Here is a 71,747-nt window from a genome sequence, read left to right on the forward strand (position 1 = left end):
ACTGAGACTGCTCTGAGTTACAAATGACCTGCTGTTATCATCTGATCGTGGTTGTATCTCTATTAGTGGTACTGGATCTTAGCGTTACGTTCAACGCTATTGTTCACAACATTCTTTTGAATAGACTAGAAAACTTTGACATTATTGGAAGTGCATTAGCATGGTTCAAATCGTACTTATCTGACCGCCATAAATTCGTAGCAGTGAATGAAGAGGTATATCGATCACAAGTGCAGCATGGAGTACCTCAAAGCTCAGTACTAGGGCCGTTACTTTCACGATTTACATGTACAATATCATCAGGAAACACGAAGTTAGAGGTGTTAAAAATAGGTGTTAATTTAGGACCTAAAACCCCCAAAAGTAATAACCTAGAACATCGTCTAACACTTGATGGCTGCTCTGCTCCACATCCATTACGTTCTCAAAACTCTGGCCATTTGATAATACCTAGAATATCAAAATCAACTGAGGGAGGTAGATCCTTTTTCTATTTAGCGCCCAAACTCTGGAACAATGTACCGAACACTGTTCGGGAGGCAGACACACTGTCAGTTTAAATTTGGATTAAAGACCCATCTCTTTATCATGGCGTACACACACACTTCTAATATTCAAATCCGTTAAAGGATTGTTAGGCTGCATTAATTAGGTCCAGGAACACTCCCCATAACACAATGTACTCGTTACATCGTAAGAAGATTGACATCTACACTAATATTAGTCTGTTTTTCTCTTATTCAGAGGTCACCTTAGCCGCCCAATCCAGTCCGTATCCAGCCCAGATGGTCACTGCAGGCACCAGATCCAGTTCATATCCAGATCAGATGGTGGATTAGCACCCAGAGATGACCTCTACAGCCCTGAACATCAGTGGAGACCAGGGTCGCGTTTCATAAAACAAGTTTACCAAATAAGTCAGGTTTATTTCAGTTAGTCTGACTTATTTAGAACCAAATCAACTGACAATAAATCAAACCAACTAAAATAAACCTGACCTATTTGGTAAACTTGTTTTATGTAACAGGCCCCTGGACACCTAGATGAGCCCCAGAGAGGACCCCGCCACTTAGACAGCATCGGGAAGAGACCACTGGAACCCTTACAATCTGACTGTGCTGCAGTTGAACTGCTGGTTCGTTTGGCCAGAGGAGAACTTGCCCCCCGACAGAGCCTGGTTTCTCTCCATTCTGGCACCGATGGAATTTTGGTTCCTTGCTGATGTCGACCTGATTGCAAAAGACACCATTTAAACTGAACACTGAATAATGAAATTCCTTTAACTGAAAGGAGCTTAATCTTGTCATTTTACGTTGACAACATTTTCCTATTTTGATAGTGCAGTTTTGCTTTGACAATTTGCATTGTTAAAAGCTCTACATAAATAAAGGTGACTTGGATGTGATGAATGCATGTTGGGCTAAATGTCCAGTTAACAAAAAGTTAGTGATTAACCCTTAATTTGGTACCCTATGCGGTGGCCCAGGTTATCAAGTCGAGGCATGACTGTACAAAAGGTCGTGGAACCTTGGTTTAAAAGTGTGGGGGAGAAAAAAAAAAACCCCCACAAACTCGGAAGAGGCAAGTAATATCAGATTCGGCAAAGTGAAAAGTACCATTAGACAAAAAGATCTTTTTATTAAAATCACTAGATTTACAGGACCAGAGTAACTTCTCCACTAGAAACCACTGTCTGCTCACTCGAGCTGGCCTTGATAGCAGTGTCTCTTCCTGAAAGAGAAGATTTTAGGGGCGTGAACGCTCTTATAAATTTTCAGTTCTGCTGGTCAAGTTAAAGCAAGCACTCACGTTTCCTGGTGCAGCTTTGCTCACAAGAGCCAGAAGATGGATGGCACACCTCTGTGCTGCAGTGGATGAAGATCTGACAGGGAAGAGAGGAGCAAGTCATAGAATCCACTAGTAAAAACAAAACCGTTCAAGTAATGGGGGCATACAGTTTCCTGCAGAGGAGCCAGTGAGGCTGGAGCTACAAATGTGAACATCTTCACAACAAAGCGCTTGTAGTGGGTTGGGAACTGAAGACCAGACGATCCAGTCACTGGAACCAGTGTGGTCAGATAACGGTCGTCCTGGTAAGGGCATCTGAAGAGGAGAGGGAGAAGGTTAGAAAGTGCCTCCCAGTAGACAAACTGGATAAAAGATCGGCTGTACACTCACCCATCAACCAGAAGGTCCCACTGGGGGAGACTGAGTGGACTGGGGGTTGAAGTCGCCCAACAACGTCCCAGCATCAGGACAATGTTGGGGTCAGTCCTCTCCATAATGCGCACCTCAACATACACAGGCTCCCGCAGGACTTTTGTGACGGGATAATCAGCGTCACTGTAGTAAGACATGTAGGCCTCATCCCCTGAGGATGAACACTGGGGTTTAACCAGACTCAAGTCTGAAAGGCTTTAGGGAGACAGGATAAGGCCTTACCTTCTGCACACCCTTTGGTGACACATTGGCCATTGGCCAGCCTGAGCTCCACCCTGAGAGGTCCAGGAGCAGCTACTGGTGGAGGTGGAGGAACAGAGTTCACCTCCACAACCAGTGCTTCAACAGAAGTTCCAGAGTACCTACACTGAAAGAGAAGCCTGGACAACAGACGGTGAGCTTGTAGCATTTATCAAAGGTTAAAATTCACACCAAGTCATAGATCACTTACTCAAAATGACTGTCCCTTGTGATGGAACCAAACGGTCCAATGCCAACTTCATATGAGGAGGTCATTCTGTTCTCATACACCACATATCCACGGTCCTCCTGTGAATAGCAACACTGTTGGCATCCAGTCCATAAGCAAAGCAGAATTACACCAGAAGCAGCTGCTCACCATCATGCTCGTGCCACATGCGGTCACAGGGAACTGGTATATAGCAAAATAAGGCGTGGACTCCACAGGACCGCAAGGTGGGTCATTTCCACCCAGTAGACTAACCGAATCCAGACTCAGTCTAGGCAGAGTAACGTCTCTAGACACCACTACCACAAACTGACCATCTCTAATACACTGGACAGTCACTGGAACAACAGGTACAAGAACAGGTTAGTACTGAGAATCTGTTTAAAATGAACAGAATAAGATTGAGAAAGCTTACCTGCCCTCCCATAGTAACACTGCTGTCCGTTAAAGCAGCAGTTGATAGCGTCACACTCAGCACCACTGATCCCAGGTTGTCCACATTGGATCTGCTCGTAATCTGCTACAGCACATTTATCAAGGGGCTCTGCCTGGGCCACTGGCTTCTGAAACTGCTGAGGAAACCTTTGGTCAGTTTGCTGTTGAGCTGGCTTCTGAAACCTCTGGTCAGTTTGCTGTTGAGCTGGCTTCTGAAACCTCTGGTCAGTTTGCTGTTGAGCTGGCTTCTGAAACCGCTGGTCAGTTTGCTGTTGAGCTGGCTTCTGAAACCGCTGGTCAGTTTGCTGTTGAGCTGGCTTCTGAAAACGCTGGTCAGTTTGCTGTGGAGCTGGCTTCTGAAACCGCTGGTCAGTTTGCTGTGGAGCTGGCTTCTGAAACCGCTGGTCAGTTTGCTGTGGAGCTGGCTTCTGAAACCTCTGGTCAGTTTGCTGTTGAGCTGGCTTCTGAAACCGCTGGTCAGTTTGCTGTTGAGCTGGCTTCTGAAACCGCTGGTCAGTTTGCTGTTGAGCTGGCTTCTGAAACCGCTGGTCAGTTTGCTGTTGAGCTGGCTTCTGAAACCGCTGGTCAGTTTGCTGGAACATCAGAGCTTGAGGGTTCTGAGGCAAATTACTCCACTGTGGGACAGCATGACAGAAAACACAAACTGCCAAAATCTGAAACAAACACCAACTTCCAGCCATTGTTCAATAGCTAGTCACAAAGTAGAAGTGCAGCCTTTTGGTCTTTTTGTACTCTACAGATTTCAGCTAATTAATGATAACTCCTCCCTCTTCATTAATCCTCACGATTCTCCAGACTTGCATGAGTTGGAGCTTATGCAACTGTGTGAAACTTGAGCATAATTAAAAATAGCATACTTGTATTAATTTCTGCCATTTTGAATTCGGCCTTGGTTTTATCCTGCATTAGCTGAATCCAGTTGTTGACGTTTTGACAATTCTGGATTGTTTTATTTTTAAGGCAGGCTCACACTACGGGACTTTTTGGCTGGATTTTGTTGTCGTAGATAGATTTCCATAGTCTGCGACAAAACCCCCGGATCGTGACCAAATCGGTGCTCGTTGTGGTCGCTGAAGCTCGTTTATTATGAGCAGGTCAGCAAAGTTATCCAAACCCGTCTTGAACTATCACAGACGCTACGACATTTTCAAACCTGGGGCACGTTCAGGCTCACACCGTTTTATTAATATTTCCTTTATTTTACCAGGATAGTCCCATTGAGATATAAAATCTCTTCTTCCAGGGAGTCCTGGCCAAAATGGCATCGCAAAAAAGTTTCACACAAAACAGTATACATATACATTAAAACTCATACACACACAAAAAAACCTTAATACTTAATTAAAACATTTACACGTTTCCTTACAGTTAGACCATAAAACATTTTTAAAGGTATTTAGCGAAGGAAGTTTTTCCAACATTAAAATACTCTCTCATTCCATAAGAAAGGTGCATAAAAAGAGAAAGCAGTTTTGCCAAACTCTGTGTAAACTCTAGGAACATGTAAAAGCAATCTATCAGTCGATCTTGTACTATAATGACAAGTATAATAAGATAGTAGACTACATATATAAGAGGGTAATTAACCTAACAAGGCCTTAGCTGTAAACAACAACATATGTATTGTGACGAGTCGGCTGCCTCCCCCCTTATTGTCATCACCACCCCGTCCCGTATTCGCCGCCCTTCACCAGGCTCCCGACAGGAGTGGGTGTGTGAGAGAGGAGGGGCGCTGAAACAGCCAGGGCTGGCGGCGTGTGATGAGGCGCACCTGATGTGAATAGAGCCTCATCACCGCCGCCGTTTAAATGCCGAGCGCGCCTCTCCTCGGGAGACCGGTCTCTTCCCCGTGCATGCACGCTGGTGTCCTCGTGGGTCCAGGAAGGGTGCGTCGAGGAGGAGGATTGCCGCACCCGTGAGACGGCTGACGGGCCAGGATGCCAGGCCGTCGAATCCCCCAGAAGCGCCGGGAACCCAGGAGTTGGAAGAAGCCGCGCAAGAGACGCCGCCACTCGCTCCTGGCCCCGAGAGGGGAGCGCGTGCGGCCACCGGACTCCGCCCCTTCCCTTCTTAACACTACCCTCCTGCACAAGCCCCGCAGCACAACGAGGACACCAGATTCCCCGTTTATTTGGACACATTTTTCCCCCTTTGGACACTTTATTTTACCTTTTATTGTTTAATAAAAACCTCTCCGAGGCTTGACACCACACCCACTGTGTCTGTCGTTTGCTCCTCCCGCCACAGTATTTTTCTCCTCTGAAACAAAGAGGACCAACCCACTAATTCATACAAGCTACAATGATGAGTGTGAGAAGAAGCACAAGTCACAAATCGTAATGCAGCATGGTATACATAATCCGACTTTTTTAAAATAGAAGAACTTGCATGCATCTAAGTCACATCACCATAATCCAGCACCGAAGCAAAACAACCTTGTATAATTCTCTCCCTTGCTTCAAAGGGAAAACATTTCTTTAAACGATACAAAAAACAGATACTTTTTTAATAGATTTTCAATATGTACCTTAAAACTCAGCCTTTCATCCAGCCATATACCCAAATATTTGTAGCAACTAACTCTTTCTATACTCTCACTCTCTAAACTTAAAATAAAGTAATCCGATTTAATGCCATGTCTGGTAAAAAACATATATTTCGTTTTATTAGAATTTAATACCAATTTTAAATTTGACAATGAAAGTTGCAATGTCCTAAAAGATTCTTGCAAAAAAATACAGCTTGGTCCAAGGAACGTGCTACTGTATAAATAACAGTGTCATCAGCGTAGAAATGAATTTTAGCTGGGGTTATCCCACATCCCAAATCATTAATATATATTGAAAATAAAATGGGTGCTAAAATAGATCCCTGTGGGACACCTTTTATAATTTTTAACTCTGATGAACTATAATTTTCTGTCTAAAACCCACACACCTGAGTTTTTGCAACAAAACTGTATGATCTACAGAGTCAAATGCTTCGGTAAGGTCTACAAATAAAGCTGCACAATACTGTTCACTATCCAAGCAATTTATAACATAATTTATGACCGATATGGCTGCTGTTATAGTACTGTGACCGGATCTGAAGCCTGACTGAAATTTATTTAAAATTGCATTTTCAGTTAAAAATTGTTTTACTTGTTCATTTATAAAGGATTCAAATACTTTTGCCATCACCGGTAACTGTCACAAACTCGACCATCCACCTCACCAGCGTCAGCAGGTTTCTTCTTTGTCAAAAAGAAGGATGGAGGATTACAGTCAATGAGATCACAGTCAAGTTCCGCTACCCTCTGCCACTGGTTCCAGCCGCCCTAGAAATGCTCCATTCTGCAAAATACTTTACCAAGCTTGACCTTCGCAATGCATACAACCTTATCCGGATGAGAAGAAAATCAACTCAGTGTTAAACTGGCCCACACCCAAGACCACAACGGATCTGCAGCGTTTCCTGGGGTTTGCCAACTTCTACAGACGTTTCATACGCAACTTCAGCACCATAGCCGCTCCGTTAACGTCATTGCTTAAGGGAGGCAAGTGCTACCTCGCCTGGCCTACAGCAGCATCAGAGGCTTTTCAGCAACTCAAGGAACGTTTTAACTCCGCACCGATTCTTCATCACCCCGATCCAGAGCTCGAGTTCACGGTTGAGGTGGATGCCTCTCACACAGGCATTGGAGCCATCTTGTCTCAACGTCAAGGTAACCCCGCTAAGCTCTATCCATGTGCTTATTACTCCAGGAAACGCAACGCTGCTGAGAAGAACTATGATGTTGGGGATCGAGAACTACTAGCCAAAGTAGTTGGCTTTCGAGGAGTGGAGGCATTGGCTAGAGGGCGCCAAACGACCTTTCATTGTACTCACTGATCACAGAAATCTGGAATACATCAGGTCAGCCAAACGCCTTAACTCCCGTCAAGCAAGATGGTCACTGTTCTTTTCCCGATTTGACTTTCATGTTACTTACCGTCCTGGCTCAAGGAATGGTAAAGCTGATGCTCTCTCCAGACAATTTGAATTCAAACACCACCAACGAACCGGTCATTCCCACATCTCTCATTCTCGCTCCCGTACAATGGGACATTATGACAGAGATTACCGAGGCACAAGCCGATGATCCCACGCCACCTGAATGCCCACCTAACTTAACTTTTGTTCCAGTAGATCTTTGACAACGCATCCTACGGATGATTCACGAATCTCCCAGTTCCGGTCATCCCGGCATCACAGCTACTGTTCACCTTATTAACAACCGTTTCTGGTGGCCATCGGTACAGAAGGACGTTGCCATGTTCATCCAGCACTGTGCCACCTGCAACATTACCAAGTCATCTCATCAATGCCCAGCTGGCTTACTTCAACCTCTACCCATACCTCAACGACCCTGGTCCCATATCGCCATCGACTTTGTCACTGACCTTCCTCTTTCCAGAAATCACACCACCATACTTACAGTTATCGACCGCTTCTCCAAAGCATGCCGCCTCATTCCTCTCCCCAAGCTCCCCACAGCCTTCGAAACAGCAGAGGCTTTGCTGGAACATGCGTTTTCCGATTCTACGGACAGCCCGAGGACATTGTCTCTGACCGTGGACCACAATTCACCTCCAGAGTCTGGTCTGCCTTCTGTCAGCAGCTCAACATAAACATCAGTCTAACCTCTGGCTATCACCCCGAGTTCAATGGCCAAGTGGAACGGCTCAATCAAGAACTAATTTGGTTTCTAAGATCTTACTGCCACAACAATCAGAACGACTGGAGTCGATATCTGCTTTGGGCGGAATATGCTCAGAATTCACTACGCAAGCCTTCGACTGGTCTAACACCGTTCCAGTGTGTGCAGGGGTTTCAGCCTCCCCTATTTCCCTGGTCAGGGGAACCCTCTGATCTGCCCGCTGTCAATGACTGGCTACACCGCAGTGAGGAGACCTGGAATTCATCTGCAACGTGCTGTTGTTGTGACGTATTGTCAAGTATGGTGACCCATACTCGAAATTGGTGCTCTGCGTTTAACCCATCCAAGTGCACACACACAGCAGTGAGTAGTGAACAAATCCACACACACACACACACACACACACCGAACGGGGTTCGGTGCCTTGCTCAAGGGCACCTCAGTCGTGGTATTGAGGGTGGAGAGAGCGCTGGACACTCACTCCCCCCACCTACAATTCCTGCCGGCCGGGGGCTCGAACTCGCAACCTTTCGATTACTAGTCCGACTCTCTAACCATTAGGCCACGACTTCCCCCAGAGAACGCCGGGTCAGAGAACAGGCCAATCGTCGTCGGAGACCTGGTCCCCCCTATGCTCCGGGTCAGTGGGTGTGGTTATCCACCAAGGACCTTCGCCTTCGTCTCCCGTGCAAGAAGCTCAGTCCCAGATACGTGGGTCCTTTCAAAATAATTTGTCAAATTACACCAGTTTCATATCGTTTAGCACTTCCTGCCAGTTATCGTATCTCACCCACTTTTCATATGTCTTTGCTCAAGCCCGCCGGTGGTCCGAGAGGAGAGGGAACCAGGAGGAGGCCGCTGAGGAGCGCACCCCTCCTATCGTGGTAAACGGCGAGGAGGCGTATCGAGTCAGGGAGATCTTGGATTCCCGACGCCGAGGCAGGGTGTTACAATACCTCATCGACTGGGAGAGGTACGGTCCCGAGGAGAGGTCCTGGGTCAACGCCCAGGACATCCTGGACCCCACGCTCACGGATGATTTCCATCGTCTGCATCCCAACAGACCCGCTTCTCGCACCCGTGGAAGGCCCCGGCGGAGAACCGCCCCTCGCTTCAGGAGCCGCTCGCAGGAGGGGGGGCTCTGTCACAAACTCGCCCTCTGTGGCTCTCCCTGAACACCACCGGAGGGCACCATCACCGGAATATTAACCGAACTGCCCTGTACAATGCCCTGTACCTGAGACTGATTGCAGCACAGGTGTTTCCCATCACTGTTACCCCATATAAGCGGCAATCTCCAACATCTCACCGCGAAGTCTTGTATTGCCCCGGCTACACTACTGGGCGTTTAGTCCATGTTTATTGATCTCCCGTTTACGACCTTGGACTGTTTATCCGACTCTGTGATTCTCTGCTACCTGCCTTTGTGACCTGATCTCTGGACTGTTGTTTACTTCCCCTGTCTGCCGCCTGCCTCGACTCTAGCCTGGATATCGTTTATGGATTCTGATTTATCTCTGACACCCCTGTCGCTGTTGACTGATCTCTGCCTGTTTGACCCTGTCTTATCAATAAAGCTGAAAATGGATCCCTCTGCCTCAGACCCCTCATTACAGTAACTTTGAAATCGGGCGATAATTATCTAATTCAAATGGGTCGCCACCTTTTAACAAGGGGAGAACTATAGCTGATTTCCATGCACGAGGGATAGCATTTGAGGTTAAACTTAAATTAAAAATAAAAGAGATGGGCTCTGTTATCAGTGCTGCAGCAATTTTTTAAAAATAAGGTTCTATTTTATCAAACCCTGCTGATTTTTTACAATCCAAATTTAATAATGCTTTGTAAACTTGTATATCCGAAATTGGAGTAAAGGCAAAAGACTGAGTGGAACAAGATGATGTGGTTTCCATAGCATCTATGTTAGATGTTTTAATTTGTTCTTTAAGCAGAGATAAAATGACTATTAAAAGTATTCACAATATTTTCTTTTCCTCTAATTACGCACTTATTTAATTTCAAATAATCAGGCAGACTGGTAAAAGTTTTTGAACCAGAAACTAATTTGGTTAACTTCCAAAACTTTGTTGGATCATTCAAATTTTCATTTAACATGTTTAAATAATAATCACGTTTTGAGTTTTTTACCAATTTAGTACAATTATTTCTTGTTGTTCTGTAATTAACCCAGTCCAATTGATTATTTGTTTTCTTAGCTAAAGCCCACGCAACATCTCTTTTTTTGAAAAGTGAAGATATTGACTCATTAAACCATGGATTGTCTCTATTACTTATTCTAAATCTGTTATAAGGTGCATATTTATCACATAAAGCTAAAAAAGTTGATCTAAAATACTCCCATGCTAAGTCAACATCAGGTATTTGTAATACAAAGCGCAAATCACTATTATAAATATCTTGCAAAAAAGCTTGTTCATTAATATATTTAAATTGTCGTTTCAAAATAAAACGTGATTTACCCTTTGGAATCCTGCAATCTCTCAAACATATATTGCACAGTGATCACTGACACCATTACAAAATACTCCAACTGCGGTAAATCTATGAGGAGCATTTGTTAAAATTACATCAGGTAGAGTGGATTTAGCTGGATCTTTCTGATTTAACCGGGCAGGCAAATTTATAAGTTGCTCCAAACAAAGAGAGTCACAAATACCCCTGAATGGATCAGACATATGTGATGACCAGTCCCAATTCAAATCCCCAAGTAAAATCAATTCTGATGTTGTCCACTCGTTAAGAAAGTCAATTAATGAAGTGATAGCTTCACTTGATGCCGATGGTGGGAGAAATAACATCCCACAACGACGATATCAGGTCCATTTTGAAAAAGTAATCTAATTGCAAGACGTTCAAAGCATTTTGGTTTGCTGATGGAAATAATACAAGTGCAGTTTAGTTTAGACTTAACATAAACTGCAACTCCACTACCTTTTTTTGTACGGTCTTATCTAAAAAGTTGAAATCCCTCAATAAGTACCATGGAATTCGGCACTGATTTATTTAACCATGTCTCAGAGAGAACGATAATATCGGAATTTGTTGAATCGGCCCATATTCTTATCAAGTCCATTTTATTTACCAGACTGCGTACATTAAGATGAAAAAAACGTAATCCGTTGCTTGACTTGAATTCATCTGGAGTTTGAAGCTGCACCCTCTCTGGGCCTGGATTCGGATGAATATTGCCCGACAATAAGAGCAAAACAAGAACCCACCAGTTTTTCCTCGCTGAGCCGGCTGACGGGCCATCGCTACAGATGGACACTGCGTAGGGAGATAACTTTCCATTTCCCCAGGAACAAAGGCATCGCAGACCTCTTGGTTCATCTCTCAAATCGAAAGGCGTCCGAGAAACGAGGTACTTCTCAAACGCCCGAGTCATCAGGATACCACCTTCGCCATCTGGCTCCAGGATAGTCATAGCACTCGGGATAGTCCACCTGTGCCATAGCGCAGGCTTATCTCACCCCTCATCAGCATTAGCGTTAGAGAACATTCCGACAGTGGGGATCCACAACGCCAGGCAGCCAAGCAGGTAAACGAGTCCAGAGTGTATCCGCATTTTCGCAATACAATTTAATAAAATGCAAAAAATTATACAACGAACTCAGGAACAATCGTAAAACAATCTTTGATATCCTTATACATAAAAACTGAAAACAAAACACGCACACTACATACAAGCCGCCATTTTGGATTTGCTTCAAGCTGTATGCCAAAACCATTGCCTAACGGTTTGCTATGGTTTCCAGATTGAACGACATGTTTCCTGGAAACGGTGTGCAACGGGGTTTGAGATACGTTTTCTCATGTTTGGTGGGTGTGTCAAAAATGTCAGCCCAATCAGCAGCAACGTGTATATAAACCACGCGGTATTAAAGAGACAGCTCGCACTATGGGTCCAAATGAAGTCGTTTACAAATGTGTCCACTGCAGCTCAGTATACGCGACAATTGAAGATATTAAAACGTTTGTCATAAGAGTTTTATAGTAACATAGCTTATCAACATGATGATGGTGAATTTGTAAGTAAATGTAATTAACATCAAAATAAATTCACAAAAGCAAGTATATTGTTTGCACATGTTTATTTACATTAAAAGCAAAATAACTGAAATAATAAGAGCACAAGTATAAATCTGGAACTTCTTTGTCTGTCTAAATATCATGTAGTAATTGCAATGTCTTCTGTTCCGGTCCGTATGCTTTCCTTAGGAAGGTGTGCTAGACACTGATTAATGTAACATAAAAATACTATACATATTTATATATTTTGCTATTGTATTGGGGAGTGACACTTTCATAAACTTTTCTATGCTCCTCTGATTATATAATGGTAAATATTACAATATCATAGCACAAAAACAGTGATCAGCAATAATGATAAGCCTGATAATCACAATAAAAATAATAAGGTCATATAGATCTCGGAGGTAAACAGTGGATTATCCTTCACCTGAAATTTATTTTCATCCTGAAATGCGAGGCAAATGTTGGATCACAATAATTAGGAATAATCATAAATCCTTTCACTCGACTGGGATGTTCTCTTTTATTCTGGGCGGCAAGGGCAGTGACTGTAACATCATATTTATACCAATTTCACCAGGCTCCGAAAATTATTCAAAAAGAACACAGAGAGTGGCCTTCTCAGCTGCCATAGTTGCAATATTTGTGTCATCAGAACAAGGTGTTCAACGAACCACTGTTTCCGTTCAATAAACGCTTTGCACCATTTTATCGGGGCTGAATGTGGCCCTGGATTCAGCTAATGCAGGATAAAACCAAGGCCGAATTCAAAATGGCAGAAATTAATACAAGTATGCTATTTTTAATTATGCTCAAGTTTGTTTTTCATGCATGTAACAAGGATAATTGAATCAATGAGAATCACACAGTTGCATAAGCTCCAACTCATGCAAGTCTGGAGAATTGTGAGGTTTAATGAAGAGGGAGGAGCTATCATTAATTAGCTGAAATCTGTAGCGTACAAAAAGACCAAAAGGCTGCACTTCTACTTTGCGACTAGCTGTTGAACAATGGCTGGAAGTTGGTGTTTGTTTCAGATTTTGGCAGTTTGTACTTTCTGTCATGCTGTTCCACAGTGGAGTAATTTGCTTCAGAACCCTCAATCTCTGATGTTCCAGCAAACTGACCAGTGGTTTCAGCAGCCAGCTCAACGGCAAACTGACCAGCGGTTTCAGAAGCCAGCTCAACAGCAAACTGACCAGCGGTTTCAGAAGCCAGCTCAACAGCAAACTGACCAGCGCTTTCAGAAGCCAGCTCAACAGCAAACTGACCAGCGCTTTCAGAAGCCAGCTCAACAGCTAACTGACCAGCGGTTTCAGAAGCCAGCTCCGATACAAACTGACCAGCGGTTTCAGAAGCCAGCTCAACAAACTGCCCAGTGGTTTCCTCCGCAGTTTCAGAAGCCAGCTCAACAGCAAACTGACCAGCGCTTTCAGAAGCCAGCTCAACAGCAAATTGACCAGCGCTTTCAGAAGCCAGCCCAACAGCAAACTGACCAGCGCTTTCAGAAGCCAGCCCAACAGCAAACTGACCAGCGGTTTCAGAAGCCAGCCCAACAGCAAACTGACCAGCGCTTTCAGAAGCCAGCTCCGATACAAACTGACCAGCGGTTTCAGAAGCCAGCTCAACAAACTGCCCAGCGGTTTCCTCAGCAGTTTCAGAAGCCAGTGGCCCAGGCAGAGTACCTTGATAAATGTGCTGTAGCTGATTATGAGCAGATCCAATGTGGACAACCTGGGATCAGTGGTACTGAGTGTGAAGCTATCAACTGCTGCTTTAACGGACAGCAGTGTTACTATGGGAGGGCAGGTAAGCTTTCTCAATCTTACTGTTCATGTTAAACAGATTCTCAGCACTAATCTGTTCTTGTACCTTTTGTTCCAGTGACTGTCCAGTGTATTAGAGATGGTCAGTTTGTGGTAGTGGTGTCTAGAGACGTTACTCTGCCTAGACTGAGTCTGGATTCGGTTAGTCTACTGGGTGGAAATGACCCACCTTGCGGTCCTGTGGAGTCCACGCCTTATTTTGCTATATACCAGTTCCCTGTGACCGCATGTGGCACGAGCATGATGGTGAGCAGCTGCTTCTGGTGTAATTCTGCTTTGCTTATGGACTGGATGCCAACAGTGTTGCTATTCACAGGAGGACCGCGGATATGTGGTGTATGAGAACAGAATGACCTCCTCGTATGAAGTTGGCATTGGACCGTTTGGTTCCATCACAAGGGACAGTCATTTTGAGTAAGTGATCTATGACTTGGTGTGAATTTTAACCTTTGATAAATGCTACAAGCTCACCGTCTGTTGTCCAGGCTTCTCTTTCAGTGTAGGTACTCTGGAACTTCTGTTGAAGCTCTGGTTGTGGAGGTCAACTCTGTTCCTCCACCTCCACCAGTAGCTGCTCCTGGACCTCTCAGGGTGGAGCTCAGGCTGGCCAATGGCCAATGTGTAACCAAAGGGTGCGCAGAAGGTGAGGTCTTATCCTGTGTCTCCCTAAAGCCTTTCAAACTTGAGTGTGGTTAAACCCCAGTGTTCCTCAGGGGATGAGGCCTACACGTCCTACTACAGTGACGCTGATTATCCCGTCACAAAAGTCCTGCGGGAGCCTGTGTATGTTGAGGTGCGCATTATGGAGAGGACTGACCCCAACATTGTCCTGATGCTGGGACGTTGTTGGGCAACTTCAACCCCCAGTCCACTCAGTCTCCCCCAGTGGGACCTTCTGGTTGATGGGTGAGTGTACAGCCGATCTTATCCAGTTTGTCTACTGGGAGGCGCTTTCTAACCTTCTCTTTCTTCAGATGCCCTTACCAGGACGACCGTTATCTGACCACACTGGTTCCAGTGACTGGATCGTCTGGTCTTCAGTTCCCAACCCACTACAAGCGCTTTGTTGTGAAGATGTTCACATTTGTAGCTCCAGCCTCACTGGCTCCTCTGCAGGAAACCGTATGCCCCCCATTACTTGACCGGTTTTGTTTTTACTACTTGTGGATTCTATGACTTGCTCCTCTCTTCCCTGTCAGATCTTCATCCACTGCAGCACAGAGGTGTGCCATCCATCTTCTGGCTCTTGTGAGCAAAGCTGCACCAGGAAACGTGAGTTCTTGCTTTAACTTGACTAGCAGAACTGAGAATTTATAAGCGCGTTCACGCTCCTAAAATTTCTCTTTCAGGAAGAGACACCGCTATCAAGGCCAGGTCTAGTGAGCAGACAGTGGTTTCTAGTGGAGAAGTTACTCTGGTCCTGTAAATCTAGTGTTTTTAATAAACCTTGCAGAACACCAAGATGTTTTTGTCTATTGGTACTTTTTGACTTCGCCGAATCTGATATTACGTGCCTCTTCCGAGTGCCTTTTTCTCCCCCACACTTTTAAACCAAGGTTCCACGACCTTTTGTACAGTCATGCCTCGACTCAGAATGCTTCTGTACGAGGCATGACCCTTATCCAACCTCCAGTTGTTAACCTGGGCCACTGCATGGGGTACCAAATTAAGTGTTAATCATTAGCTTTTCATTAACAGGACGTTTGGCCCAACCAACATGCACTTATCCCATCAAAGTGTGCATACACTTTGCTGGGGAGCAACTGGGTTTTTGGGGTTGTTCAAGGGCACCTCAGCTGTGGGTATGGAAGGTAGTGTTATACACTCACTCCCTTGTATAATTCCTGCTGGTACTGATACTTGAATCCTTGACCTTTTGGGTTACTAGTCGGTCCCTCCAGGATGTTTGTAATTGCCACAGATCTTGGACTTGGACATGTCCTGTGACATCGCAACACGCATTCAAAGAAAGGTTGTATCAGTTTGAAAAATGGAATGAAGAGCCTTGTGTTCTCATACCGATTTACAAGAGCTACATTGGACAAACGAATCTGGCCGGAGCCGCAGGCTGCTCTCGATCACGTGACCCCATTATACTATACGGTCTAATTTGCTGCAGAATCAACATCGGTCAAAAAATTGTGAAGCATTCAAATTCGGCACAGAATTGATAGCTACGGATATCAAGGCAAGTTTATTTATATGGAACATGCACCGTGGTAATTCAAAGTGCTTTACATGAGTGAAGGTCATTAAAAATAATCACAGCAATAAAAACAAGGAATTTTAAAGTGATATACAAATTGATTTAAATGAATTTTAAAACCGTTAAGAGAAAATGATTATCCATAAAATGCAGTCCTATTGGACATAGCGCAGTGCTCATTCAACAAATGCACAGCTAAACATGAGTTTTGTGTCTGGATTTAATGGTGGCTAATTTTTTTTGCACAGCTGGGGCCTGTTCCATAAAACAAGTTTACCAAATAAGCCAGGCTTATTTCAGTAATTCTGACTTCTTTTCACTTGATTTGGTTTCTGAAAGCAAAATTACCATAGCTCAAGCTCAGTCACTGTGGCAACTTATGCTGGCAAACTAACCTGGTCCGGAGCAGGCTAACTGTCAGGCTAAGCTGAGCTCCTCTAACTCTGACCAATAGGAACGCATCGATATTACCACTGACACTCTCACATACAGTCAGTTTAATTTATTATCGGTCCAAAAATAAAAGTATACAGAAAATACACCTGTGTATTTGCCTACATTTTGTGCCCAAAATGTAGGCGAATGACATTTTAACACAGTTGCTACTTCAGTTGATCAGAAGTTTCTAGCCATGCAGCCTTTCTCTCTGAATTTATGACAGCTGTACCTTTTATGGTTATTAGAACATTAAAACATTACAATCTAAAATGGCTCTTTAAAGCATAAAAACACAATCAAATGTTAAAATCACTGAATTAAAAATGTAAATTTATAATAGAAATCAGAGTACATTTTAACTGATAAGAGGAACACACATTTAACTCATTTGAGCTAGTGATTAACAGTTGCGGCTATCATAAAAATACACATATGTAGGAAATTAAAATTCTATGTGTCACATTTAATGTCCAACAACATATTTTAGCAGAATGTATATTTTATTCAGAATTCTTGCGCTAGTATTCTATTCTGCTCTGTGTGTGTAGCGCAGCGCTCGTTCTCTCGCATAAGCCCCGCCCACTCCTGACAGCTAAATGGATATATTTGCATGGCTTTCTGACATTTACAGATGTAAAAAATATACCTGTGACGTATCAATTATGCACTGAGGAAAACACAATGTTTCAAATGCGTTAAACAGCACAAATATTCGCTGTTTGCTATGGTGGATCGATTTGATCCATGATCGACATTAAGGGCTGCTTCAGAATAAGCGTGTACATCACATTATCCTGACTCACTGAACCTGGATAGCATTAGTCAGATTGCGTGAACTTGAATTGTCGTTTATGGAACCGCTTTAGTCCCGATTTGTTAGGTTATTTCAAGTCAGGTTTTGGACTTTAATCCCCGCTTTTCTTAGCGTCTTTTATGGAACAGCCCCCCGATCTCTTCTGGAAGCTGGTTCCAATGGTGTGTGACATAATAGCTAAAAGCGGACTCCCCTTGTTTTGTGTGAACCCTTGGTATTTCTAACTGACTCTATCCTAATGGTCTGAGTGGTCCATTAGGTTACTATTCCGTGAGCATATCAGCAATGCATTTAGGTCCTAGGCCATCTCTACTATAGGAAAGGAAGAATTGTGTGAACTTGTTAAATCAGCTAAACCAACAACATGTTAGACCCTATTCCAGTTAAACTACTAAAAGAGGTGCTTCCAGAAGTCATAGATCCTCTTTTGGCTATTATTAATTTGTCATTAGGATATGTCCCCAAAACCTTTAAATTGGCTGTTATTAAGCCTCTCATTAAAAAAAAAACAACTTGACCCCCAAGATCTAGTTAATTACAGAGCGATCTCGTATCTCCCTTTTCTGTCAAAGATGCTAGAAAAGGTAGTATCCTCACAGTTATAGTCCTTCTTAGAGAAAAATTATATGTGTGGATTTCCAGTCAGTATTTAGACCTTCCCATAGTACTGAGACTGCTCTGAGTTACAAATGACCTGCTGTTATCATCTGATCGTGGTTGTATCTCTATTAGTGGTACTGGATCTTAGCGTTACGTTCAACGCTATCGTTCACAACATTCTTTTGAATAGACTAGAAAACTTTGACATTATTGGAAGTGCATTAGCATGGTTCAAATCGTACTTATCTGACCGCCATAAATTCGTAGCAGTGAATGAAGAGGTATATCGATCACAAGTGCAGCATGGAGTACCTCAAAGCTCAGTACTAGGGCCGTTACTTTCACGATTTACATGTACAATATCATCAGGAAACACGAAGTTAGAGGTGTTAAAAATAGGTGTTAATTTAGGACCTAAAACCCCCAAAAGTAATAACCTAGAACATCGTCTAACACTTGATGGCTGCTCTGCTCCACATCCATTACGTTCTCAAAACTCTGGCCATTTGATAATACCTAGAATATCAAAATCAACTGAGGGAGGTAGATCCTTTTTCTATTTAGCGCCCAAACTCTGGAACAATGTACCGAACACTGTTCGGGAGGCAGACACACTGTCAGTTTAAATTTGGATTAAAGACCCATCTCTTTATCATGGCGTACACACACACTTCTAATATTCAAATCCGTTGAAGGATTGTTAGGCTGCATTAATTAGGTCCAGGAACACTCCCCATAACACAATGTACTCGTTACATCGTAAGAAGATTGACATCTACACTAATATTAGTCTGTTTTTCTCTTATTCAGAGGTCACCTTAGCCGCCCAATCCAGTCCGTATCCAGCCCAGATGGTCACTGCAGGCACCAGATCCAGTTCATATCCAGATCAGATGGTGGATTAGCACCCAGAGATGACCTCTACAGCCCTGAACATCAGTGGAGACCAGGGTCGCGTTTCATAAAACAAGTTTACCAAATAAGTCAGGTTTATTTCAGTTAGTCTGACTTATTTAGAACCAAATCAACTGACAATAAATCAAACCAACTAAAATAAACCTGACCTATTTGGTAAACTTGTTTTATGTAACAGGCCCCTGGACACCTAGATGAGCCCCAGAGAGGACCCCGCCACTTAGACAGCATCGGGAAGAGACCACTGGAACCCTTACAATCTGACTGTGCTGCAGTTGAACTGCTGGTTTGTTTGGCCAGAGGAGAACTTGCCCCCCGACAGAGCCTGGTTTCTCTCCATTCTGGCACCGATGGAATTTTGGTTCCTTGCTGATGTCGACCTGATTGCAAAAGACACCATTTAAACTGAACACTGAATTCAATAATGAAATTCCTTTAACTGAAAGGAGCTTAATCTTGTCATTTTACGTTGACAACATTTTCCTATTTTGATAGTGCAGTTTTGCTTTGACAATTTGCATTGTTAAAAGCGCTACATAAATAAAGGTGACTTGGATGTGATGAATGCATGTTGGTTGGGCTAAATGTCCAGTTAACAAAAGGTTAGTGATTAACCCTTAATTTGGTACCCTATGCGGTGGCCCAGGTTATCAAGTCAAGGCATGACTGTACAAAAGGTCGTGGAACCTTGGTTTAAAAGTGTGGGGGAGAAAAAAAAACCCCACAAACTTGGAAGAGGCAAGTAATATCAGATTCGGCAAAGTGAAAAGTACCAATAGACAAAAAGATCTTTTTATTAAAACCACTAGATTTACAGGACCAGAGTAACTTCTCCACTAGAAACCACTGTCTGCTCACTCGAGCTGGCCTTGATAGCAGTGTCTCTTCCTGAAAGAGAAGATTTTAGGGGCGTGAACGCTCTTATAAATTTTCAGTTCTGCTGGTCAAGTTAAAGCAAGAACTCACGTTTCCTGGTGCAGCTTTGCTCACAAGAGCCAGAAGACGGATGGCACACCTCTGTGCTGCAGTGGATGAAGATCTGACAGGGAAGAGAGGAGCAAGTCATAGAATCCACTAGTAAAAACAAAACCGTTCAAGTAATGGGGGCATACAGTTTCCTGCAGAGGAGCCAGTGAGGCTGGAGCTACAAATGTGAACATCTTCACAACAAAGCGCTTGTAGTGGGTTGGGAACTGAAGACCAGACGATCCAGTCACTGGAACCAGTGTGGTCAGATAACGGTCGTCCTGGTAAGGGCATCTGAAGAGGAGAGGGAGAAGGTTAGAAAGTGCCTCCCAGTAGACAAACTGGATAAAAGATCGGCTGTACACTCACCCATCAACCAGAAGGTCCCACTGGGGGAGACTGAGTGGACTGGGGGTTGAAGTCGCCCAACAACGTCCCAGCATCAGGACAATGTTGGGGTCAGTCCTCTCCATAATGCGCACCTCAACATACACAGGCTCCCGCAGGACTTTTGTGACGGGATAATCAGCGTCACTGTAGTAAGACATGTAGGCCTCATCCCCTGAGGATGAACACTGGGGTTTAACCAGACTCAAGTCTGAAAGGCTTTAGGGAGACAGGATAAGGCCTTACCTTCTGCACACCCTTTGGTGACACATTGGCCATTGGCCAGCCTGAGCTCCACCCTGAGAGGTCCAGGAGCAGCTACTGGTGGAGGTGGAGGAACAGAGTTCACCTCCACAACCAGTGCTTCAACAGAAGTTCCAGAGTACCTACACTGAAAGAGAAGCCTGGACAACAGACGGTGAGCTTGTAGCATTTATCAAAGGTTAAAATTCACACCAAGTCATAGATCACTTACTCAAAATGACTGTCCCTTGTGATGGAACCAAACGGTCCAATGCCAACTTCATATGAGGAGGTCATTCTGTTCTCATACACCACATATCCACGGTCCTCCTGTGAATAGCAACACTGTTGGCATCCAGTCCATAAGCAAAGCAGAATTACACCAGAAGCAGCTGCTCACCATCATGCTCGTGCCACATGCGGTCACAGGGAACTGGTATATAGCAAAATAAGGCGTGGACTCCACAGGACCGCAAGGTGGGTCATTTCCACCCAGTAGACTAACCGAATCCAGACTCAGTCTAGGCAGAGTAACGTCTCTAGACACCACTACCACAAACTGACCATCTCTAATACACTGGACAGTCACTGGAACAACAGGTACAAGAACAGGTTAGTACTGAGAATCTGTTTAAGATGAACAGAATAAGATTGAGAAAGCTTACCTGCCCTCCCATAGTAACACTGCTGTCCGTTAAAGCAGCAGTTGATAGCGTCACACTCAGCACCACTGATCCCAGGTTGTCCACATTGGATCTGCTCGTAATCTGCTACAGCACATTTATCAAGGGGCTCTGCCTGGGCCACTGGCTTCTGAAACTGCTGAGGAAACCTTTGGTCAGTTTGCTGTTGAGCTGGCTTCTGAAACCTCTGGTCAGTTTGCTGTTGAGCTGGCTTCTGAAACCGCTGGTCAGTTTGCTGTTGAGCTGGCTTCTGAAACCGCTGGTCAGTTTGCTGTTGAGCTGGCTTCTGAAAACGCTGGTCAGTTTGCTGTGGAGCTGGCTTCTGAAACCGCTGGTCAGTTTGCTGTGGAGCTGGCTTCTGAAACCGCTGGTCAGTTTGCTGTGGAGCTGGCTTCTGAAACCTCTGGTCAGTTTGCTGTTGAGCTGGCTTCTGAAACCGCTGGTCAGTTTGCTGTTGAGCTGGCTTCTGAAACCGCTGGTCAGTTTGCTGTTGAGCTGGCTTCTGAAACCGCTGGTCAGTTTGCTGTTGAGCTGGCTTCTGAAACCGCTGGTCAGTTTGCTGGAACATCAGAGCTTGAGGGTTCTGAGGCAAATTACTCCACTGTGGGACAGCATGACAGAAAACACAAACTGCCAAAATCTGAAACAAACACCAACTTCCAGCCATTGTTCAATAGCTAGTCACAAAGTAGAAGTGCAGCCTTTTGGTCTTTTTGTACTCTACAGATTTCAGCTAATTAATGATAACTCCTCCCTCTTCATTAATCCTCACGATTCTCCAGACTTGCATGAGTTGGAGCTTATGCAACTGTGTGAAACTTGAGCATAATTAAAAATAGCATACTTGTATTAATTTCTGCCATTTTGAATTCGGCCTTGGTTTTATCCTGCATTAGCTGAATCCAGTTGTTGACGTTTTGACAATTCTGGATTGTTTTATTTTTAAGGCAGGCTCACACTACGGGACTTTTTGGCTGGATTTTGTTGTCGTAGATAGATTTCCATAGTCTGCGACAAAACCCCCGGATCGTGACCAAATCGGTGCTCGTTGTGGTCGCTGAAGCTCGTTTATTATGAGCAGGTCAGCAAAGTTATCCAAACCCGTCTTGAACTATCACAGACGCTACGACATTTTCAAACCTGGGGCACGTTCAGGCTCACACCGTTTTATTAATATTTCCTTTATTTTACCAGGATAGTCCCATTGAGATATAAAATCTCTTCTTCCAGGGAGTCCTGGCCAAAATGGCATCGCAAAAAAGTTTCACACAAAACAGTATACATATACATTAAAACTCATACACACACAAAAAAACCTTACTTCTTAATTAAAACATTTACACGTTTCCTTACAGTTAGACCATAAAACATTTTTAAAGGTATTTAGCGAAGGAAGTTTTTCCAACATTAAAATACTCTCTCATTCCATAAGAAAGGTGCATAAAAAGAGAAAGCAGTTTTGCCAAACTCTGTGTAAACTCTAGGAACATGTAAAAGCAATCTATCAGTCGATCTTGTACTATAATGACAAGTATAATAAGATAGTAGACTACATATATAAGAGGGTAATTAACCTAACAAGGCCTTAGCTGTAAACAACAACATATGTATTGTGACGAGTCGGCTGCCTCCCCCCTTATTGTCATCACCACCCCGTCCCGTATTCGCCGCCCTTCACCAGGCTCCCGACAGGAGTGGGTGTGTGAGAGAGGAGGGGCGCTGAAACAGCCAGGGCTGGCGGCGTGTGATGAGGCGCACCTGATGTGAATAGAGCCTCATCACCGCCGCCGTTTAAATGCCGAGCGCGCCTCTCCTCGGGAGACCGGTCTCTTCCCCGTGCATGCACGCTGGTGTCCTCGTGGGTCCAGGAAGGGTGCGTCGAGGAGGAGGATTGCCGCACCCGTGAGACGGCTGATGGGCCAGAATGCCAGGCCGTCGAATCCCCCAGAAGCGCCGGGAACCCAGGAGTTGGAAGAAGCCGCGCAAGAGACGCCGCCACTCGCTCCTGGCCCCGAGAGGGGAGCGCGTGCGGCCACCGGACTCCGCCCCTTCCCTTCTTAACACTACCCTCCTGCACAAGCCCCGCAGCACAACGAGGACACCAGATTCCCCGTTTATTTGGACACTTTTTTTCCCCCTTTGGACACTTTATTTTACCTTTTATTGTTTAATAAAAACCTCTCCGAGGCTTGACACCACACCCACTGTGTCTGTCGTTTGCTCCTCCCGCCACAGTATTTTTCTCCTCTGAAACAAAGAGGACCAACCCACTAATTCATACAAGCTACAATGATGAGTGTGAGAAGAAGCACAAGTCACAAATCGTAATGCAGCATGGTATACATAATCCGACTTTTTTAAAATAGAAGAACTTGCATGCATCTAAGTCACATCACCATAATCCAGCACCGAAGCAAAACAACCTTGTATAATTCTCTCCCTTGCTTCAAAGGGAAAACATTTCTTTAAACGATACAAAAAACAGATACTTTTTTAATAGATTTTCAATATGTACCTTAAAACTCAGCCTTTCATCCAGCCATATACCCAAATATTTGTAGCAACTAACTCTTTCTATACTCTCACTCTCTAAACTTAAAATAAAGTAATCCGATTTAATGCCATGTCTGGTAAAAAACATATATTTCGTTTTATTAGAATTTAATACCAATTTTAAATTTGACAATGAAAGTTGCAATGTCCTAAAAGATTCTTGCAAAAAAATACAGCTTGGTCCAAGGAACGTGCTACTGTATAAATAACAGTGTCATCAGCGTAGAAATGAATTTTAGCTGGGGTTATCCCACATCCCAAATCATTAATATATATTGAAAATAAAATGGGTGCTAAAATAGATCCCTGTGGGACACCTTTTATAATTTTTAACTCTGATGAACTATAATTTTCTGTCTAAAACCCACACACCTGAGTTTTTGCAACAAAACTGTATGATCTACAGAGTCAAATGCTTCGGTAAGGTCTACAAATAAAGCTGCACAATACTGTTCACTATCCAAGCAATTTATAACATAATTTATGACCGATATGGCTGCTGTTATAGTACTGTGACCGGATCTGAAGCCTGACTGAAATTTATTTAAAATTGCATTTTCAGTTAAAAATTGTTTTACTTGTTCATTTATAAAGGATTCAAATACTTTTGCCATCACCGGTAACTGTCACAAACTCGACCATCCACCTCACCAGCGTCAGCAGGTTTCTTCTTTGTCAAAAAGAAGGATGGAGGATTACAGTCAATGAGATCACAGTCAAGTTCCGCTACCCTCTGCCACTGGTTCCAGCCGCCCTAGAAATGCTCCATTCTGCAAAATACTTTACCAAGCTTGACCTTCGCAATGCATACAACCTTATCCGGATGAGAAGAAAATCAACTCAGTGTTAAACTGGCCCACACCCAAGACCACAACGGATCTGCAGCGTTTCCTGGGGTTTGCCAACTTCTACAGACGTTTCATACGCAACTTCAGCACCATAGCCGCTCCGTTAACGTCATTGCTTAAGGGAGGCAAGCGCTACCTCGCCTGGTCTACAGCAGCATCAGAGGCTTTTCAGCAACTCAAGGAACGTTTTAACTCCGCACCGATTCTTCATCACCCCGATCCAGAGCTCGAGTTCACGGTTGAGGTGGATGCCTCTCACACAGGCATTGGAGCCATCTTGTCTCAACGTCAAGGTAACCCCGCTAAGCTCTATCCATGTGCTTATTACTCCAGGAAACGCAACGCTGCTGAGAAGAACTATGATGTTGGGGATCGAGAACTACTAGTCAAAGTAGTTGGCTTTCGAGGAGTGGAGGCATTGGCTAGAGGGCGCCAAACGACCTTTCATTGTACTCACTGATCACAGAAATCTGGAATACATCAGGTCAGCCAAACGCCTTAACTCCCGTCAAGCAAGATGGTCACTGTTCTTTTCCCGATTTGACTTTCATGTTACTTACCGTCCTGGCTCAAGGAATGGTAAAGCTGATGCTCTCTCCAGACAATTTGAATTCAAACACCACCAACGAACCGGTCATTCCCACATCTCTCATTCTCGCTCCCGTACAATGGGACATTATGACAGAGATTACCGAGGCACAAGCCGATGATCCCACGCCACCTGAATGCCCACCTAACTTAACTTTTGTTCCAGTAGATCTTTGACAACGCATCCTACGGATGATTCACGAATCTCCCAGTTCCGGTCATCCCGGCATCACAGCTACTGTTCACCTTATTAACAACCGTTTCTGGTGGCCATCGGTACAGAAGGACGTTGCCATGTTCATCCAGCACTGTGCCACCTGCAACATTACCAAGTCATCTCATCAATGCCCAGCTGGCTTACTTCAACCTCTACCCATACCTCAACGACCCTGGTCCCATATCGCCATCGACTTTGTCACTGACCTTCCTCTTTCCAGAAATCACACCACCATACTTACAGTTATCGACCGCTTCTCCAAAGCATGCCGCCTCATTCCTCTCCCCAAGCTCCCCACAGCCTTCGAAACAGCAGAGGCTTTGCTGGAACATGCGTTTTCCGATTCTACGGACAGCCCGAGGACATTGTCTCTGACCGTGGACCACAATTCACCTCCAGAGTCTGGTCTGCCTTCTGTCAGCAGCTCAACATAAACATCAGTCTAACCTCTGGCTATCACCCCGAGTTCAATGGCCAAGTGGAACGGCTCAATCAAGAACTAATTTGGTTTCTAAGATCTTACTGCCACAACAATCAGAACGACTGGAGTCGATATCTGCTTTGGGCGGAATATGCTCAGAATTCACTACGCAAGCCTTCGACTGGTCTAACACCGTTCCAGTGTGTGCAGGGGTTTCAGCCTCCCCTATTTCCCTGGTCAGGGGAACCCTCTGATCTGCCCGCTGTCAATGACTGGCTACACCGCAGTGAGGAGACCTGGAATTCATCTGCAACGTGCTGTACGCCGGGTCAGAGAACAGGCCAATCGTCGTCGGAGACCTGGTCCCCCCTATGCTCCGGGTCAGTGGGTGTGGTTATCCACCAAGGACCTTCGCCTTCGTCTCCCGTGCAAGAAGCTCAGTCCCAGATACGTGGGTCCTTTCAAAATAATTTGTCAAATTACACCAGTTTCATATCGTTTAGCACTTCCTGCCAGTTATCGTATCTCACCCACTTTTCATATGTCTTTGCTCAAGCCCGCCGGTGGTCTGAGAGGAGAGGGAACCAGGAGGAGGCCGCTGAGTAGCGCACCCCTCCTATCGTGGTAAACGGCGAGGAGGCGTATCGAGTCAGGGAGATCTTGGATTCCCGACGCCGAGGCAGGGTGTTACAATACCTCATCGACTGGGAGAGGTACGGTCCCGAGGAGAGGTCCTGGGTCAACGCCCAGGACATCCTGGACCCCACGCTCACGGATGATTTCCATCGTCTGCATCCCAACAGACCCGCTTCTCGCACCAGTGGAAGGCCCCGGCGGAGAACCGCCCCTCACTTCAGGAGCCGCTCGCAGGAGGGGGGGCTCTGTCACAAACTCGCCCTCTGTGGCTCTCCCTGAACACCACCGGAGGGCACCATCACCGGAATATTAACCGAACTGCCCTGTACAATGCCCTGTACCTGAGACTGATTGCAGCACAGGTGTTTCCCATCACTGTTACCCCATATAAGCGGCAATCTCCAACAACTCACCGCGAAGTCTTGTATTGCCCCGGCTACACTACTGGGCGTTTAGTCCATGTTTATTGATCTCCCGTTTACGACCTTGGACTGTTTATCCGACTCTGTGATTCTCTGCTACCTGCCTTTGTGACCTGATCTCTGGACTGTTGTTTACTTCCCCTGTCTGCCGCCTGCCTCGACTCTAGCCTGGATATCGTTTATGGATTCTGATTTATCTCTGACACCCCTGTCGCTGTTGACTGATCTCTGCCTGTTTGACCCTGTCTTATCAATAAAGCTGAAAATGGATCCCTCTGCCTCAGACCCCTCATTACAGTAACTTTGAAATCGGGCGATAATTATCTAATTCAAATGGGTCGCCACCTTTTAACAAGGGGAGAACTATAGCTGATTTCCATGCACGAGGGATAGCATTTGAGGTTAAACTTAAATTAAAAATAAAAGAGATGGGCTCTGTTATCAGTGCTGCAGCAATTTTTTAAAAATAAGGTTCTATTTTATCAAACCCTGCTGATTTTTTACAATCCAAATTTAATAATGCTTTGTAAACTTGTATATCCGAAATTGGAGTAAAGGCAAAAGACTGAGTGGAACAAGATGATGTGGTTTCCATAGCATCTATGTTAGATGTTTTAATTTGTTCTTTAAGCAGAGATAAAATGACTATTAAAAGTATTCACAATATTTTCTTTTCCTCTAATTACGCACTTATTTAATTTCAAATAATCAGGCAGACTGGTAAAAGTTTTTGAACCAGAAACTAATTTGGTTAACTTCCAAAACTTTGTTGGATCATTCAAATTTTCATTTAACATGTTTAAATAATAATCACGTTTTGAGTTTTTTACCAATTTAGTACAATTATTTCTTGTTGTTCTGTAATTAACCCAGTCCAATTGATTATTTGTTTTCTTAGCTAAAGCCCACGCAACATCTCTTTTTTTGAAAAGTGAAGATATTGACTCATTAAACCATGGATTGTCTCTATTACTTATTCTAAATCTGTTATAAGGTGCATATTTATCACATAAAGCTAAAAAAGTTGATCTAAAATACTCCCATGCTAAGTCAACATCAGGTATTTGTAAAACAAAGCGCAAATCACTATTATAAATATCTTGCAAAAAAGCTTGTTCATTAATATATTTAAATTGTCGTTTCAAAATAAAACGTGATTTACCCTTTGGAATCCTGCAATCTCTCAAACATATATTGCACAGTGATCACTGACACCATTACAAAATACTCCAACTGCGGTAAATCTATGAGGAGCATTTGTTAAAATTACATCAGGTAGAGTGGATTTAGCTGGATCTTTCTGATTTAACCGGGCAGGCAAATTTATAAGTTGCTCCAAACAAAGAGAGTCACAAATACCCCTGAATGGATCAGACATATGTGATGACCAGTCCCAATTCAAATCCCCAAGTAAAATCAATTCTGATGTTGTCCACTCGTTAAGAAAGTCAATTAATGAAGTGATAGCTTCACTTGATGCCGATGGTGGGAGAAATAACATCCCACAACGACGATATCAGGTCCATTTTGAAAAAGTAATCTAATTGCAAGACGTTCAAAGCATTTTGGTTTGCTGATGGAAATAATACAAGTGCAGTTTAGTTTAGACTTAACATAAACTGCAACTCCACCACCTTTTTTTGTACGGTCTTATCTAAAAAGTTGAAATCCCTCAATAAGTACCATGGAATTCGGCACTGATTTATTTAACCATGTCTCAGAGAGAACGATAATATCGGAATTTGTTGAATCGGCCCATATTCTTATCAAGTCCATTTTATTTACCAGACTGCGTACATTAAGATGAAAAAAAACGTAATCCGTTGCTTGACTTGAATTCATCTGGAGTTTGAAGCTGCACCCTCTCTGGGCCTGGATTCGGATGAATATTGCCCGACAATAAGAGCAAAACAAGAACCCACCAGTTTTTCCTCGCTGAGCCGGCTGACGGGCCATCGCTACAGATGGACACTGCGTAACGAGATAACTTTCCATTTCCCCAGGAACAAAGGCATCGCAGACCTCTTGGTTCATCTCTCAAATCGAAAGGCATCCGAGAAACGAGGTACTTCTCAAACGCCCGAGTCATCAGGATACCACCTCCGCCATCTGGCTCCAGGATAGTCATAGCACTCGGGATAGTCCACCTGTGCCATAGCGCAGGCTTATCTCACCCCTCATCAGCATTAGCGTTAGAGAACATGCCGACAGTGGGGATCCACAACGCCAGGCAGCCAAGCAGGTAAACGAGTCCAGAGTGTATCCGCATTTTCGCAATACAATTTAATAAAATGCAAAAAATTATACAACGAACTCAGGAACAATCGTAAAACAATCTTTGATATCCTTATACATAAAAACTGAAAACAAAACACGCGCACTACATACAAGCCGCCATTTTGGATTTGCTTCAAGCTGTATGCCAAAACCGTTGCCTAATGGTTTGCTATGGTTTCCAGATTGAACGACATGTTTCCTGGAAACGGTGTGCAACGGGGTTTGAGATACGTTTTCTCATGTTTGGTGGGTGTGTCAAAAATGTCAGCCCAATCAGCAGCAACGTGTATATAAACCACGCGGTATTAAAGAGACAGCTCGCACTATGGGTCCAAGTGAAGTCGTTTACAAATGTGTCCACTGCAGCTCAGTATACGCGACAATTGAAGATATTAAAACGTTTGTCATAAGAGTTTTATAGTAACATAGCTTATCAACATGATGATGGTGAATTTGTAAGTAAATGTAATTAACATCAAAATAAATTCACAAGAGCAAGTATATTGTTTGCACATGTTTATTTACATTAAAAGCAAAATAACTGAAATAATAAGAGCACAAGTATAAATCTGGAACTTCTTTGTCTGTCTAAATATCATGTAGTAATTGCAATGTCTTCTGTTCCGGTCCGTATGCTTTCCTTAGGAAGGTGTGCTAGACACTGATTAATGTAACATAAAAATACTATACATATTTATATATTTTGCTATTGTATTGGGGAGTGACACTTTCATAAACTTTTCTATGCTCCTCTGATTATATAATGGTAAATATTACAAAATCATAGCACAAAAACAGTGATCAGCAATAATGATAAGCCTGATAATCACAATAAAAATAATAAGGTCATATAGATCTCGGAGGTAAACAGTGGATTATCCTTCACCTGAAATTTATTTTCATCCTGAAATGCGAGGCAAATGTTGGATCACAATAATTAGGAATAATCATAAATCCTTTCACTCGACTGGGATGTTCTCTTTTATTCTGGGCGGCAAGGGCAGTGACTGTAACATCAAACGTATTTTGCAGTATTAAACACGTATTTATACCAATTTCACCAGGCTCCGAAAATTATTCAAAAAGAACACAGAGAGTGGCCTTCTCAGCTGCCATAGTTGCAATATTTGTGTCATCAGAACAAGGTGTTCAACGAACCACCGTTTCCGTTCAATAAACGCTTTGCACCATTTTATTGGGGCTGAATGTGGCCCTGGATTCAGCTAATGCAGGATAAAACCAAGGCCGAATTCAAAATGGCAGAAATTAATACAAGTATGCTATTTTTAATTATGCTCAAGTTTGTTTTTCATGCATGTAACAAGGATAATTGAATCACACAGTTGCATAAGCTCCAACTCATGCAAGTCTGGAGAATCGTGAGGTTTAATGAAGAGGGAGGAGCTATCATTAATTAGCTGAAATCTGTAGCGTACAAAAAGACCAAAAGGCTGCACTTCTACTTTGCGACTAGCTGTTGAACAATGGCTGGAAGTTGGTGTTTGTTTCAGATTTTGGCAGTTTGTACTTTCTGTCATGCTGTTCCACAGTGGAGTAATTTGCTTCAGAACCCTCAATCTCTGATGTTCCAGCAAACTGACCAGTGGTTTCAGCAGCCAGCTCAACGGCAAACTGACCAGCGGTTTCAGAAGCCAGCTCAACAGCAAACTGACGAGCGGTTTCAGAAGCCAGCTCAACAGCAAACTGACGAGCGGTTTCAGAAGCCAGCTCAACAGCAAACTGACGAGCGGTTTCAGAAGCCAGCTCAACAGCGAACTGACGAGCGGTTTCAGAAGCCAGCTCAACAGCAAACTGACGAGCGGTTTCAGAAGCCAGCCCAACAGCAAACTGACCAGCGGTTTCAGAAGCCAGCTCAACAGCAAACTGACCAGCGGTTTCAGAAGCCAGTTCAACAGCTAATTGACCAGCGGTTTCAGAAGCCAGCTCCGATACAAACTGACCAGCGGTTTCAGAAGCCAGCGCAACAAACTGCCCAGTGGTTTCCTCTGCAGTTTCAGAAGCCAGCTCAACAGCAAACTGACCAGCGCTTTCAGAAGCCAGCTCAACAGCAAACTGACCAGCGCTTTCAGAAGCCAGCTCAACAGCAAACTGACCAGCGGTTTCAGAAGCCAGCTCAACAGCAAACTGACCAGCGGTTTCAGAAGCCAGCCCAACAGCAAACTGACCAGCGGTTTCAGAAGCCAGCTCCGATACAAACTGACCAGCGGTTTCAGAAGCCAGCTCAACAAACTGCCCAGTGGTTTCCTCCGCAGTTTCAGAAGCCAGTTCAACAGCAAACTGACCAGCGGTTTCAGAAGCCAGCTCAACAGCAAACTGACCAGCGGTTTCAGAAGCCAGCTCAACAGCAAACTGACGAGCGGTTTCAGAAGCCAGCTCAACCGCAAACTGACCAGCGGTTTCAGAAGCCAGCCCAACAGCAAACTGACCAGCGGTTTCAGAAGCCAGCTCAACAGCAAACTGACGAGCGGTTTCAGAAGCCAGCTCAACAGCAAACTGACCAGCGGTTTCCTCAGCAGTTTCAGAAGCCAGTGGCCCAGGCAGAGTACCTTGATAAATGTGCTGTAGCTGATTATGAGCAGATCCAATGTGGACAACCTGGGATCAGTGGTGCTGAGTGTGAAGCTATCAACTGCTGCTTTAACGGACAGCAGTGTTACTATGGGAGGGCAGGTAAGCTTTCTCAATCTTACTGTTCATGTTAAACAGATTCTCAGCACTAACCTGTTCTTGTACCTTTTGTTCCAGTGACTGTCCAGTGTATTAGAGATGGTCAGTTTGTGGTAGTGGTGTCTAGAGACGTTACTCTGCCTAGACTGAGTCTGGATTCGGTTAGTCTACTGGGTGGAAATGACCCACCTTGCGGTCCTGTGGAGTCCACGCCTTATTTTGCTATATACCAGTTCCCTGTGACCGCATGTGGCACGAGCATGATGGTGAGCAGCTGCTTCTGGTGTAATTCTGCTTTGCTTATGGACTGGATGCCAACAGTGTTGCTATTCACAGGAGGACCGCGGATATGTGGTGTATGAGAACAGAATGACCTCCTCGTATGAAGTTGGCATTGGACCGTTTGGTTCCATCACTAGGGACAGTCATTTTGAGTAAGTGATCTATGACTTGGTGTGAATTTTAACCTTTGATAAATGCTACAAGCTCACCGTCTGTTGTCCAGGCTTCTCTTTCAGTGTAGGTACTCTGGAACTTCTGTTGAAGCTCTGGTTGTGGAGGTCAACTCTGTTCCTCCACCTCCACCAGTAGCTGCTCCTGGACCTCTCAGGGTGGAGCTCAGGCTGGCCAATGGCCAATGTGTAACCAAAGGGTGCGCAGAAGGTGAGGTCTTATCCTGTGTCTCCCTAAAGCCTTTCAAACTTGAGTGTGGTTAAACCCCAGTGTTCCTCAGGGGATGAGGCCTACACGTCCTACTACAGTGACGCTGATTATCCCGTCACAAAAGTCCTGCGGGAGCCTGTGTATGTTGAGGTGCGCATTATGGAGAGGACTGACCCCAACATTGTCCTGATGCTGGGACGTTGTTGGGCAACTTCAACCCCCAGTCCACTCAGTCTCCCCCAGTGGGACCTTCTGGTTGATGGGTGAGTGTACAGCCGATCTTATCCAGTTTGTCTACTGGGAGGCGCTTTCTAACCTTCTCTCTCTTTCTTCAGATGCCCTTACCAGGACGACCGTTATCTGACCACACTGGTTCCAGTGACTGGATCGTCTGGTCTTCAGTTCCCAACCCACTACAAGCGCTTTGTTGTGAAGATGTTCACATTTGTAGCTCCAGCCTCACTGGCTCCTCTGCAGGAAACCGTATGCCCCCCATTACTTGACCGGTTTTGTTTTTACTACTTGTGGATTCTATGACTTGCTCCTCTCTTCCCTGTCAGATCTTCATCCACTGCAGCACAGAGGTGTGCCATCCATCTTCTGGCTCTTGTGAGCAAAGCTGCACCAGGAAACGTGAGTTCTTGCTTTAACTTGACTAGCAGAACTGAGAATTTATAAGCGCGTTCACGCTCCTAAAATTTCTCTTTCAGGAAGAGACACCGCTATCAAGGCCAGGTCTAGTGAGCAGACAGTGGTTTCTAGTGGAGAAGTTACTCTGGTCCTGTAAATCTAGTGTTTTTAATAAACCTTGCAGAACACCAAGATGTTTTTGTCTATTGGTACTTTTTGACTTCGCCGAATCTGATATTACGTGCCTCTTCCGAGTGCCTTTTTCTCCCCCACACTTTTAAACCAAGGTTCCACGACCTTTTGTACAGTCATGCCTCGACTCAGAATGCTTCTGTACGAGGCATGACCCTTATCCAACCTCCAGTTGTTAACCTGGGCCACTGCATGGGGTACCAAATTAAGTGTTAATCATTAGCTTTTCATTAACAGGACGTTTGGCCCAACCAACATGCACTTATCCCATCAAAGTGTGCATACACTTTGCTGGGGAGCAACTGGGTTTTTGGGGTTGTTCAAGGGCACCTCAGCTGTGGGTATGGAAGGTAGTGTTATACACTCACTCCCTTGTATAATTCCTGCTGGTACTGATACTTGAATCCTTGACCTTTTGGGTTACTAGTCGGTCCCTCCAGGATGTTTGTAATTGCCACAGATCTTGGACTTGGACATGTCCTGTGACATCGCAACACGCATTCAAAGAAAGGTTGTATCAGTTTGAAAAATGGAATGAAGAGCCTTGTGTTCTCATACCGATTTACAAGAGCTACATTGGACAAACGAATCTGGCCGGAGCCGCAGGCTGCTCTCGATCACGTGACCCCATTATACTATACGGTCTAATTTGCTGCAGAATCAACATCGGTCAAAAAATTGTGAAGCATTCAAATTCGGCACAGAATTGATAGCTACGGATATCAAGGCAAGTTTATTTATATGGAACATGCACCGTGGTAATTCAAAGTGCTTTACATGAGTGAAGGTCATTAAAAATAATCACAGCAATAAAAACAAGGAATTTTAAAGTGATATACAAATTGATTTAAATGAATTTTAAAACCGTTAAGAGAAAATGATTATCCATAAAATGCAGTCCTATTGGACATAGCGCAGTGCTCATTCAACAAATGCACAGCTAAACATGAGTTTTGTGTCTGGATTTAATGGTGGCTAATTTTTTTTGCACAGCTGGGGCCTGTTCCATAAAACAAGTTTACCAAATAAGCCAGGCTTATTTCAGTAATTCTGACTTATTTTCACTTGATTTGGTTTCTGAAAGCAAAATTACCATAGCTCAAGCTCAGTCACTGTGGCAACTTATGCTGGCAAACTAACCTGGTCCGGAGCAGGCTAACTGTCAGGCTAAGCTGAGCTCCTCTAACTCTGACCAATAGGAACGCATCGATATTACCACTGACACTCTCACATACAGTCAGTTTAATTTATTATCGGTCCAAAAATAAAAGTATACAGAAAATACACCTGTGTATTTGCCTACATTTTGTGCCCAAAATGTAGGCGAATGACATTTTAACACAGTTGCTACTTCAGTTGATCAGAAGTTTCTAGCCATGCAGCCTTTCTCTCTGAATTTATGACAGCTGTACCTTTTATGGTTATTAGAACATTAAAACATTACAATCTAAAATGGCTCTTTAAAGCATAAAAACACAATCAAATGTTAAAATCACTGAATTAAAAATGTAAATTTATAATAGAAATCAGAGTACATTTTAACTGATAAGAGGAACACACATTTAACTCATTTGAGCTAGTGATTAACAGTTGCGGCTATCATAAAAATACACATATGTAGGAAATTAAAATTCTATGTGTCACATTTAATGTCCAACAACATATTTTAGCAGAATGTATATTTTATTCAGAATTCTTGCGCTAGTATTCTATTCTGCTCTGTGTGTGTAGCGCAGCGCTCGTTCTCTCGCATAAGCCCCGCCCACTCCTGACAGCTAAATGGATATATTTGCATGGCTTTCTGACATTTACAGATGTAAAAAATATACCTGTGACGTATCAATTATGCACTGAGGAAAACACAATGTTTCAAATGCGTTAAACAGCACAAATATTCGCTGTTTGCTATGGTGGATCGATTTGATCCATGATCGACATTAAGGGCTGCTTCAGAATAAGCGTGTACATCACATTATCCTGACTCACTGAACCTGGATAGCATTAGTCAGATTGCGTGAACTTGAATTGTCGTTTATGGAACCGCTTTAGTCCCGATTTGTTAGGTTATTTCAAGTCAGGTTTTGGACTTTAATCCCCGCTTTTCTTAGCGTCTTTTATGGAACAGCCCCCCGATCTCTTCTGGAAGCTGGTTCCAATGGTGTGTGACATAATAGCTAAAAGCGGACTCCCCTTGTTTTGTGTGAACCCTTGGTATTTCTAACTGACTCTATCCTAATGGTCTGAGTGGTCCATTAGGTTACTATTCCGTGAGCATATCAGCAATGCATTTAGGTCCTAGGCCATCTCTACTATAGGAAAGGAAGAATTGTGTGAACTTGTTAAATCAGCTAAACCAACAACATGTTAGACCCTATTCCAGTTAAACTACTAAAAGAGGTGCTTCCAGAAGTCATAGATCCTCTTTTGGCTATTATTAATTTGTCATTAGGATATGTCCCCAAAACCTTTAAATTGGCTGTTATTAAGCCTCTCATTAAAAAAAAAACAACTTGACCCCCAAGATCTAGTTAATTACAGAGCGATCTCGTATCTCCCTTTTCTGTCAAAGATGCTAGAAAAGGTAGTATCCTCACAGTTATAGTCCTTCTTAGAGAAAAATTATATGTGTGGATTTCCAGTCAGTATTTAGACCTTCCCATAGTACTGAGACTGCTCTGAGTTACAAATGACCTGCTGTTATCATCTGATCGTGGTTGTATCTCTATTAGTGGTACTGGATCTTAGCGTTACGTTCAACGCTATCGTTCACAACATTCTTTTGAATAGACTAGAAAACTTTGACATTATTGGAAGTGCATTAGCATGGTTCAAATCGTACTTATCTGACCGCCATAAATTCGTAGCAGTGAATGAAGAGGTATATCGATCACAAGTGCAGCATGGAGTACCTCAAAGCTCAGTACTAGGGCCGTTACTTTCACGATTTACATGTACAATATCATCAGGAAACACGAAGTTAGAGGTGTTAAAAATAGGTGTTAATTTAGGACCTAAAACCCCCAAAAGTAATAACCTAGAACATCGTCTAACACTTGATGGCTGCTCTGCTCCACATCCATTACGTTCTCAAAACTCTGGCCATTTGATAATGAATGAATGATGCATTTATATAGCGCATTTATTGTGCATTGCTGTACACCCAAAGTGCTTTACAATCATGTGGGGGGGTCTCTCCTCAACCACCACCAGTATGCAGCATCCACTTGGTGAGTGATAGAGCCAATTAAGTGGATAGGGATTACTAGGAGGCCATGATTGATAAGGGCCAGTGGAGGGAATTTGGCCAGGACACCGGGGTTACACCCCTACTCTTTACGAGAAGTGTCGTGGGATTTTTAGTGACCACAGAGTGTCAGGACCTCGGTTTAACGTCTCATCTGAAAGACGGTGCTTTTTACAGTATAGTGTCCCCGTCACTATACTGGGGTGTTAGGACCCACACAGACCACAGGGTGAGCACCCCCTGCTGGCCTCACTAACACCTCTTCTAGATTCTACCTAGAATATCAAAATCAACTGAGGTTGATCCTTTTTCTATTTAGCGCCCAAACTCTGGAACAATGTACCGAACACTGTTCGGGAGGCAGACACACTGTCAGTTTAAATTTGGATTAAAAACCCATCTCTTTATCCTGGCGTACACACACACACCTAATATTCAAATCCGTTAAAGGATTGTTAGGCTGCATTAATTAGATCCAGGAAAACTCCCCATAACACAATGTACTCGTTACATCGTAAGAAGATTGACATCTACACTAATATTAGTCTGTTTTTCTCTTATTCAGAGGTCACATTAGCCGCCCAATCCAGTCCGTATCCAGCCCAGATGGTCACTGCAGTCACCAGATCCAGTTCATATCCAGATCAGATGGTGGATCAGCACCCAGAGATGACCTCTACAGCCCTGAACAGTGGAGACCAGGGTCGAGTTTCGTAAAACAAGTTTACCAAATAGGTCAGGTTTATTTTAGTTAGATTTGTCAGTTGATTTGGTTCTAAATCAAACTAAAATAAACCTGGCCTATTTGGTAAACTTGTTTTATGTAACAGGCCCCTGGACACCTAGATGAGCCCCAGAGAGGTCCCCGCCACTTAGACAGCATCGGGAAAAGACCACTGGAACCCTTACAATCTGACTGTGCTGCAGTTGAACTGCTGGTTCGTTTGGCCAGAGGAGAACTTGCCCCCCGACAGAGCCTGGTTTCTCCCAATTCTGGCACCGAGTTTTGGTTCCTTGCTGATGTCGACCTGATTGCAAAAGACACCATTGAAACTGAACTCAATAATGAAATTCCTTTAACTGAAAGGAGCTTAATCTTGTCATTTTACGTTGACAACATTTTCCTATTTTGATAGTGCAGTTTTGCTTTGACAATTTGCATTGCTAAAAGCGCTGCATAAATAAAGGTGACTTGGATGTGATGAATGCATGTTGGTTGGGCTAAACGTCCCGTTAACAAAGTTAGTGACTAACCCTTAATTTGGTACCCTATGCAGTGGCCCAGGTTATCAAGTCGAGGCACGACTGTACAAACGGTCGTGGAACCTTGGTTTAAAAGTGTGGGGGAGAAAAACCCACAAACTCGGAAGAGGAAAGTAATAGATTCGGCAAAGTCAAAAGTACCAATAGACAAAAAGATCTTTTTATTAAAATCACTAGATTTACAGGACCAGAGTAACTTCTCCACTAGAAACCACTGTCTGCTCACTCGAGCTGGCCTTGATAGCAGTGTCTCTTCCTGAAAGAGAAGATTTTAGGAGCGTGAACGCGCTTATAAATTTTCAGTTCTGCTGGTCAAGTTAGAGCAAAAACTCACGTTTCCTGGTGCAGCTTTGCTCACAAGAGCCAGAAGATGGATGGCACACCTCTGTGCTGCAGTGGAGGAAGATCTGACAGGGAAGAGAGCAGCAAGTCATAGAATCGATTAGTAAAGACAAAACCGGTCATGTAATGGGGCATACAGTTTCCTGCAGAGGAGCCAGTGAGGCTGGAGCTACAAATGTGAACATCTTCACAACAAAGCGCTTGTAGTGGGTTGGGAACTGAAGACCAGACGATCCAGTCACTGGAACCAGTGTGGTCAGATAACGGTCGTCCTGGTAAGGGCATCTGAAGAGGAGAGGGAGAAGGTTAGAAAGTGCCTCCCAGTAGACAAACTGAATAAGACCGGCTGTACACTCACCCATCAACCAGAAGGTCCCACTGGGGGAGACTGAGTGGACTGGGGGTTGAAGTAGCCCAACAACGTCCCAGCATCAGGACAATGTTGGGGTCAGTCCTCTCCATAATGCGCACCTCAACATACACAGGCTCCCGCAGGACTTTTGTGACGGGATAATCAACGTCACTGTAGTAGGACGTGTAGGCCTCATCCCCTGAGGATGAACACTGGGGTTTAACCACACTCAAGTTTGAAAGGCTTTAGGGAGACACAGGATAAGACCTTACCTTCTGCGCACCCTTTGGTGACACATTGGCCATTGGCCAGCATGAGCTCCACCCTGAGAGGTCCAGGAGCAGCTACTGGTGGAGGTGGAGGAACAGAGTTGACCTCCACAACCAGAGCTTCAACAGAAGTTCCAGAGTACCTACACTGAAAGAGAAGCCTGGACAACAGACGGTGAGCTTGTAGCATTTATCAAAGATTAAAATTCACACCAAGCCATAGATCACTTACTCAAAATGACTGTCCCTTGTGATGGAACCAAACGGTCCAATGCCAACTTCATATGAGGAGGTCATTCTGTTCTCATACACCACATATCCACGATCCTCCTGTGAATAGCAAAACTGTTGGCATCCAGTCCATAAGCAAAAGCATAATTACACCAGAAGCAGCTGCTCACCATCATGCTCGTGCCACATGCGGTCACAGGGAACTGGTATATAGCAAAATAAGGCGTGGACTCCACAGGACCGCAAGGTGTGTCATTTCCACCCAGTAGACTAACAGAATCCAGACTCAGTCTAGGCAGAGTAACGTCTCTAGACACCACTACCACAAACTGACCATCTCTAATACACTGGACAGTCACTGGAACAGGTACAAGAACAGGTTAGTGCTGAGAATCTGTTTAACATGAACAGAATAAGATTGAGAAAGCTTACCTGCCCTCCCATAGTAACACTGCTGTCCGTTAAAGCAGCAGTTGATAGCTTCACACTCAGCACCACTGATCCCAGGTTGTCCACATTGGATCTGCTCATAATCTGCTACAGCACATTTATCAAGGGGCTCTGCCTGGGCCACTGGCTTCTGAAACCGCTGGTCAGTTTGCTGTTGAGCCAGCTTCTGAAACCGCTGGTCAGTTTGCTGTTGAGCCGGCTTCTGAAACCGCCGGTCAGTTTGCTGTTGAGCCGGCTTCTGAAACCGCTGGTCAGTCTGCTGTTGAGCTGGCTTCTGAAACCGCCGGTCAGTTTGCTGTTGAGCTGGCTTCTGAAACCGCCGGTCAGTTTGCTGTTGAGCTGGCTTCTGAAACCGCCGGTCAGTTTGCTGTTGAGCTGGCTTCTGAAAGCGCCGGTCAGTTTGCTGTTGAGCTGGCTTCTGAAACCGCTGGTCAGTTTGCTGTTGAGCTGGCTTCTGAAACCGCTGGTCAGTTTGCTGTTGAAGTGGCTTCTGAAAGCGCTGGTCAGTTTGCTGTTGAGCTGGCTTCTGAAAGCGCTGGTCAGTTTGCTGTTGAAGTGGCTGCTGAAACCGCTGGTCAGTTTGCTGTTGAGCTGGCTTCTGAAACCGCTGGTCAGTTTGCTGGAACATCAGAGCTTGAGGGTTCTGAGGCAAATTACTCCACTGTGGGACAGCATGACAGAAAGCACAAATTGCCAAAATCTGAAATAAACACCAACTTCCAGCCATTGTTCAATAGCTAGCCACAAAGTAGAAGTGCAGCCTTTTGGTCTTTTTGTACTCTACAGATTTCAGCTAATTAATGATAGCTCCTCCCTCTTCATTAATCCTCACGATTCTCCAGACTTGCATGAGTTGGAGCTTATGCAACTGTGTGAAACTTGAGCATAATTAAAAATAGCATACTTGTATTAATTTCTGCCATTTTGAATTCGGCCTTGGTTTTATCCTGCATTAGCTGAATCCAGTTGTTGACGTTTTGACAATTCTGGATTGTTTTATTCTTAAGGCAGGCTCACACTACGGGGCTTTTGGCTGGATTTTGCTGTCGCAGACAGATTTCCACAGTATGCGACAAAACCCCCAGATCGTGACCAAATCATTGCTCGTTGTGGTAGCTGAAGCTCGTTAAGTATGAGCAGGTCAGCAACTTGATCCGAACCCGTCTTGAACTATCACAGACGCTACGACATTTTCAAACCTGGGGCACGTTCAGGCTCACACCGTTGCCTAACGTTTTGCTATGGTTTCCAGATTGAACGACATGTTTCCTGGAAACGGTGTGTAACGGGGTTTGAGATACGTTTTCTCATGTTTGGTGGGTGTTTCAAAAATGTCAGCCCATTCAGCAGAAACATGTATATAAACCACGCGGTATTAAAGAGACAGCTCGCACTATGGGTCCAAGTGAAGTCGTTTACAAACGTGTCCACTGCAGCTCAGTATACGCAACAATTGAAGATATTAAGACGTTTGTCATAAGAGTTTTATAGTAACATAGCTGATCAACATGATGATGGTGAATTTGTAAGTAAATGTAATTAACATCAAAATAAATTCACAAGAGCAAGTATATTGTTTGCACATGTTTATTTACATTAAAAGCAAAATAACTGAAATAATAAGAGCACAAGTATAAATCTGGAACATCTTTAGGTCTGTCTAAATATCATGTAGTAATTGCAATGTCTTCTGTTCCGGTCCGTATGCTTTCCTTTGGAAAGTGTGCTAGACACTGATTAATGTAACATAAAAATACTATACACATTTTTATATTTTGCTATTGTATTGTGGAGTGACACTTTCATAAAATGTTCTATGCTCCTCTGATTATATAATGGTAAATATTACAATATCATAGCACAACAACAGTGATCAGCAATAATGATAAGCCTCATAATCACAATAAAAATAATAAGGTCAAATAGATCATAACACAGTCTCGGAGGTAAGAAGTGGATTATCCTTCACCTGAAATGCGAGGCAAATGTTGGATCACAATAATTAGGAACCACAGTTTCCACAAATCCCTTCACTCAATTGGGATGTTGTCTTTTATTCTGGACGGCAAGGGCAATGACTGTAACATCGAGCATATTTTGCAGTATTAAACACGTATTTACACCGATTTCATCAGGCTCCAAAAATTCTTCAAAAACAACACAAAGAATGGCCTTCTCAGCTGCCATAGTTGCAACACTTCAGAACATCAGAACAGGGTGTTCAACGCACCACCGTTTCCGTTTAATAAACGTTTTGCACCATTTTTTCGGGGCTGAACGCAGCCTTGTTTGATATTATCACCATGTGATCTGGTAATGTGAGTGACACAATGACATGATGGAACTAATCCAGCCAATCACAGTGCAGATGGTATAATCGGTCTTATCATGGATCTTTATGAACAGAAACGAAAATTCACAAATTAATCAAATCAACTAACTAGAAGTAAATTTAACAAATGCATAGATTGTGCATATAATACCACCTTTCATTGTACTGTTTAATTAACTCCAACCCTTTCTGCGGTACTGACAGTTCTTGTTATCCAAGTCTTCCAAGCCATTGTTTCTGCCATATTCTCTTTTGTCGTGGTTTCTTCTTTCTTTCAGATAAAATAACTGCACAGACCAATTGAAGGGCCAGTTGATCATCCATGCTTGAAGATTGATTGATCCAAGATGATTTTACAATACATATGTGTGGGGGGTGGGGGTGTAGGACGATTCTAGGAGTACAGACAAGGACTTTTAAGGGGCTTAAGAGTTTCTTTAGAAAATGGAAACATGGAGAGAAGAAATGCATTGCACACAGTGAGTTAATAAGACGCTACACATTAGATCGTGCAGGGATCATGTTTGTGACCGATATTATTAGAGACACACTAACAACTCCGACACCACGCTGAAATGCCATAGCGCCAGAAATGGACGTAATCACTACATTAACATATCTGGCAACTGGAAAAATGCAACTATGCAGCAGTGATGATTTGGGTCTGTTACAGCACTTATTAGGCTATGTCTCTGTTCATGTCCTATAAAATACTGTATGTATGACAGCATGGTAAATAAAAAATAAAGAATATATATATATATATATAATGTGTGTGTGTGTGTGTGAGGAAGAGAGAGAGAGCGAGTACGGTAAAACAGGAAAAATTACGTCTGTAATTTCAAAGTGAAGGCTTATAATATACCCTACTCTTAAAAGCGCTCTTTTATTTCCTTCTTGAAAAACCAATCACAGTCTTCAAAAGACTGTGTCATTCCTAGCAACGGGGTCAGCTCCGCCTCCTCACTAAGATAAAAGTTTTTGTCTTTTCCTCGCTCAGAGTTGCTCTCAGATCGGTCCTGAATCACTTTTAAGCTAAGACTCCTAGTTAGACATTTTTAAGCTAAATTAGGAGCTCTCTAAGAGGATTCTTAGAATCTTTAGTAATACGGGCCCAGATGTACAAACCAGACCCTCCCACCTCTGTAATAAACACGGAGATGTTAGTCCCGTCCGAACTGGTACATGAAAAATCGCAGACGTCAGGTGATAAGAATCGAAACTCAAACTTAGTTTAGAAAACTAGTCCCGTCCGAACAGGGCTTTTGTTTCAAAATATCAGAACAAATGCCACTGATGTGGAAACCAGGAAAAACATTGTTCAGTAAACCCAAATCTCCACGCTTCACCATGGATTTAACATAACTACAGGAACAACTTGGTGAAATGAAGTCAACACTTCAAAGCTTTGAGTATTACTAAATTTGAAAATTATTTTTAGTGTGATTGACGTCATTTGTTCATCCTTCATAGGTTGCCTCCATTTATGAAACTAAAAGTTTCATAATGTAGGAAAGCAAACACTTATTTAAAAATAAAAAGGACATTAATTTACCACTATGTGGCTGCAGAGACTTATTGGCCATTTCCACTCCCTATATATACTGTATATATATATATATATATATATATTTTATCAAATTATATTGAGACATTATGAATGACAATAAAAGTACATTTTATCTGCATCTCAACTACCCTGACAGCACAAGTAAATCTTCAAGACGTCTGTTAAAGATCTGGGCCCGTATTCATAAAGATCCTAAGAATCCTCTCAGAAAACTCTTAATTTAGCTTAAAAACTTTTACGTAGGAGTCTTAGCTTAAGAGCGATTCGGGACCGATCTGAGAGCAACTCTGAGTAAGGAAAAGACAAAAACTTTCATCTTAGTGAGGAGGCGGGGTTGACCCCGTTGCTATGTATGACACAATCTTTTGAAGACTGTGATTGGTTGGTTGTCAAGAAGGAAATAAAAGAGTGCTTTTAAGAGTAGGGTATATTATAAGCCTTCACTTTGAAATTACTGGCGGAATTTTTCCTCTCGCTCTTTCTCTCTCACACACACACACACACACATTATATATGTATATATATATTCTTAATTTTTTATTTACCATGCTGTCATACTTACAGAGCCGGCGCCAGGGCACCTCCATCGGGGGACATTTAAATTTCTAGAGGGGCACAAATCACGTTGTGTGTGTGTCGGGGGGGTGGGGGGCTGCAATCTGTGATCTCGTGCAGTTGCTGACGCTCGCTAAAGCGTGCAATCGCATTATGTGCGCTGTTTTATCGGTACTTTCACTTTCAAAATCGATCGCGTTCAGCAAGGAGGGGAGAGGATGGAAAGTGGGGGGGCACAGTAACTCGTTTGGAGGGGGGGGGGGCACGGCCCGCGACGCCCCTTGGCTCCGGCCCTGCTTATTTACTATGTTTTATAGGAAATGAACAGAGACATATAAGCCTAATAAGTGCTGTAACAGACCCAAATCATCACTGCTGCATAGTTGCATTTTTCCAGTTGCCAAATATGTTAATGTAGTGATTTCTGGCGCTATGGCAATTCTGCGCAGTGTCTGAGATGTTAGCATGTCTTTAATAAGATCAGTCACACACATGATCCCTGCACGAACTAATGTGTAGTGTCTTATTAACTCACTGTCATGCATTGTGTGCAACACATTTCTTCTCCCTCTTCATTTTCGTCCATTTTCTCCGCTGTTAAAGAAACTCTTAAGCCCCTTAAAAGTCCTCGTCCGTACTCCTAACAAGTTTGACCTTAAGACCTCTTTTAAAAGTTAAGATGCGTTCTGAATTACTTTTTTCTTTACTAGGATTTTTTCTTTAATTTATGAGTAAACGCCCACATTTCTAAGAATTTTCTTAGAATTTTGTCACTAGGAGCTACTTTTTGCATTAACATTCTTCATGAATACGGGCCCAGGGAAACATCTGCCTTGTAATCTGATAAACGCCTCAGAAGCAGTTTTACATGCATTCTAATAAATGTTTATTTGACATCTGACAGGAAACGTCTTAGAGACGTATATTGCAGATGAGCAAACACCCTAAAAAATACGTGTTGCATATGTAAAGGCAGACATCAAACAGACATCTCCGTTATGTACATGTGCGATTAGGGTGAGTGCTTTACTGTCAGGTGCTGGTGTCACCTTCTGTAGAACTTAATGGCACTGGTGTCCTCAAATGTTAGTCTGGAGCCCTACAATGGTTCTCGAAGTCAGAAAAGTTATAACAATAGAAGAAGGTTGTCCATGGTATATTTTCACTGCAAAACAATAACAAATATCATGTGTCAGGAGGTAGCTGTTTGCATGGGGTTTCAGAGGGGGGTGGGGTGATTTGAGTTCAGGGCTCTCACAGCCTGGGGGAAAAGCTGTTGAGCAGTCTGGCAGAGCGGGCTCTGATGCTCCGGTACCGTCTTCCTGATGGTTGGAGCTGGAAGAGACTGTGGGAGGGATGGGTGCAGTCCTTCACGATGCTGTTGGTTTTGCTGGAGCATCGTGTAAGGAAAATGTCCAGGATGGAGGGGAGAGGGGCACCGATGATCTTTGCAGCTGTGAGCTGGAGTGTCTTGTCACTGTCCGCTGGAGTGTCTTGCGGTCAGCAGCACTGCAGTTCCCGTACCAGACAGTGATGCAGCTGGTCAGCACACTCTCAACGGTGCCTCTGTAGAATGTGGTGAGGATGGGTGGAGGGAGACTTGCTCTTTTCAGCCGGCGGAGAAAGTGTAGGCGCTGTTGTGCCTTTTTGGAGAGTGACATGGTGTTGGTGGTCTAGGTGAGATCCTCTGTGATGTGCACCCACAGGAATTTAGTGCTACTGACTCTCTCCACAGTCGAGCTGTCGATGGTCAGTGGGGGGTGGTCAACGGAGTTTCTCCTGAAGTCCATCACAACCTCCTTGGTCTTCTCCACATTGAGGGACAGATTGTTAGTGCCACACCATTCAGCCAGCTGTGCCACTTCCTCTCTGTAGTGCGTTTCATCGTTGTTGCTGATGAGACCTACCACTGTTGTGTCATCAGCAAACTTGATGATGTGGTTGGAGCTGAATTTGGCAGTGCAGTCGTGGGTCAGCAGTGTGAAGAGCAGCGGGCTGAGCACACAGCCTTGTGGGGCACCTGTGCTCAGTGAGGTAGTGCTCGAGGTGTTGTGGCCGACACGGACTGACTGAGGTCTTCCGGTTAGAAAGTCCAGGATCCAATTACAAAGGGAATTGTTAAGGCCCAGCAGGTTTAGTTTATTTATGAGCTGTTGTGGGATTATTGTGTTGAATGCCGAGCTGAAGTCAATGCACAGCATTCTAACATAGGAGTCTTTATTTTCTAGGTGAGTAAGAGCCAGGTGGAGGGTGGAGGAAATCCGTAGAGCGGTTTGGACGGTATGCAAACTGGAGCGGGTCGAGTGTGTTGGGGAGGCTGGTTTTGATGTGGTGCATGACTAGCCTCTCAAAGTACTTCATCATGATTGGAGTCAGTGCTATGGGATGGTAGTCATTTAGACAGGACACAGATTTCTTTGGTACCGGTATGATCGTTGTGGATTTGAGACATGTGGGGACGACTGCCTGGCTCAGCGAGGTGTTGAAGATATCTCTTAGGACATCTGTCAGCTGTGCAGCACAGCCTCTCAGAACATGGCCAGGTATGTTGTCAGGGCCCGCAGCCTTGCGTGGGTTAATCCTAGATAAGGTCTTCCTTACAGACAGAGCGCCCGGTCGTTGGGAGGTGTGGGCAGTTTTTGTGCAGGTGTGTCATTCTGCATTTCAAACCATGAATAAAAGTGGTTCAGTGCATCGGGGAGGGATGTGTCATCATCACAGGCCTATGGTGGGGGCTTGTAGTCAGTGATGGTCTGAATGGCTTGCCACAGGCACTGTGTGTCTCTGCTGTCTGTGAAGTGATTGTTGATATTTTTGAGCATATGACCGTTTTGCATTTTTGATGCCACAGGACAGATTGGCTCTTGCTGTTTTGAGGGCTGCTTTATCTCCTGATCTGAATGCTTCATCTCTGGTCTTTAGCAGCCCACGAACCTCTGCTGTCATCCATGGCTTCTGGTTTGCACGTGTGGTGATGGTCTTGGTGACTGTCACATCATCAGTGCACTTTTTGATGTAAGCAGTCACAGTTTCGGTGTACTCATGCAGGTCTGTGTGGTTGTTGTAGGTGGCTGCCTCTTTAAACATGTTCCAGTCTGTGCACTGAAAGCAGTCCTGTAGTGCTGAGGTGGCATTGTCTGGCCATACTGTGATCTGCTTTTGAACCGGTTTGATGAGTTTGAGAAGTGGTCTATATGCTGGGATTAGCATAACAGAGATGGGGTCTGAGTACCCGAGGTGGGGGCGGGGTACAGACTTGTAAGCGTTCTTTACTGTTGTGTAAACAAAGTCCAGTGTGTTGTTTCCCCTTGTTGCAAAGTCACATGTTGGTAGAACTTTGGCAAAACTGTCTTTAAGTTTGTGTGGTTGAAGTCACCGGCTATGATGAAAAAGCCGCTGGGGTTATTTGTTTGTTGTTCACTGATGGCGCTATACAGTTCACGAAGCGCGTCTTTAGCGTTTGCACACGGGGGGGATGTAAACCGCGACAATAACAATGGCCGTGAACTCCCGCGGTAGGTAGAACGGTCGACACTTCACAAACATAAACTCCACCAGCGATGAACAGTGTTTTGATAATACCGTAGCATTGTTACACCAGTCTTTGTTGATATACACACACAAGACACCGGGTCTTGCCAGATAGTGATGAATCTCTATCCGCTCGGTAGCTGGTTAGCCCGTGCTGCTGAATGGCGGATTCCGGGATGTTGTCGTTTAGCCATGTTTCAGTGAAAACATACACACAACAATCCCTTGCCTCATGCTGTGTAGACCGACTGAGTTGAATTAAGTCCAGTTTGTTTTCCAGAGAGCGAACATTTGTGAGCATGACTGTTGGAAGAGCCGGTCTTGTGGGGTTAGCTCTTAGCCTAGCTCGTATACCTCTGCGCTTACCGCGCTTCCGTCCTCTCTCACGCAGCTTGCGACGCTGCCTTGTGCGGGGTAGCGTCATTAGGCGAGGCCGTGGTCTCGAGGTCCAGCTCCAGTAGTAAACAAAGGCCTCGTAGCTTCTCAGTAGCCGCCGGCGAGAGTTGGTGTTTGTGCGCGTTGCCGATATCCAAAAGGCTTTGGCGATCATATATGTGTTTGGGAGTGATTTCCTTGTGAGTTAGCGGTAATTTTACACTATTTGGAGACGAACAGATGACATTAAAAGACATAAAAAGCACCGTCTTTGGGACCCGGAGCAGACACTGCGTCTGACCGCGCCGCCATCTTGGATCAATCAATCTTCAAGCATGGATGATCAACTGGCCCTTCAATTGGTCTGTGCAGTTATTTTATCTGAAAGAAAGAAGAAACCACGACAAAAGGGAATATGGCAGAAACAATGACTTGGAAGACGTGGATAACAAGAACTGTCAGTACTGCAGAAAGAGTTGGAGTTAATTAAACAGTACAATGAAACTTGATTTGATTAATTTGTGGATTTTCGTTTCTCTTCATAAAGATCCATGATAAGACCGATTATACCATCTGCACTGTGATTGGCTGGATTAGTTCCATCATGTCATTGTGTCACTCACATTACCAGATCACATGGCGATAATATCAAACAAGGCTGAGTTCAGCCCTGAAAAAACGGTGCAAAACGTTTATCAAACGTAAACGGTGGTGCGTTGAACAGAGTATGATGAAATCGGTGTAAATACGTGTTTAATACTGCAAAATACGCTCGATGTTACAGTCATTGCTCTTGCCGTCCAGAATAAAAGACAACATCCCAATTGAGTGAAGGGATTTGTGGAAACTGTGGTTCCTAATTATTGTGATCCAACATTTGCCTCGCATTTCAGGTGAAGGATAATCCACTTCTTACCTCCGAGACTGTGTTATGATCTATATGACCTTAATATTTTTATTGTAGCACCGATTTGGTCACGATCCCGGGGTTTTGTCGCAGACTATGGAAATCTGTCCGCGACAGCAAAATCCAGCCAAAAGTCCCGTAGTGTGAGCCTGCCTTAAGAATAAAACAATCCAGAAATGTCAAAACGTCAACAACTGGATTCAGCTAATGCAGGATAAAACCAAGACCGAATTCAAAATGGCAGAAATTAATACAAGTATGCTATTTTTAATTATGCTCAAGTTTGTTTTTCATGCATGTAACAAGGATAATTGAATCAATGAGAATCACACAGTTGCATAAGCTCCAACTCATGCAAGTCTGGAGAATCGTGAGGATTAATGAAGAGGGAGGAGCTATCATTAATTAGCTGAAATCTGTAGAGTACAAAAAGACCAAAAGGCTGAACTTCTAAATTGTGACTAGCTGTTGAACAATGGCTGGAATTTGGTGGTTGTTTCAGATTTTGGCAGTTTGTGCTTTCTGTCATGCTGTTCCACAGTGGAGTAATTTGCCTCAGAATCCTCAAGCTCTGATGTTCCAGCAAACTGACCAGCGGTTTCAGAAGCCAGTTCAACAGCAAACTGACCAGCGGTTTCAGAAGCCAGCTCAACAGCAAACTGACCAGAGGTTTCAGAAGCCAGCTCAACAAACTGCCCAGTGGTTTCCTCCGCAGTTTCAGAAGCCAGCCCAACAGCAAACTGACCAGCGGTTTCAGAAGCCAGCTCAACAGCAAACTGACCAGCGGTTTCAGAAGCCAGCTCAACAGCAAACTGACCAGCGGTTTCAGAAGCCAGGTCAACAAACTGCCCAGTGGTTTCCTCCGCAGTTTCAGAAGCCAGTTCAACAGCAAACTGACCAGCGGTTTCAGAAGCCAGTTCAACAGCAAACTGACCAGCGGTTTCAGAAGCCAGCTCAACAGCTAACTGACCAGCGCTTTCAGAAGCCAGCTCCGATACAAACTGACCAGCGGTTTCAGAAGCCAGCTCAACAAACTGCCCAGCGGTTTCCTCAGCAGTTTCAGAAGCCAGTGGCCCAGGCAGAGTACCTTGATAAATGTGCTGTAGCTGATTATGAGCAGATCCAATGTGGACAACCTGGGATCAGTGGTGCTGAGTGTGAAGCTATCAACTGCTGCTTTAACGGACAGCAGTGTTACTATGGGAGGGCAGGTAAGCTTTCTCAATCTTACTGTTCATGTTAAACAGATTCTCAGCACTAACCTGTTCTTGTACCTGTTGTTCCAGTGACTGTCCAGTGTATTAGAGATGGTCAGTTTGTGGTAGTGGTGTCTAGAGACGTTACTCTGCCTAGACTGAGTCTGGATTCGGTTAGTCTACTGGGTGGAAATGACCCACCTTGCGGTCCTGTGGAGTCCACGCCTTATTTTGCTATATACCAGTTCCCTGTGACCGCATGTGGCACGAGCATGATGGTGAGCAGCTGCTTCTGGTGTAATTCTGCTTTGCTTATGGACTGGATGCCAACAGTGTTGCTATTCACAGGAGGACCGCGGATATGTGGTGTATGAGAACAGAATGACCTCCTCGTATGAAGTTGGCATTGGACCGTTTGGTTCCATCACTAGGGACAGTCATTTTGAGTAAGTGATCTATGACTTGGTGTGAATTTTAACCTTTGATAAATGCTACAAGCTCACCGTCTGTTGTCCAGGCTTCTCTTTCAGTGTAGGTACTCTGGAACTTCTGTTGAAGCTCTGGTTGTGGAGGTCAACTCTGTTCCTCCACCTCCACCAGTAGCTGCTCCTGGACCTCTCAGGGTGGAGCTCAGGCTGGCCAATGGCCAATGTGTAACCAAAGGGTGCGCAGAAGGTGAGGTCTTATCCTGTGTCTCCCTAAAGCCTTTCAAACTTGAGTGTGGTTAAACCCCAGTGTTCCTCAGGGGATGAGGCCTACACGTCCTACTACAGTGACGCTGATTATCCCGTCACAAAAGTCCTGCGGGAGCCTGTGTATGTTGAGGTGCGCATTATGGAGAGGACTGACCCCAACATTGTCCTGATGCTGGGACGTTGTTGGGCAACTTCAACCCCCAGTCCACTCAGTCTCCCCCAGTGGGACCTTCTGGTTGATGGGTGAGTGTACAGCCGATCTTATCCAGTTTGTCTACTGGGAGGCGCTTTCTAACCTTCTCTTTCTTCAGATGCCCTTACCAGGACGACCGTTATCTGACCACACTGGTTCCAGTGACTGGATCGTCTGGTCTTCAGTTCCCAACCCACTACAAGCGCTTTGTTGTGAAGATGTTCACATTTGTAGCTCCAGCCTCACTGGCTCCTCTGCAGGAAACCGTATGCCCCCCATTACTTGACCGGTTTTGTTTTTACTACTTGTGGATTCTATGACTTGCTCCTCTCTTCCCTGTCAGATCTTCATCCACTGCAGCACAGAGGTGTGCCATCCATCTTCTGGCTCTTGTGAGCAAAGCTGCACCAGGAAACGTGAGTTCTTGCTTTAACTTGACTAGCAGAACTGAGAATTTATAAGCGCGTTCACGCTCCTAAAATTTCTCTTTCAGGAAGAGACACCGCTATCAAGGCCAGGTCTAGTGAGCAGACAGTGGTTTCTAGTGGAGAAGTTACTCTGGTCCTGTAAATCTAGTGTTTTTAATAAACCTTGCAGAACACCAAGATGTTTTTGTCTATTGGTACTTTTTGACTTCGCCGAATCTGATATTACGTGCCTCTTCCGAGTGCCTTTTTCTCCCCCACACTTTTAAACCAAGGTTCCACGACCTTTTGTACAGTCATGCCTCGACTCAGAATGCTTCTGTACGAGGCATGACCCTTATCCAACCTCCAGTTGTTAACCTGGGCCACTGCATGGGGTACCAAATTAAGTGTTAATCATTAGCTTTTCATTAACAGGACGTTTGGCCCAACCAACATGCACTTATCCCATCAAAGTGTGCATACACTTTGCTGGGGAGCAACTGGGTTTTTGGGGTTGTTCAAGGGCACCTCAGCTGTGGGTATGGAAGGTAGTGTTATACACTCACTCCCTTGTATAATTCCTGCTGGTACTGATACTTGAATCCTTGACCTTTTGGGTTACTAGTCGGTCCCTCCAGGATGTTTGTAATTGCCACAGATCTTGGACTTGGACATGTCCTGTGACATCGCAACACGCATTCAAAGAAAGGTTGTATCAGTTTGAAAAATGGAATGAAGAGCCTTGTGTTCTCATACCGATTTACAAGAGCTACATTGGACAAACGAATCTGGCCGGAGCCGCAGGCTGCTCTCGATCACGTGACCCCATTATACTATACGGTCTAATTTGCTGCAGAATCAACATCGGTCAAAAAATTGTGAAGCATTCAAATTCGGCACAGAATTGATAGCTACGGATATCAAGGCAAGTTTATTTATATGGAACATGCACCGTGGTAATTCAAAGTGCTTTACATGAGTGAAGGTCATTAAAAATAATCACAGCAATAAAAACAAGGAATTTTAAAGTGATATACAAATTGATTTAAATGAATTTTAAAACCGTTAAGAGAAAATGATTATCCATAAAATGCAGTCCTATTGGACATAGCGCAGTGCTCATTCAACAAATGCACAGCTAAACATGAGTTTTGTGTCTGGATTTAATGGTGGCTAATTTTTTTTGCACAGCTGGGGCCTGTTCCATAAAACAAGTTTACCAAATAAGCCAGGCTTATTTCAGTAATTCTGACTTATTTTCACTTGATTTGGTTTCTGAAAGCAAAATTACCATAGCTCAAGCTCAGTCACTGTGGCAACTTATGCTGGCAAACTAACCTGGTCCGGAGCAGGCTAACTGTCAGGCTAAGCTGAGCTCCTCTAACTCTGACCAATAGGAACGCATCGATATTACCACTGACACTCTCACATACAGTCAGTTTAATTTATTATCGGTCCAAAAATAAAAGTATACAGAAAATACACCTGTGTATTTGCCTACATTTTGTGCCCAAAATGTAGGCGAATGACATTTTAACACAGTTGCTACTTCAGTTGATCAGAAGTTTCTAGCCATGCAGCCTTTCTCTCTGAATTTATGACAGCTGTACCTTTTATGGTTATTAGAACATTAAAACATTACAATCTAAAATGGCTCTTTAAAGCATAAAAACACAATCAAATGTTAAAATCACTGAATTAAAAATGTAAATTTATAATAGAAATCAGAGTACATTTTAACTGATAAGAGGAACACACATTTAACTCATTTGAGCTAGTGATTAACAGTTGCGGCTATCATAAAAATACACATATGTAGGAAATTAAAATTCTATGTGTCACATTTAATGTCCAACAACATATTTTAGCAGAATGTATATTTTATTCAGAATTCTTGCGCTAGTATTCTATTCTGCTCTGTGTGTGTAGCGCAGCGCTCGTTCTCTCGCATAAGCCCCGCCCACTCCTGACAGCTAAATGGATATATTTGCATGGCTTTCTGACATTTACAGATGTAAAAAATATACCTGTGACGTATCAATTATGCACTGAGGAAAACACAATGTTTCAAATGCGTTAAACAGCACAAATATTCGCTGTTTGCTATGGTGGATCGATTTGATCCATGATCGACATTAAGGGCTGCTTCAGAATAAGCGTGTACATCACATTATCCTGACTCACTGAACCTGGATAGCATTAGTCAGATTGCGTGAACTTGAATTGTCGTTTATGGAACCGCTTTAGTCCCGATTTGTTAGGTTATTTCAAGTCAGGTTTTGGACTTTAATCCCCGCTTTTCTTAGCGTCTTTTATGGAACAGCCCCCCGATCTCTTCTGGAAGCTGGTTCCAATGGTGTGTGACATAATAGCTAAAAGCGGACTCCCCTTGTTTTGTGTGAACCCTTGGTATTTCTAACTGACTCTATCCTAATGGTCTGAGTGGTCCATTAGGTTACTATTCCGTGAGCATATCAGCAATGCATTTAGGTCCTAGGCCATCTCTACTATAGGAAAGGAAGAATTGTGTGAACTTGTTAAATCAGCTAAACCAACAACATGTTAGACCCTATTCCAGTTAAACTACTAAAAGAGGTGCTTCCAGAAGTCATAGATCCTCTTTTGGCTATTATTAATTTGTCATTAGGATATGTCCCCAAAACCTTTAAATTGGCTGTTATTAAGCCTCTCATTAAAAAAAAAACAACTTGACCCCCAAGATCTAGTTAATTACAGAGCGATCTCGTATCTCCCTTTTCTGTCAAAGATGCTAGAAAAGGTAGTATCCTCACAGTTATAGTCCTTCTTAGAGAAAAATTATATGTGTGGATTTCCAGTCAGTATTTAGACCTTCCCATAGTACTGAGACTGCTCTGAGTTACAAATGACCTGCTGTTATCATCTGATCGTGGTTGTATCTCTATTAGTGGTACTGGATCTTAGCGTTACGTTCAACGCTATCGTTCACAACATTCTTTTGAATAGACTAGAAAACTTTGACATTATTGGAAGTGCATTAGCATGGTTCAAATCGTACTTATCTGACCGCCATAAATTCGTAGCAGTGAATGAAGAGGTATATCGATCACAAGTGCAGCATGGAGTACCTCAAAGCTCAGTACTAGGGCCGTTACTTTCACGATTTACATGTACAATATCATCAGGAAACACGAAGTTAGAGGTGTTAAAAATAGGTGTTAATTTAGGACCTAAAACCCCCAAAAGTAATAACCTAGAACATCGTCTAACACTTGATGGCTGCTCTGCTCCACATCCATTACGTTCTCAAAACTCTGGCCATTTGATAATACCTAGAATATCAAAATCAACTGAGGGAGGTAGATCCTTTTTCTATTTAGCGCCCAAACTCTGGAACAATGTACCGAACACTGTTCGGGAGGCAGACACACTGTCAGTTTAAATTTGGATTAAAGACCCATCTCTTTATCATGGCGTACACACACACTTCTAATATTCAAATCCGTTGAAGGATTGTTAGGCTGCATTAATTAGGTCCAGGAACACTCCCCATAACACAATGTACTCGTTACATCGTAAGAAGATTGACATCTACACTAATATTAGTCTGTTTTTCTCTTATTCAGAGGTCACCTTAGCCGCCCAATCCAGTCCGTATCCAGCCCAGATGGTCACTGCAGGCACCAGATCCAGTTCATATCCAGATCAGATGGTGGATTAGCACCCAGAGATGACCTCTACAGCCCTGAACATCAGTGGAGACCAGGGTCGCGTTTCATAAAACAAGTTTACCAAATAAGTCAGGTTTATTTCAGTTAGTCTGACTTATTTAGAACCAAATCAACTGACAATAAATCAAACCAACTAAAATAAACCTGACCTATTTGGTAAACTTGTTTTATGTAACAGGCCCCTGGACACCTAGATGAGCCCCAGAGAGGACCCCGCCACTTAGACAGCATCGGGAAGAGACCACTGGAACCCTTACAATCTGACTGTGCTGCAGTTGAACTGCTGGTTCGTTTGGCCAGAGGAGAACTTGCCCCCCGACAGAGCCTGGTTTCTCTCCATTCTGGCACCGATGGAATTTTGGTTCCTTGCTGATGTCGACCTGCTTGCAAAAGACACCATTTAAACTGAACTCAATGAAATTCCTTTAACTGAAAGGAGCTTAATCTTGTCATTTTACGTTGACAACATTTTCCTATTTTGATAGTGCAGTTTTGCTTTGACAATTTGCATTGTTAAAAGCGCTACATAAATAAAGGTGACTTGGATGTGATGAATGCATGTTGGTTGGGCTAAATGTCCAGTTAACAAAAAGTTAGTGATTAACCCTTAATTTGGTACCCTATGCGGTGGCCCAGGTTATCAAGTCGAGGCATGACTGTACAAAAGGTCGTGGAACCTTGGTTTAAAAGTATGGGGGAGAAAAAAAAACCCCACAAACTCGGAAGAGGCAAGTAATATCAGATTCGGCAAAGTGAAAAGTACCAATAGACAAAAAGATCTTTTTATTAAAATCACTAGATTTACAGGACCAGAGTAACTTCTCCACTAGAAACCACTGTCTGCTCACTCGAGCTGGCCTTGATAGCAGTGTCTCTTCCTGAAAGAGAAGATTTTAGGAGCGTGAACGCGCTTATAAATTTTCAGTTCTGCTGGTCAAGTTAAAGCAAGAACTCACGTTTCCTGGTGCAGCTTTGCTCACAAGAGCCAGAAGATGGATGGCACACCTCTGTGCTGCAGTGGATGAAGATCTGACAGGGAAGAGAGGAGCAAGTCATAGAATCCACAAGTAGTAAAAACAAAACCGTTCAAGTAATGGGGGCATACAGTTTCCTGCAGCGGAGCCAGTGAGGCTGGAGCTACAAATGTGAACATCTTCACAACAAAGCGCTTGTAGTGGGTTGGGAACTGAAGACCAGACGATCCAGTCACTGGAACCAGTGTGGTCAGATAACGGTCGTCCTGGTAAGGGCATCTGAAGAGGAGAGGGAGAAGGTTAGAACGTGCCTCCCAGTAGACAAACTGGATAAGATCGGCTGTACACTCACCCATCAACCAGAAGGTCCCACTGGGGGAGACTGAGTGGACTGGGGGTTGAAGTCGCCCAACAACGTCCCAGCATCAGGACAATGTTGGGATCAGTCCTCTCCATAATGCGCACCTCAACATACACAGGCTCCCGCAGGACTTTTGTGACGGGATAATCAGCATCACTGTAGTAGGACATGTAGGCCTCATCCCCTGAGGATGAACACTGGGGTTTAACCAGACTCAAGTCTGAAAGGCTTTAGGGAGACAGGATAAGGCCTTACCTTCTGCACACCCTTTGGTGACACATTGGCCATTGGCCAGCCTGAGCTCCACCCTGAGAGGTCCAAGAGCAGCTACTGGTGGAGGTGGAGGAACAGAGTTCACCTCCACAACCAGTGCTTCAACAGAAGTTCCAGAGTACCTACACTGAAAGAGAAGCCTGGACAACAGACGGTGAGCTTGTAGCATTTATCAAAGATTAAAATTCACACCAAGTCATAGATCACTTACTCAAAATGACTGTCCCTTGTGATGGAACCAAACGGTCCAATGCCAACTTCATATGAGGAGGTCATTCTGTTCTCATACACCACATATCCACGGTCCTCCTGTGAATAGCAACACTGTTGGCATCCAGTCCATAAGCAAAGCAGAATTACACCAGAAGCAGCTGCTCACCATCATGCTCGTGCCACATGCGGTCACAGGGAACTGGTATATAGCAAAATAAGGCGTGGACTCCACAGGACCGCAAGGTGGGTCATTTCCACCCAGTAGACTAACCGAATCCAGACTCAGTCTAGGCAGAGTAACGTCTCTAGACACCACTACCACAAACTGACCATCTCTAATACACTGGACAGTCACTGGAACAACAGGTACAAGAACAGGTTAGTACTGAGAATCTGTTTAAAATGAACAGAATAAGATTGAGAAAGCTTACCTGCCCTCCCATAGTAACACTGCTGTCCGTTAAAGCAGCAGTTGATAGCGTCACACTCAGCACCACTGATCCCAGGTTGTCCACATTGGATCTGCTCGTAATCTGCTACAGCACATTTATCAAGGGGCTCTGCCTGGGCCACTGGCTTCTGAAACTGCTGAGGAAACCTCTGGTCAGTTTGCTGTTGAGCTGGCTTCTGAAACCTCTGGTCAGTTTGCTGTTGAGCTGGCTTCTGAAACCGCTGGTCAGTTTGCTGTGGAGCTGGCTTCTGAAACCGCTGGTCAGTTTGCTGTTGAGCTGGCTTCTGAAACCGCTGGTCAGTTTGCTGTTGAACTGGCTTCTGAAACTGCGGAGGAAACCACTGGGCAGTTTGTTGAGCTGGCTTCTGAAACCTCTGGTCAGTTTGCTGTTGAGCTGGCTTCTGAAACCGCTGGTCAGTTTGCTGTTGAGCTGGCTTCTGAAACCGCTGGTCAGTTTGCTGGAACATCAGAGCTTGAGGATTCTGAGGCAAATTACTCCACTGTGGAACAGCATGACAGAAAGCACAAACTGCCAAAATCTGAAACAACCACCAAATTCCAGCCATTGTTCAACAGCTAGTCACAATTTAGAAGTGCAGCCTTTTGGTCTTTTTGTACTCTACAGATTTCAGCTAATTAATGATAGCTCCTCCCTCTTCATTAATCCTCACGATTCTCCAGACTTGCATGAGTTGGAGCTTATGCAACTGTGTGATTCTCATTGATTCAATTATCCTTGTTACATGCATGAAAAACAAACTTGAGCATAATTAAAAATAGCATACTTGTATTAATTTTAATTCGGTCTTGGTTTTATCCTGCATTAGCTGAATCCAGTTGTTGACGTTTTGACATTTCTGGATTGTTTTATTCTTAAGGCAGGCTCACACTACGGGACTTTTGGCTGGATTTTGCTGTCACGGACAGATTTCCATAGTCTGCGACAAAACCCCGGGATCGTGACCAAATCGGTGCTACAATAAAAATAATAAGGTCATATAGATCATAACACAGTCTCGGAGGTAAGAAGTGGATTATCCTTCACCTGAAATGCGAGGCAAATGTTGGATCACAATAATTAGGAACCACAGTTTCCACAAATCCCTTCACTCAATTGGGATGTTGTCTTTTATTCTGGACGGCAAGAGCAATGACTGTAACATCGAGAGTATTTTGCAGTATTAAACACGTATTTACACCGATTTCATCAGACTCCAAAAATTCTTCAAAAAGAACACAAAGAATGGCCTTCTCAGCTGCCATAGTTGCAACACTTCAGAACATCAGAACAGGGTGTTCAACGCACCACCGTTTACGTTTGATAAACGTTTTGCACCGTTTTTTCAGGGCTGAACTCAGCCCTGTTTGATATTATCGCCATGTGATCTGGTAATGTGAGTGACACAATGACATGATGGAACTAATCCAGCCAATCACAGTGCAGATGGTATAATCGGTCTTATCATGGATCTTTATGAAGAAAAACGAAAATCCACAAATTAATCAAATCAACTAAGTTTCATTGTACTGTTTAATTAACTCCAACTCTTTCTGCAGTACTGACAGTTCTTGTTATCCACTTCTTCCAAGTCATTGTTTCTGCCATATTCCCTTTTGTCGTGGTTTCTTCTTTCTTTCAGATAAAATAAGTGCACAGACCAATTGAAGGGCCAGTTGATCATCCATGCTTGAAGATTGATTGATCCAAGATGGCGGCGCGGTCAGACGCAGCGTCTGCTCCGGGTCCCAAAGACGGTGCTTTTTATGTCTTTTAATGTCATCTGTTCGTCTCCAAATAGTGTAAAATTACCGCTAACTCACAAGGAAATCACTCCCAAACACATATATGATCGCCAAAGCCTTTTGGATATCGGCAACGCGTGCAAACACCAACTCTCGCCGACGGCTACTGAGAAGCTACGAGGCCTTTGTTTACTACTGGAGCTGGACCTCGAGACCACGGCCTCGCCTAATGACGCTACCCGCACAAGGCAGCGTCGCAAGCTGCGTGAGAGAGGACGGAAGCGCGGTAAGCGCAGAGGTATACGAGCTAGGCAAAGAGCTAACCCCACAAGACCGGCTCTTCCAACAGTCATGCTCTCAAACGTTCGCTCTCTGGAAAACAAACTGGACTTAATTCAACTCAGTCGGTCTACACAGCATGAGGCAAGGGATTGTTGTGTGTATGTTTTCACTGAAACATGGCTAAACGACAACATCCCGGAATCCGCCATTCAGCAGCACGGGCTAACCAGCTACCGAGCGGATAGAGATTCATCACTATCTGGCAAGACCCGGTGTCTTGTGTGTGTATATCAACAAAGACTGGTGTAACAATGCTGCGGTATTATCAAAACACTGTTCATCGCTGGTGGAGTTTATGTTTGTGAAGTGTCGACCGTTCTACCTACCGCGGGAGTTCACGGCCATTGTTATTGTCGCGGTTTACATCCCCCCGGTGTGCAAACGCTAAAGACGCGCTTCGTGAACTGTATAGCGCCATCAGTGAACAACAAACAAATAACCCCAGCGGCTTTTTCATCATAGCCGGTGACTTCAACCACACAAACTTAAAGACAGTTTTGCCAAAGTTCTACCAACATGTGACTTTGCAACAAGGGGAAACAACACACTGGACTTTGTTTACACAACAGTAAAGAACGCTTACAAGTCTGTACCCCGCCCCCACCTCGGGTACTCAGACCCCATCTCTGTTATGCTAATCCCAGCATATAGACCACTTCTCAAACTCATCAAACTGGTTCAAAAGCAGATCACAGTATGGCCAGACAATGCCACCTCAGCACTACAGGACTGCTTTCAGTGCACAGACTGGAACATGTTTAAAGAGGCAGCCACCTACAACAACCACACAGACCTGCATGAGTACACCGAAACTGTGACTGCTTACATCAAAAAGTGCACTGATGATGTGACAGTCACCAAGACCATCACCACACGTGCAAACCAGAAGCCATGGATGACAGCAGAGGTTCGTGGGCTGCTAAAGACCAGAGATGAAGCATTCAGATCAGGAGATAAAGCAGCCCTCAAAACAGCAAGAGCCAATCTGTCCTGTGGCATCAAAAATGCAAAACGGTCATATGCTCAAAAATATCAACAATCAATTCACAGACAGCAGAGACACACAGTGCCTGTGGCAAGCCATTCAGACCATCACTGACTACAAGCCCCCACCACAGGCCTGTGATGATGACACATCCCTCCCCGATGCACTGAACCACTTTTATTCATGGTTTGAAATGCAGAATGACACACCTGCACAAAAACTGCCCACACCTCCCAACGACCGGGCGCTCTGTCTGTAAGGAAGACCTTATCTAGGATTAACCCACGCAAGGCTGCGGGTGCTGACAACATACCTGGCCATGTTCTGAGAGACTGTGCTGCACAGCTGACAGATGTCCTAAGAGATATCTTCAACACCTCGCTGAGCCAGGCAGTCGTCCCCACATGTCTCAAATCCACAACAATCATACCGGTACCAAAGAAATCACCTGTGTCCTATCTAAATGACTACCATCCCATAGCACTGACTCCAATCATGATGAAGTGCTTTGAGAGGCTAGTCATGCACAACATCAAAACCAGCCTCCCCAACACACTCGACCCGCTCCAGTTTGCATACCGTCCAGACCGCTCTACGGATTTCCTCCACCCTCCACCTGGCTCTTACTCACCTAGAAAATAATGACTTCAGCTCGGCATTCAACACAATAATCCCACAACAGCTCATAAATAAACTAAACCTGCTGGGCCTTAACAATTCCCTTTGTAATTGGATCCTGGACTTTCTAACCGGAAGACCTCAGTCAGTCCGTGTCGGACCTCAGTCCGTCCGTGTCCCTGGCTGAATGGTGTGGCACTAACAATCTGTCCCTCAATGTGGAGAAGACAAAGGAGGTTGTGATGGACTTCAGGAGAAACTTCGTTGACCACCCCCCACTGACCATCGACAGCTCGACTGTGGAGAGAGTCAGTAGCACTAAATTCCTGGGGGTGCACATCACAGAGGATCTCACCTAGACCACCAACACCATGTCACTCTCCAAAAAGGCACAACAGCGCCTACACTTTCTCCGCCGGCTGAAAAGAGCAAGTCTCCCTCCACCCATCCTCACCACATTCTACAGAGGCACCATTGAGAGTGTGCTGACCAGCTGCATCACTGTCTGGTACGGGAACTGCAGTGCTGCTGACCGCAAGACCCTCCAGCGGACAGTGAACACAGCTGCAAAGATCATCGGTGCCCCTCTCCCCTCCATCCTGGACATTTTCCTTCCTTGATGCTCCAGCAAAACCAACAGCATCGTGAAGGACTCCACCCATCCCTCCCACAGTCTCTTCCAGCTCCTACCATCAGGAAGACGGTACCGGAGCATCAGAGCCCGCTCTGCCAGACTGCTCAACAGCTTTTCCCCCAGGCTGTGAGAGCCCTGAACTCAAATCACCCCGCCCCCCTCTGAAACCCCATGCAAACAGCTACCTCCTGAAACATGATATTTGTTATTGTTTTGCAGTGAAAATATACCATGGACAACCTTCTTCTATTGTTATAACTTTTCTGACTTCGAGAACCATTGTAGGGCTCCAGACTAACATTTGAGGACACCAGTGCCATTAAGTTCTACAGAAGGTGGCACCAGCACCTGACAGTAAAGCACTCACCCTAATCGCACATGTACATAACGGAGATGTCTGTTTGATGTCTGCCTTTACATATGCAAGACGTATTTTTTAGGGTGTTTGCTCATCTGCAATATACGTCTCTAAGACGTTTCCTGTCAGATGTCAAATAAACATTTATTAGAATGCATGTAAAACTGCTTCTGAGGCGTTTATCAGATTACAAGGCAGGGCCCGTATTCATAAAGATTCTAAGAATCCTCTCAGAAAACTCTTAATTTAGCTTAAAAACTTTTACGTAGGAGTCTTAGCTTAATGAGCGATTCGGGACCGATCTGAGAGCAACTCTGAGTAAGGAAAAGACAAAAACTTTCATCTTAGTGAGGAGGCGGGGTTGACCCCGTTGCTATGTATGACACAATCTTTTGAAGACTGTGATTGGTTGGTTGTCAAGAAGGAAATAAAAGAGTGATTTTAAGAGTAGGGTATATTATAAGCCTTCACTTTGAAATTACATGCAGAATTTTTCCTCTCGCTCTTTCTCACACACACACACACACACACACACACATTATATATGTATATATATATATATATTCTTAATTTTTTATTTACCATGCTGTCATACTTACAGAGCCGGCGCCAGGGCACCTCCATCGGGGGGCATTTAAATTTCTAGGGGGGGCACAAATCACGTTGTGTGTGTGTGTGTGTGTCGGGGAGGAGGGGGGGCTGCAATCTGTGATCTCGTGCAGTTGCTGATGCTCGCTAAAGCGTGCAATCGCATTATGTGTGCTGTTTTATCGGTACTTTCGCTTTCAAAATTGATCGCGTTCAGCAAGGAGGGGAGAGGATGGAAAGTGGGGGGGCACAGTAACTCGTTTGGGGGGGGGGGGGCACGGCCCGCGACGCCCCTTGGCGCCGGCCCTGCATATTTACTGTGTTTTATAGGAAATGAACAGAGACATATAAGCCTAATAAGTGCTGTAACAGACCCAAATCATCACTGCTGCATAGTTGCATTTTTCCAGTTGCCAAATATGTTAATGTAGTGATTTCTGGCTATGGCAATTCTGCGCGGTGTCTGAGATGTTAGCATGTCTTTATTAAGATCAGTCACAAATGTGCGAACTAATGTGTAGTGTCTTATTAACTACACATTAGTTCGTGCAGGGATCATGTGTGTGACTGATCTTATTAAAGACATGCTAACATCTCAGACACTGCGCAGAATTGCCATAGCGCCAGAAATCACTACATTAACATATTTGGCAACTGGAAAAATTTAACTATGCAGCAGTGATGATTTGGGTCTGTTACAGCACTTATTAGGCTTATATGTCTCTGTTAATTTCCTATAAAACACAGTAAATATGCAGGGCCGGAGCCAGGGGGCGTCGCGGGCCATGCCCCCCCCCCCCCCCCCCCCCCCCCCCAAACGAGTTACTGTGCCCCCCCACTTTCCCTCCTCTCAAGTCAAGTCAAGTCAAGTCAGCTTTATTGTCAATTCTTCCACATGTACAGCACATACATACAGAGAATTGAAATTGCATTACTCTCAGACCCTTGGTGCATACAGTTAACATTAAACACGTTCAGATACAGATAAATACAGTTTAAACATATGTACATACAACTATACAAATATACAAATGAGGATATTGTAGAAAAAAACAAGAATTAGATCGATAAAGTGGCATAAGGCGCATGGCAGATAGAGTGCAAAACCAGTTAAATAAAAACAACACTGTGTAGATATATTTGTAGTGCAAAAGAGCTTATCAATCTGAGGACATTGTAGAAAATAAAAAAAAAGAGAGATAGATAAAGTGCATAAGGCACATGGCAGAATAGATGGAGTGCAAACCAGTTGAATGTACAAAAACAAAACTGTGCAGATTTGTTTTGTTTTGTTATGAGTGTAGTGCAAAAAGAGCTTATCAGTCTGTTAAAGTGACAAGTCGAAGTGACTGTTCGGATAGATTTTTGTCAGACTATCCGAAGAGGTAATTTGCAGTCAATGTTGGATGGGTAGTGATCGGCCAATGCTGCACAAGTGACAGGTGCCGGTCACAGTTTGTTGGTCGGTGGGGGGGGGGTGTCACAGAGTCAGAGTTCCTAGTGTGTTGCTGTGTTAAATGGGGGTGAAAGAGAGGAGGGGGGGCAAGGACGGGAGGGAGTTCAGCTTCCTGACAGCCTGATGTATGAAGCTGTCCTTCAGTCTGCTGGTCCTCGCCTGGAGACTCCGCAGTCTCCTCCCTGATGGCAGCAGACTGAAGAAGCTGTGTGTCGGGTGGATGGGATCACCTGCAATGCGGAGGGCTTTGCGGGTGAGACGGGTGCTGTAGATGTCCTGGAGGCAGGGGAGAGAGACACCAACGATCTTCTCAGCTGCTCTCACTATGCGTTGAAGTGACTTGCGGCAGGATGCGTTGCAAGCGCCATACCACACAGTGATGCAGCTAGTTAGGATGCTCTCGATGGTGCCTCTGTAGAAGGTGCACATGATGGGGGTCGGGGCTCTGGCTCTTCTGAGTTTGCGGAGGAAGTAGAGACGCTGCTGTGCTTTCTTGGCCAGTGCTACAGTGTTGTTAGTCCAGGAGAGGTCCTCAGTGATGTGCACACCCAGGAACTTGGTGCTGCTCACTCTCTCCACAGTCGCACCGTTGATGGTCAGAGGGGCATGCTGAGTGTGTACTCTCCTGAAGTCAACAACAATCTCCTTCGTCTTCTTCACATTCAGAGAGAGATTGTTGTCACTGCACCACCCGGCCAGGCGGCTCACCTCGCTCCTGTAGTTTGTCTCATCTCTGTTGCTGATGAGACCCACCACAGTCGTGTCATCCGCAAACTTAATGAAAATGTTGGAGTTGTGTGATGGTGTGCAGTCGTGGGTCAGCAGAGTGAAGAGGAGGGGGCTCAGCACACATCCTTGGGGGGCCCCAGTGTTCAGTGTGATGGTGCTGGATGTGTTACTGCCGACCCGTACTGCTTGAGGTCTCCCGGTCAGGAAGTCCAACAGCCAGTTGCACAGAGAGGTATTGAGCCCCAGCTGGGCCAGTTTGTGAGTGAGCTGTTGAGGGATGATTGTGTTGAATGCTGAACTGAAGTCTATGAACAGCATCCTGACATATGAGTCTTTTTTCTCCAGATGTGTGAGGGCTGGGTGGAGGGCAGTGGTGATGGCATCATCGGTCGAGCGGTTGGACCTATATGCAAACTGGAAGGGGTCCAGGGAGGGGGGGAGGGCAGACTTGATGTGGTGCAAGACTAGCCGTTCAAAGCACTTCATGAGGATGGGAGTGAGTGCTATTGGACGGTAGTCATTGAAACAGGATGGAGATGACTTCTTAGGGACTGGAATGATGGTGGTAGCTTTGAAGCATGTGGGGACAACAGCCTGATTTAGTGAGATGTTGAAGATGTCTGTGAAGACCTCAGTGAGTTCCACTGCACAGTCTCTCAGTACACGCCCAGGAATGTTGTCAGGACCCGGAGCTCTCCCCTCCTTGCTGAACGCGATCGATTTTGAAAGTGAAAGTACCGATAAAACAGCGCACATAATGTGATTGCACGCTTTAGCGAGCGTCAGCAACTGCACGAGATCACAGATTGCAGCCCCCCCCCCCCCCCCCCCCCCGACACACACACACAACGTGATTTGTGCCCCCCTAGAAATTTAAATGTAAGTATGACAGCATGGTAAATAAAAAATTAAGAATATATATATACATATATAATGTGTGTGTGTGTGAGAAAGAGCGAGAGGAAACATTCCGCCAGTAATTTCAACGTGAAGGCTTATAATATACCCTACTCTTAAAAGCACTCTTTTATTTCCTTCTTGACAACCAACCAATCACAGTCTTCAAAAGATTGTGTCATACATAGCAACGGGGTCAACCCCGCCTCCTCACTAAGATGAACGTTTTTGTCTTTTCCTTACTCAGAGTTGCTCTCAGATCGGTCCCGAATCACTCTTAAGCTAAGACTCCTACGTAAAAGTTTTTAAGCTAAATTAAGAGTTTTCTGAGAGGATTCTTAGGATCTTTATGAATACGGGCCCAGATCTTTAACAGACGTCTTGAAGATTTACTTGTGCTGTCAGGGTAGTTGAGATGCAGATAAAATGTACTTTTATTGTCATTCATAATGTCTCAATATAATTTGATAAAAAAAATAAATAAATAAATAAAAAAAAAATATATATATATACAGTATATATAGGGAGTGGAAATGGCCAATAAGTCTCTGCAGCCACATAGTGGTAATTTAATGTCCTTTTTATTTTTAAATAAAAAGGGGTGGTGATGGCGCAGTGGATAAGACACATGCCTTTGGTGTGAGAGACCCGGGTTCGAATCCACTGTGAGACACCAATGTGTCCCTGAGCAAGACACTTAACCCCTAGTTGCTCCAGAGGCGTGCGACCTCTGACATATATAGCAATTGTAAGTCGCTTTGGATAAAAGCGTCAGCTAAATGAATAAATGTAAATGTAAATAAGTGTTTGCTTTCCTACATTATGAAACTTTTAGTTTTATAAATGGAGGCAACCTATGAAGGATGAACAAATGACGTCAATCACACTAAAAATAATTTTCAAATTTGGTAATACTCAAAGCTTTGAAGTGTTGACTTCATTTCACCAAGTTGTTCCTGTAGTTATGTTAAATCCATGGTGAAGCGTGGAGATTTGGGTTTATTGAACAATGTTTTTCCTGGTTTCCACATCAGTGGCATTTGTTCTGATATTTTGAAACAAAAGCCCTGTTCGGACGGGACTAGTTTTCTAAACTAAGTTTGAGTTTCGATTCTTATCACCTGACGTCTGCGATTTTTCATGTACCAGTTCGGACGGGACTAACATCTCCGTGTTTATTACAGAGGTGGGAGGGTCTGGTTTGTACATCTGGGCCCGTATTACTAAAGATTCTAAGAATCCTCTTAGAGAGCTCCTAATTTAGCTTAAAAATGTCTAACTAGGAGTCTTAGCTTAAAAGTGATTCAGGACCGATCTGAGAGCAACTCTGAGCGAGGAAAAGACAAAAACTTTTATCTTAGTGAGGAGGCAGAGCTGACCCCGTTGCTAGGAATGACACAGTCGTTTGAAGACTGTGATTGGTTGGTTGTCAAGAAGGAAATAAAAGAGCGCTTTTAAGAGTAGGGTATATTATAAGCCTTACTTTGAAATTACAGACGTAATTTTTCCTGTTTTACCGTACTCGCTCTCTCTCTCTTCCTCACACACACACACACACACACACACACATTATATATATATATATATATATATATATTCTTTATTTTTTATTTACCATGCTGTCATACATACAGTATTTTATAGGACATGAACAGAGACATAGCCTAATAAGTGCTGTAACAGATCCAAATCATCACTGCTGCATAGTTGCATTTTTCCAGTTGCCAGATATGTTAATGTAGTGATTACGTCCATTTCTGGCGCTATGACATTTCAGCGCGGTGTCGGAGTTGTTAGTGTGTCTCTAATAAGATCGGTCACAAACATGATCCCTGCACGATCTAATGTGTAGCGTCTTATTAACTCACTGTGTGCAATGCATTTCTTCTCTCCATGTTTCCATTTTCTAAAGAAACTCTTAAGCCCCTTAAAAGTCCTTGTCTGTACTCCTAGAATCGTCCTACCTCCCCCCCCCACCCCTTACGGCGCCCCTGCTACTAGGTACTTATTGGATTGGATTGGATTGGATTCAATTTATTGTCATTGCACATGTAGGTACAAGGCAACGAAATGCAATAGAGAAGAAGAAATACAGCATAACATGAGGAAGGAGAGGAGAAAAAAAAGTGTCCTCGCACTGCGTTCTTGGAAGAGAACACAGCGCGAGAACAGACAAAAAACCTCAGCATAAAGCACAATCAACACAGGAACATAACTTGCATAGTAATCCTAGTTCAGACGAAACAGCCATCCGGCCAGCCGCCAGTACAGCGCAAACCCACGGACCCGTTAACGCCTGACAGGATGAAGCGACGAAGGCGTGGGATGGGGTTAGGGAGGTGTATGAGTTTGTGTATGTGTAAGTTCGTGTGAGTTCGTATGCCTTGAAATCCGTTTCGCCAGCACTCCAAACCAGTCGACTCAGTTCGCAGGTTGTGGTGCGACATAGCAATTGCCATGGAAACGTCCTTGGACAGAGCACAAGCGCCCGACAATAACAAGGTGTTTTTGGGAGGAGGGAATGGAAGAAAGAGCGTCTCCCTGCAGTATTCACCGGAGAGTTGATACCAGAGCGGCCTTGCCAAGCCGATCTGTTGTGGGAAGCCGGAAAGAGATAAGATTGTTTTGTCTTAGTGCGAACAGCTGTCTTCCAGTTTCACAGCTAATTCTCATTGTCCATTCTGATCTCCATGTCCGTCGATTTTTCTTTCCAAAGCCGAGAGCTTAGCCGTGATTGAATCCATATTGCGGTTAATCGCCTCAGTCTCCGAGGCGACCGCTCTGCCCACAGACTCCATCATGACGGGCAGCCGTGAGAGGTTTTGGACAGCCAGTCCCGTCTCCTTAATTTTCTGATAATTTAGGGCAAAGCCTAATCCAAATAGCAGAAACCCAGTTATCATTGTTCCGAATAAGAAGATGTCTTCAATGTCCTCCACGGAGAGAGCCGCTAGACACACGACCCGCCATCTCTCCCATGCGTCCATCGTGTAGCCAGCAGCAAACGTCCCAGCGGGACATTCCGGTTCTCCAGATCCCGCTTTCCTAGTCGAGAAGATGGTGTCAATTGCATTTAGAGACCAGTTGATCAGATCCATAATTTCGGTTTTGCAAATAGTGCAGCGAGAGTCTCTTAAGAGGACAGGACAATACAAGAGAGCAAGCAGGGAAGTTCAGGAGGGAGGGAGGGAAGAAAAATGCGACCGCCTTCGAACAGAGCCAAACGAGAATATACTACATTACTACATTATACTACATTGACTGGGTTAAATAGAATTGCATTACTAAAAAGAGACTAAAATACAATAGTCTAAAACTAGAATAGTCTAAAACTAGACTAAAATGCCATCAGTTTTTGTCGACTAAAACTAGACAAAACTAGTCATGGATAATTCTGACTAAAATAAGACTAAAATGCTCAGACGTTTAGTTGACTGAAACTTGACTAGACTAAAAAGAGTATGAACCATGACTAAAACTAATAAAAACTAAAATGACAGCTTCACACCAAGACTAGTCTAAAACCAAAATTAAAACAGGCCGCCAAAAACAACACTAATATAGTATGAGCTTGCCATTAGAAACATCTTGGAATGTACAGGCCTCTATTTTCAGACTGTCTCAAAAGAAAGTTGATTTAACATACTCATGATTACGTTGAACCTTTAAGTGTTATTTGAACCCTGTCCCAGCCATAGCTGCTCTATTCTTAAATGCTGCATTATAATTAAAATACAGTCATTCATATTATAAAGTGCTTTTAAAATCTTGCACACTGCAAGATCAATATCCTTCTGTATAGCCCAAAATGTTATTTGTCGGGGTGCAGATTAGCCCTTCACTCATGAGGAAATAAAATACTTCAAATGTATTGAATCAGAATCAGAAAGAGTTTTATTGCCAAGTGTGTTTACACACACAAGGAATTTGTCTTGGTGTTAGGAGCTTCCAGTACAGAAATACAAACATAGTGCAGACAACATATAATTAAGGTAATAAAAACACTTATAATGAAGAGAATAGACAATAAATTATAAATAACAACAGTAATAAAAATAAAAATATTCAGAAAAGAAAAAATGTCCATAGACAGAACTGTGAATGTGCATTTGTCCTATGTACGGATGAAGATTTGATGAGTTATTTACAGATGTACAGTACTGAGGTGTGTTATGTGTTGTTCAGGTGGGATATGGCCTGGGGGGAAAAAATGGTCTTGTGTCTAGCTGTTCTGGTGCTCAGTGATCTGTAGAGCCGGCCAGAGGGCAACAGTTCAAAGAGAGAATGATCTGGGTGTGAGGGGTCCAGAGTGACTTTCTTAGCCCTTTTCCTCACTCTGGAGATATAAAGATCTTGGAGGTTGGGTAGAGGGGCACCGATAATCCTCTCAGCAGTCCTGACTGTCTGTTGTAGTCTTCTGATGTATGTTTTGGTAGCTGAGCCAAACCAAAAAGATATAAATGAACAAAGGACAGACTCGATAATGGCAGAGTAGAACTGTTTCAGCAGCTCCTGTCGCAGGTTGAACTTCCTTAGCTGGCAGAGGAAATACAGCCTCTGCTGGGCCTTTCACACAATAGAGTCAATGTGAATGTCCCACTTCAGGTCCTGGGAGATGGTGGTGCCCAGGAACCTGAATGACTCGCTGCAGCCACAGTGCTGTCCGTGATGGTGAGTGGGGGGCGTGCAGGGGGTTCCTCCTAAAGTCTACTATCATCTCCACTGTTTTGAGCTTGTTGAGCTCCACGTTGTTGTGACTGCACCAGACAGCCAGCTGCTCAAACTTCAGGAACTTGACAGAGGGGTCTTTAGATGTGCAATCATTTGTGTAGAGGGAGAAGAGCAGTGGGGAGAGAACACATCCCTGAGGGGCGCCAGTGCTGATGGTGAGAGTCCTGGATGTGAGTTTGCCCAGCCTCACTAGCTGCTGCCTGTCTGTCAGGAAGCTGGTGATCCACTGACAGATGGACGTGGGCACAGAGTGCTGTGTGAGTTTGTCTGAGAGAAGGTCAGGCATGATGGTATTGAAGGCCGAGCTGAAGTCCACAAATAAGATCCTTGCGTAAGTCCCAGGTTTGTCAAGGTGTGGCAGGATGTAATGCAGTCCCATATTGACAACGTCATCCACAGAACTGTTTGCTCTGTAGGCAAACTGAAGAGGTCCAGTGATGTCCTTCAGGTAGGCCAAGATCAGTCGCTCAAATGACTTCATGATTCATCTTCATGTATTGAAATACATATGTATTGTAAAATCATCTTGGATCAATCAATCTTCAAGCATGGATGATCAACTGGCCCTTCAATTGGTCTGTGCAGTTATTTTATCTGAAAGAAAGAAGAAACCATGACAAAAGAGAATATGGCAGAAACAATGGCTTGGAAGACGTGGATAACAAGAACTGTCAGTACTGCAGAAAGAGTTGGAGTTAATTAAACAGTACAATGAAAGGTGGTATTATATGCACAATCTATGCATTTGTTAAATTTACTTCTAGTTAGTTGATTTGATTAATTTGTGGATTTTCGTTTCTGTTCATAAAGATCCATGATAAGACCGATTATACCATCTGCACTGTGATTGGCTGGATTAGTTCCATCATGTCATTGTGTCACTCACATTACCAGATTACATGGTGATAATATCAAACAAGGCTGCGTTCAGCCCCGAAAAAATGGTGCAAAACGTTTATTAAACGGAAACGGTGGTGCGTTGAACACCCTGTTCTGATGTTCTGAAGTGTTGCAACTATGGCAGCTGAGAAGGCCATTCTTTGTGTTGTTTTTGAAGAATTTTTGGAGCCTGATGAAATCGGTGTAAATACGTGTTTAATACTGCAAAATATGCTCGATGTTACAGTCATTGCCCTTGCCGTCCAGAATAAAAGACAACATCCCAATTGACTGAAGGGATTTGTGGAAACTGTGGTTCCTAATTATTGTGATCCAACATTTGCCTCGAATTTCAGGTGAAGGATAATCCACTTCTTACCTCCGAGACTGTGTTATGATCTATTTGACCTTATTATTTTTATTGTGATTATGAGGCTTATCATTATTGCTGATCACTGTTGTTGTGCTATGATATTGTAATATTTACCATTATATAATCAGAGGAGCATAGAACATTTTATGAAAGTGTCACTCCACAATATAATAGCAAAATATAAAAATATGTATAGTATTTTTATGTTACACTAATCAGTGTCTAGCACACTTTCCTAAGGAAAGCATACGGACCGGAACAGAAGACATTGCAATTACTACATGATATTTAGACAGACCTAAAGATGTTCCAGATTTATACTTGTGCTCTTATTATTTCAGTTATTTTGCTTTTAATGTAAATAAATGTGTGCAAACAATATACTTGCTCTTGTGAATTTATTTTGATGTTAATTACATTTACTTACA

At 44.0% G+C, this 71,747-nt stretch overlaps 7 protein-coding genes across 7 annotated transcripts in view; 4 read left to right on the forward strand and 3 right to left on the reverse strand.

The window, feature by feature from the left end:
• Positions 1-7,338: 7,338 nt before the first annotated feature.
• Positions 7,339-15,131, forward strand: LOC306843547 (zona pellucida sperm-binding protein 4-like; the record flags this gene model as incomplete). Its single annotated transcript, XM_079375075.1, has 10 exons — positions 7,339-7,768; positions 8,643-8,969; positions 13,584-13,688; positions 13,764-13,951; positions 14,022-14,119; positions 14,191-14,348; positions 14,419-14,611; positions 14,680-14,827; positions 14,905-14,977; positions 15,055-15,131. The coding sequence occupies 10 exons, from the start codon at positions 7,339-7,341 to the stop codon at positions 15,129-15,131; spliced, it is 1,797 nt and encodes a 598-aa protein (XP_079231201.1).
• Positions 15,132-19,489: 4,358 nt separating this feature from the next.
• Positions 19,490-21,624, reverse strand: LOC306843548 (zona pellucida sperm-binding protein 4-like; the record flags this gene model as incomplete). The annotated part of the gene is made up of 9 exons (XM_079375076.1): positions 19,490-19,566; positions 19,645-19,717; positions 19,791-19,938; positions 20,014-20,206; positions 20,278-20,435; positions 20,507-20,604; positions 20,675-20,862; positions 20,940-21,044; positions 21,615-21,624. 9 exons carry the CDS (start codon positions 21,622-21,624, stop codon positions 19,490-19,492), a joined length of 1,050 nt encoding a protein of 349 aa, XP_079231202.1.
• Positions 21,625-28,843: 7,219 nt separating this feature from the next.
• On the forward strand, positions 28,844-33,057 carry LOC306843549 (zona pellucida sperm-binding protein 4-like; the record flags this gene model as incomplete). The annotated part of the gene is made up of 10 exons (XM_079375077.1): positions 28,844-28,884; positions 29,565-29,568; positions 31,457-31,610; positions 31,686-31,873; positions 31,944-32,041; positions 32,113-32,270; positions 32,341-32,533; positions 32,606-32,753; positions 32,831-32,903; positions 32,981-33,057. 10 exons carry the CDS (start codon positions 28,844-28,846, stop codon positions 33,055-33,057), a joined length of 1,134 nt encoding a protein of 377 aa, XP_079231203.1.
• Positions 33,058-37,778: 4,721 nt separating this feature from the next.
• LOC306843550 (zona pellucida sperm-binding protein 4-like) lies at positions 37,779-39,324 on the reverse strand (the record flags this gene model as incomplete). The annotated part of the gene is made up of 8 exons (XM_079375078.1): positions 37,779-37,855; positions 37,934-38,006; positions 38,079-38,226; positions 38,300-38,492; positions 38,566-38,723; positions 38,795-38,892; positions 38,964-39,151; positions 39,282-39,324. The coding sequence occupies 8 exons, from the start codon at positions 39,322-39,324 to the stop codon at positions 37,779-37,781; spliced, it is 978 nt and encodes a 325-aa protein (XP_079231204.1).
• Positions 39,325-47,941: 8,617 nt separating this feature from the next.
• On the forward strand, positions 47,942-51,167 carry LOC306843551 (zona pellucida sperm-binding protein 4-like; the record flags this gene model as incomplete). The annotated part of the gene is made up of 9 exons (XM_079375079.1): positions 47,942-47,968; positions 49,571-49,724; positions 49,800-49,987; positions 50,058-50,155; positions 50,227-50,384; positions 50,455-50,647; positions 50,716-50,863; positions 50,941-51,013; positions 51,091-51,167. The coding sequence occupies 9 exons, from the start codon at positions 47,942-47,944 to the stop codon at positions 51,165-51,167; spliced, it is 1,116 nt and encodes a 371-aa protein (XP_079231205.1).
• A 3,800-nt stretch (positions 51,168-54,967) lies between these two features.
• Positions 54,968-58,672, reverse strand: LOC306843552 (zona pellucida sperm-binding protein 4-like; the record flags this gene model as incomplete). Its single annotated transcript, XM_079375080.1, has 10 exons — positions 54,968-55,094; positions 55,520-55,592; positions 55,671-55,743; positions 55,820-55,967; positions 56,041-56,233; positions 56,305-56,462; positions 56,534-56,631; positions 56,702-56,889; positions 56,967-57,120; positions 58,646-58,672. 10 exons carry the CDS (start codon positions 58,670-58,672, stop codon positions 54,968-54,970), a joined length of 1,239 nt encoding a protein of 412 aa, XP_079231206.1.
• An 11,943-nt stretch (positions 58,673-70,615) lies between these two features.
• Positions 70,616-71,747, forward strand: part of LOC306843553 (zona pellucida sperm-binding protein 4-like) — a gene marked incomplete at both ends in the record, with an annotated part of 4,493 nt that continues 3,361 nt past the window's right edge. The window contains one exon of the mRNA XM_079375081.1: positions 70,616-70,642. Coding sequence (XP_079231207.1) covers positions 70,616-70,642 — 27 coding nt within the window. The remainder of the gene's footprint in view (positions 70,643-71,747) is intronic.

The sequence above is a fragment of the Barbus barbus genome, assembly GCF_936440315.1.
Source record: "Barbus barbus genome assembly, chromosome: 24".
In the NCBI taxonomy this organism is placed as follows: domain Eukaryota; kingdom Metazoa; phylum Chordata; class Actinopteri; order Cypriniformes; family Cyprinidae; genus Barbus; species Barbus barbus.